The sequence below is a fragment of the Rattus norvegicus genome, chromosome 4, assembly GCF_036323735.1.
Source record: "Rattus norvegicus strain BN/NHsdMcwi chromosome 4, GRCr8, whole genome shotgun sequence".
Taxonomy (NCBI): Eukaryota; Metazoa; Chordata; class Mammalia; order Rodentia; family Muridae; genus Rattus; species Rattus norvegicus.
Window position 1 is genome coordinate 163,771,387 of NC_086022.1, and position 72,089 is coordinate 163,843,475.

Sequence of the window (72,089 nt, forward strand, 5' to 3'; positions counted from 1 at the left end):
TAGTTCTGCCCCTTCTCCCCTTATTTTTCTAAACGAATAGCCCATATTCTACTTTGGTTAAAAGAGGTTTGTTTTGTTCATGGTTTTGAAGAAGACCCCCCCCCCCGAAAAAAAAAGGAAGTGGATTGGTGTTGTGGCCTCTGCTGAGGACTCAAGCAGACAGCATCCTAGGGAAAGAAGCATGTGAGAGGGAAAGAACACATGGCAAGACAGGGAACTGGAGCCAAGAGGGGAGCAAGAAAGGACCTCCTACCAGGTCCTAATGCATCCACCTCTCAGCCCTGAAGGTGAGTGAGTAAGAATCAAGGGTGCAAACTAGGCATATCCAGGCCTCTGCAATTTTCATTGAAACGGCAACAGGACAATGTAATTCTCAAAGTTCAAGCTTCAGGCTACACAATATGTTACCAAAAAAGTCAAACACACACACACACACACACACACACACACACACACACGCACGCACACCACAATCTCATCATATTCTAAGCAAGTTCACAGTGTTAGGTTGGAATGCGTTCTAAACTATCCCAGAGCATAAAAGACCCCATGGATGTGCATTGAGGGTCTTGGACCTGCATTCATTCACCCATGTCGATTCAACAGGATCCACTACAGCCATGTAGTAGAAGCATCAGGCGGGCTTACACACTGGAAGGGCATGTGCAGAGTGCACGGCATTCTTTACCCTTAGGAAGGAAGAAACTTTAGCTTTGGTCTCTAGGTTGCCTTTGAAAAGGAAGAAGATCTTGAAACTGCAGGGTTGCATGAACCACTAACAGCTCTGGCCTCTATCAGCCCTCAGAAGAAGCCCCTGCTATACTGGGGTCCTGCTGGCTGCCTGCCCACTACTGGACAGACTTTAGTAAAGTCATGGGGAGGTCTGACCACTAGGGGGAAACATTGACCACCTGGCTAATCATCAACAACAGAGGGGACCTGGGTCAGCCAGCCCACAAACAATGACCCCCATAGACAGGAAGACTTGCTCTCCCAGCTGAACGGTGAGAGTCCTCAAGAAAAGAGCCAAAGAAACTAGAAAGGTGTTGGGGGAACCTGTGTCCTGGTGCTTTAGAAGGGTTCAGGATTTTATAGAGGCCAACAGTTGAGAGGCCTTAGACTTTTAAAGAGACAGTAGACTTTTACTTAGACTCTTAAAGTGCTGAAAAAGTGTTAAGACTGTGGGATTCTAAAGTTTTACTATGTTTTCTGTTGTGGAATTCATATTAACATAAAATCTTGGAGACTAACAAGAAGGGAATATTATGACTTACTAGTGTTTTCTTTGTGGGTCAAGTGGATAAGTGGTTAATTTTGCTGGTCAGTTTTTGTCACCTTCACACAAGCTACAGTTACCTGGGGGGAGGGGAGGAGGGGAAGGAACATCAATTAAGAAAATGTCCCCTTTAAAATGTGCTGCAGGCCTGGCTGCTAGGGTCCTTTCTTGAAAGATGTTAGATGACGGCGTGGGCTGTGACTAGCACACTGGGTGAGGTTTTATCCCAGGCCCGGTGACCATGGAAAGAATAAGAAAGCACACTGAGAAGAAAGTTTTGGGCAGCAAGGTTGGAAGCAGAGTTCTGTCAGGGCCTCCCGGTTCCTGCCTGGAGTTCCTGCCCTCAGTTCCTCAGTGAGGGAGTGTGATTAGGTCACATAACCCAACTTGTATTTGGTCCTGGTGTTTTCTCAGACCTGTAGAAGGCAAACTAGGACAAGGAAGGTTCAACCAATATTTTCAAAAGAAGGGAAAGAACATGATGAGGAGGGAAGGGGGGACAAAGAAATAGAGATTCCGGTGTGGCCTCAGCAGCAATGGCGAAGGGAGAAAATGCACCAGGTGAAAGAGGTCATCACACTAAGGGACTAGGGCAGAAGCCAGAGCAGAAATCCGAAGGTCGAGTGCAGGGTGTGGAGCAGCAGAGGTGTGGGAGAAAACTGGACATTCCACTACCTGAGGACCCAGCTATACCATTCCTGAGCATATACCTAAAAGCTACTCCAACATAAAACAAGGACACGTGCTCCACTGTGTTCATAGCAGCCTTATTTATAATAGCCAGAAGCTGGAAAGAAGCCAGATGCCTTTCAACAGAGGAATGGATACAGAAAATGTGGCACATCTACACAATGGAATACTACTCAGCTAGTAAAAACTATGACTTCATGAAATTCTTAGGCAAATGGATGGAACTTGAAAATATCATCCTGAGTGAGGTAACCCAGTCACAAAACAACACACATGGTGTGCACTCACTGATAAGAGGATATTAACCCAAAGAACGGAATACCCAACATACAATTCACAAACCACATGAAGTTCAAGAGGAAGAAAGTCCAAAGTATGAATGCTTTAGACCTTCTTAGAGAGGGGAAGAGAAATACTCACGGGAGGAAATATGGAGACAAAGTGTGGAGCAGAGTCTGAAAGGCCATCCAGAGACTGCCCTACCTGGGGATGCGTCCCATATACAGCAACCAAACCCAGACAATATTGTAGATGCCAAGAAGTGCATGCTGACAGGAACCTGATCCACCTGTCTCCTGAGAAGATCTGCCAGAGCATGACAAATGCAGAGGTGAATGCCAGCAGCCAACCATTGAACTGAGGCCAAGGTCCCCATTGGAGTAGTTAGAGAGAGGATTGAAGAAGCTGAAGGGGCTCGCAACCACATAACAACAACAATACCAACTAACCATAGCTCCCAGGAGCCAAAGCACACCCAAAGGGTACACTTGAACAGATCCATGACTCTAGCTGCATATGTAGCAGAGGATGGCCTTGTTGGCCACCAGTGGGAGGAGAAACCCTTGGTCCTGCCAAGGCTGAACCCCCCAGTGTAGGTGAATGTCAGGGCAGGGAGGTGTTAAGGGGTGTGTGGTTGGGGAGGAAAAACACCCTCATAGAAGAAGAGGCAGGGGGATAGGATAGAGGGTTTTTCGAGGGGAAAGCAGGAAAGCTGAAATTTAAAAATGACCAATAATAAAGAAGAAATAAATAAATAATACACATTTTAAAAAAGCTAGAGAGTTAGGGCCACAACTACAAGCAAGAAAAACTGGAGATGCTTTCTTTTTGGTAAAGCACAGGCCCTACTGAAGTCAGTCATTGTGACATACAACCTTCTCCCTCCACTGCTTGAGTTACTTCCTCTTTGTTATTTTTACTCAAGAAAAACAACTGTTGCTGCCGACAACGCCAAACTGTTCCATGAAATGGTGTCTAGGTAGCCTTAGGTGACTAAAATTATGCATGTGATTTGCTCACATGAGCTGCTGATCTTAACGGTTTTAAAGGTCCTTAGAGAGCTAGGGGTTTAAATAAGAATGTCTAAAAAGGAACTCCACAGAAAACAGGAGAAAGATAAGAAATACATACATGCATACATACATACATACATACATACATACATACATACGTACATACACACATACATACATACATACATACATACATACATACATACATACATACATACATAAGCAAGCAAGTCTGAAAAGGGAATGAAGATTTGAGAAATGCTGGGCCCTCCAGAGCAAAGGCCACATCTTACAGAATCTTGCACACTTGGAGCAAAGGCTGTGGTTTCTGCAGTATCTAGAAGCCTGATGCTGGCTCTACAGAGCTGTGTAATAGCTAAAAGCCCAGACAGGCTGGAATGCAGATGCTGACTGTTGGTAGCAATCTGTGCTAAAGTTAGGGACAGGCTCTTACTACTGGATATAGATGGGGCATCCATCAATGGCTACTGTGCTTCCTGTTAGATTCTTCTGTTAGGCCTACAGCACTGATAGTCTGAAACCACTACTGTAAGTCAAGTTCAAAGTTTCTAAGAACTAATGTCAGCCTAGAAATGCTGATCAAAGCTTAAATACTAGTCTTACAAAAGCTACACGTTTGTATGAAAAAATAACCAAGACATATAAATTAGTGGTCATTTGTCATGAACAGACACATGAGCACTGTAAGTTTTAAAAGGGACAACATTTAATTGGGGCTGGCTTACAGGTTCAGAGATTCAGTCCATTATCATCAAGGAGGGAACATGGCAGCATCCCTGCATCCAGGCAGGCATGGTGCAGGGGGAGCTGAATTCTATATCTTCACCTGAAGGAAGCCAGGAATAGACTGAGCATCCTCAGGCAGCTAGGAGCATCTCCAAGCCCACCCTCACAGTGATACACCAACTCCAACTAATAGTGCCATCCCCTGGGCCAAGCATGTGCAAACCATCACATCATCTTTTTTTTTTTTTCTTTTTTTTTTTTTTATTATCTTGAGTATTTCTTATATACATTTCAAGTGTTATTCCCTTTCCCGGTTTCCGGACAGACATCACCCTCCCCCCCTCCCCTTCCTTGTGGGTGTTCCCCTCCCAAACCTCCCCCCATTGCCACCCTCCCCGCATAGTCTAGTTCACTGGGGGTTCAGTCTTAGCAGGACCCAGGGCTTCCCCTTCCACTGGTGCTCTTACTAGGATATTCATTGCTACCTATGGGGACAGAGTCCAGGGTCAGTCCATGTATAGTCTTTAGGTAGTGGCTTAGTCCCTGGAAGCTCTGGTTGCTTGACATTGTTGTACTTTTGGGGTCTCGAGCACCTTCAAGCTCTTCCAGTTCTTTCTCTGATTCCTTCAACGGGGGACCTATTCTCAGTTCAGTGGTTTGCTGCTGGCATTCGCCTCTGTATTTGCTGTATTCTGGCTGTGTCTCTCAGGAGCGATCTACATCCGGCTCCTGTCGGTCTGCACTTCTTTGCTTCATCCATCTTGTCTAATTGGGTGGCTGTATGTGTATGGGCCACCTGTGGGGCAGGCTCTGAATGGGTGTTCCTTCAGTCTCTGTTTTAATCTTTGCCTCTCCCTTCCCTGCCAAGGGTATTCTTTTTCCTCATTTAAAGAAGGAGTGAAGCATTCACATTTTGATCATCCGTCTTGAGTTTCCTTTGTTCTAGGGATCTAGGGTAATTCAAGCATTTGGGCTAATAGCCACTTATCAATGACTGCATACCATGTATGTCTTTCTGTGAGTGGGTTAGCTCACTCAGGATGATATTTTCCAGTTCCAACCATTTGCCTACGAATTTCATAAACTCGTTGTTTTTGATAGCTGAGTAATATTCCATTGTGTAGATGTACCACATTTTCTGTATCCATTCCTCTGTTGAAGGGCATCTGGGTTCTTTCCAGTTTCTGGCTATTATAAATAAGGCTGCGATGAACATAGTGGAGCACGTGTCTCTTTTATATGTTGAGGCATCTTTTGGGTATATGCCCAAGAGAGGTATGGCTGGATCCTCAGGCAGTTCAATGTCCAATTTTCTGAGGAACCTCCAGACTGATTTCCAGAATGGTTTTACCAGTATGCAATCCCCCCAACAATGGAGGAGTGTTCCTCTTTCTCCACATCCTCGCCAGCATCTGCTGTCACCTGAGTTTTTGATCTTAGCCATTCTCACTGGTGTGAGGTGAAATCTCAGGGTTGTTTTGATTTGCATTTCCCTTATGACTAAAGATGTTGAACATTTCTTTAGGTGTTTCTCAGCCATTCGGCATTCCTCAGCTGTGAATTCTTTGTTCAGCTCTGAACCCCATTTTTTAATAGGGTTATTTGTTTCCCTGCGGTCTAACTTCTTGAGTTCTTTGTATATTTTGGATATAAGGCCTCTGTCTGTTATAGGATTGGTAAAGATCTTTTCCCAATCTGTTGGTTGTCGTTTTGTCCTAACCACAGTGTCCTTTGCCTTACAGAAGCTTTGCAGTTTTATGAGATCCCATTTGTCGATTCTTGATCTTAGAGCATAAGCCATTGGTGTTTTGTTCAGGAAATTTTTTCCAGTGCCCATGTGTTCCAGATGCTTCCCTAGTTTTTCTTCTATTAGTTTGAGTGTGTCTGGTTTGATGTGGAGGTCCTTGATCCACTTGGACTTAAGCTTTGTACAGGGTGATAAGCATGGATCGATCTGCATTCTTCTACATGTTGCCCTCCAGTTGAACCAGCACCATTTGCTGAAAATGCTATCTTTTTTCCATTGGATGGTTTTGGCTCCTTTGTCAAAAATCAAGTGACCATAGGTGTGTGGGTTCATTTCTGGGTCTTCAATTCTATTCCATTGGTCTATCTGTCTGTCTCTGTACCAATACCATGCAGTTTTTATCACTATTGCTCTGTAATACTGCTTGAGTTCAGGGATAGTGATTCCCCCTGAAGTCCTCTTATTGTTGAGGATAGCTTTAGCTATCCTGGGTTTTTTGTTATTCCAGATGAATTTGCAAATTGTTCTGTCTAACTCTTTGAAGAATTGGATTGGTATTTTGATGGGGATTGCATTGAATCTGTAGATTGCTTTTGGTAAAATGGCCATTTTTACTATATTAATCCTGCCAATCCATGAGCATGGGAGATCTTTCCATCTTCTGAGGTCTTCTTCAATTTCTTTCCTCAGTGTCTTGAAGTTCTTATTGTACAGATCTTTTACTTGCTTGGTTAAAGTCACACCGAGGTACTTTATATTATTTGGGTCTATTATGAAGGGTGTCGTTTCCCTAATTTCTTTCTCGGCTTGTTTCTCTTTTGTATAGAGGAAGGCAACTGATTTATTTGAGTTAATTTTATACCCAGCCACTTTGCTGAAGTTGTTTATCAGCTTTAGTAGTTCTCTGGTGGAACTTTTGGGATCACTTAAATATACTATCATGTCGTCTGCAAATAGTGATATTTTGACCTCTTCTTTTCCGATCTGTATCCCCTTGATCTCCTTTTGTTGTCTGATTGCTCTGGCTAGAACTTCAAGAACTATATTGAATAAGTAGGGAGAGAGTGGGCAGCCTTGTCTAGTCCCTGATTTTAGTGGGATTGCTTCAAGTTTCTCTCCATTTAGTTTAATGTTAGCAACTGGTTTGCTGTATATGGCTTTTACTATGTTTAGGTATGGGCCTTGAATACCTATTCTTTCCAGGACTTTTATCATGAAGGGGTGTTGAATTTTGTCAAATGCTTTCTCAGCATCTAATGAAATGATCATGTGGTTCTGTTCTTTCAGTTTGTTTATATGATGGATCACGTTGATGGTTTTCCTTATATTAAACCATCCCTGCATGCCTGGGATGAAGCCTACTTGATCATGGTGGATGATTGTTTTGATGTGCTCTTGAATTCGGTTTGCCAGAATTTTGTTGAGTATTTTTGCGTCGATATTCATAAGGGAAATTGGTCTGAAGTTCTCTTTCTTTGTTGGGTCTTTGTGTGGTTTAGGTATAAGAGTAATTGTGGCTTCATAGAAGGAATTCGGTAGGGCTCCATCTGTTTCAATTTTGTGGAATAGTTTGGATAATATTGGTATGAGGTCTTCTATGAAGGTTTGATAGAATTCTGCACTAAACCCGTCTGGACCTGGGCTCTTTTTGGTTGGGAGACCTTTAATGACTGCTTCTATTTCCTTAGGAGTTATGGGGTTGTTTAACTGGTTTATCTGTTCCTGATTTAACTTCGATACCTGGTATCTGTCTAGGAAATTGTCCATTTACTGAAGATTTTCAAGTTTTGTTGAATATAGGTTTTTATAGTAAGATCTGATGATTTTTTGAATTTCCTCTGAATCTGTAGTTATGTCTCCCTTTTCATTTCTGATTTTGTTAATTTGGACGCACTCTCTGTGTCCTCTCGTTAGTCTGGCTAAGGGTTTATCTATCTTGTTGATTTTCTCAAAGAACCAACTTTTGGTTCTGTTGATTCTTTCTATGGTCCTTTTTGTTTCTACTTGGTTGATTTCAGCTCTGAGTTTGATTATTTCCTGCCTTCTACTCCTCCTGGGTGTATTTGCTTCTTTTTGTTCTAGAGCTTTTAGGTGTGCTGTCAAGCTACTGACATATGCTCTTTCCTGTTTCTTTCTGCAGGCACTCAGCGCTATGAGTTTTCCTCTTAGCACAGCTTTCATTGTGTCCCATAAGTTTGGGTATGTTGTACCTTCATTTTCATTAAATTCTAAAAAGTTTTTAATTTCTTTCTTTATTTCTTCCTTGACCAGGTTATCATTGAGTAGAGCATTGTTCAATTTCCACGTATATGTGGGCATTCTTCCCTTATTGTTATTGAAGACCAGTTTTAGGCCGTGGTGGTCCGATAGCACGCATGGGATTATTTCTATCTTTCTGTACCTGTTGAGGCCCGTTTTTTGACCAATTATATGGTCAATTTTGGAGAAAGTACCATGAGGAGCTGAGAAGAAGGTATATCCTTTTGCTTTAGGGTAGAATGTTCTATAAATATCCGTTAAGTCCATTTGGCTCATGACTTCTCTTAGTCTGTCTACATCTCTGTTTAATTTCTGTTTCCATGATCTGTCCATTGATGAGAGTGGGGTGTTGAAATCTCCCACTATTATTGTGTGAGGTGCAATGTGTGTTTTGAGCTTTAGTAAGGTTTCTTTTACATATGTAGGTGCCCTTGTATTTGGGGCATAGATATTTAGGATTGAGAGTTCATCTTGGTGGATTTTTCCTTTGATGAACATGAAGTGTCCTTCCTTATCTTTTTTGATGACTTTTAGTTGAAAATTGATTTTATTAGATATTAGAATGGCTACTCCAGCTTGTTTCTTCTGACCATTTGCTTGGAAAATTGTTTTCCAGCCTTTCACTCTGAGGTAATGTCTGTCTTTGTCTCTGAGGTGTGTTTCCTGTAGGCAGCAGAATGCAGGGTCCTCGTTGCGTATCCAGTTTGTTAATCTATGTCTTTTTATTGGGGAGTTGAGGCCATTGATATTGAGAGATATTAAGGAATAGTGATTACTGCTTCCCGTTATATTCATATTTGGAAGTGAGGTTATGTTTGTGTGCTTTCATTCTCTTTGTTTTGTTGCCAAGATGATTAGTTTCTTGCTTCTAGGGTATAGCTTGCCTCCTTATGTTGGGCTTTACCCTTTATTATCCTTTGTAGTGCTGGACTTGTAGAAAGATATTGTGTAAATTTGGTTTTGTCATGGAATATCTTGGTTTCTCCATCTATGTTAATTGAGAGTTTTGCAGGATACAGTAACCTGGGCTGGCATTTGTGTTCTCTTAGGGTCTGTATGACATCTGTCCAGGATCTTCTGGCCTTCATAGTTTCTGGCGAAAAGTCTGGTGTGATTCTGATAGGTCTGCCTTTATATGTTACTTGACCTTTTTCCCTTACTGCTTATAATATTCTTTCTTTATTTTGTGCGTTTGGTGTTTTGACAATTATGTGACGGGAGGTGTTTCTTTTCTGGTCCAATCTATTTGGAGTTCTGTAGGCTTCTTGTATGCCTATGGGTATCTCTTTTTTTAGGTTAGGGAAGTTTTCTTCTATGATTTTGTTGAAGATATTTACTGGTCCTTTGAGCTGGGAGTCTTCACTCTCTTCTATACCTATTATCCTTAGGTTTGATCTTCTCATTGAGTCCTGGATTTCCTGTATGTTTTGGACCAGTAGCTTTTTCCGCTTTACATTATCTTTGACAGTTGAGTCAATGATTTCTATGGAATCTTCTGCTCCCGAGATTCTCTCTTCCATCTCTTGAATTCTGTTGGTGAAGCTTGTATCTATAGCTCCTTGTCTTTTCTTTTGATTTTCTATGTCCAGGGTTGTTTCCATGTGTTCTTTCTTGATTGCTTCTATTTCCATTTTTAATTCCTTCAACTGTTTGATTGTGTTTTCCTGGAATTCTTTCAGGGATTTTTGCGATTCCTCTCTGTAGGCTTCTACTTGTTCTCTAAGGGAGTTCTTTATGTCTTTCTTGAAGTCCTCCAGCATCATGATCAAATATGATTTTGAAACTAGATCTTGCTTTTCTGGTGTGTTTGGATATTCCGTGTTTGCTTTGGTGGGAGAATTGGGCTCCGATGATGCCATGTAGTCTTGGTTTCTGTTGCTTGGGTTCCTGCGCTTGCCTCTCGCCATCAGATTATCTCTAGTGTTACTTTGTTCTGCTATTTCTGACAGTGGCTAGACTGTCCTATAACCTGTGTGTCAGGAGTGCTGTAGACCTGTTTTCCTGTTTTCTTTCAGCCAGTTATGGGGACAGAGTGTTCTGCTTTCGGGCGTGTAGTTTTTCCTCTCTACAGGTCTTCAGCTGTTCCTGTGGGCCTGTGTCTTGAGTTCACCAGGCAGGTTTCTTGCAGGGGAAAACTTGGTCCTACCTGTGGTTCCAAGGCTCAAGTTTGCTCGTGGGGTACTGCCTAAGTCCTCTCCGCTGTGGCAGCAACCGGGAAAATCTGTGCCGCTCCTTCCGGGAGCCTCCGTGCACCAGGGTTTCAGATGACGTTTGGTGTTTTCCTCTGGCGCCTGGATGTGCACAGAGTGCAGTCTCTTCTGGTTTCCCAGGCGTGTCCGCCTGTCTGAAGGTTCAGCTCTCCCTCCCACGGGATTTGGTTGCAGAGAACTGTTTATCCGGTCTGTTTCCTTCAGGTTCCGGCAGTGTCTCAGGCGCAGGGGTCCTGCCGCTCCCGGGCCCTCCTCTATGGGAACCCAGAGGCCTTATACAGTTGCCTCTTGGGCCAGGGATGTGGGCAGGGGTGGGCAGTGTTGGTGGTCTCCTCCGCTCTGCAGCCTCAGGAGTGCCCACCTGATCAGGTGGTGAGGTCTCTCTCCCACGGGGTTTGGGAGCAGGGAGCTGCTGCGGTCCGGGATCCGCGGGTGTGGGACTTCCCCATCACATCATCTTACGAATGATTCGATGTTTTATTTTTTGATTAAATGCTTTAAAATACTTGGAGCAACACTTGTAATGATACTAAATGAAAATTTACTCATTCACAGAGAGAAGCTTTATTCAGTCTTCTATACCTATTTACAAGGATAATCATAAAGCAAGCAACACAAAACAGATGAAATGTATTTAAAATCAAATATACTAATTAGTTGGCCCTAAAACCTTTTTAGAGATCTGCTAAATATGGCATTTAAAATACCAACTCCTAAAGGCAACACTAAATTCTCCATCAAAGAGATGAGTCCTCTTGGGTTATTATTAATGCTAATCACTGAATAGACTGCCCCTTGCCTCCCCCACGGGAGGAACCCACTGAGATTGTGGACAAGCAGGATTCTGAAGACTTGACTGCCACTCTTTCCCTTGTAATGTGGGCCAGTCTCTCAGGTTCCTCACCCACGGGGATCTTCAGAGCAGGGCAGCTAGATGGCCGTGCAATGTTGTGTGGCAGTCAAAGAGTTAATGCTGTCCTGTGTGATCCCTGAAGACAGAAGCCATTCCTTCTATTGAGATTACCAAGATTGCTAAGGAGGACCCTAGGGTAAGTGTCCAGGAAGCAGTTAAGTCTGTCATTGAATTAATACAGAGGCCATTTGGTTTATACTTTCTGTTCAAATTCATCCTTCTCAGATCTCAGGTGATATTGGTGGTTAACTGTACCTTACCAGTTTAATGGCAGCTGTCTGGTCCATGCATTTCATATGAAGATTAGGCCTCACCTTTTAGAGCTCCTGGGTTCCCAGGTAAGAAAGGCAAACTCATAGACAAGTTTGCTTTGCTGACAGGGCTCATATGAAAAAGACAGATTTCAAGGTAACTTTTTACTCTTCCTTTGTTAAAAAAAATGCTTTGCCATGAGTAAGAAAAAAGTTTGAGGTTTATAAAAGTCATAAGGGTCTTAAAAGATAAATACTATATTAAGACCTACAATAGTCAAAGTTTAACATACCAATCAGTGAAACTCTGACAATGTTAATCTACTTCTGGTAAAATGGGGACTGGCACAGCCATATCCACTGGGAAGGACGAAAGCCATGAGGGAGCACAGCTGTCTGACACAGTTCCAGAGAAGCTGAGCAGTTGCTGCAATCGCTGTCCTTCTGTCTCTCACTGTTGGGTTTAGTCTCCTCATATCGCATTCATGGCGGCCCCTGCTTTATGGTTCACTTGGTTTTTCCTGAGAAAATTATGTCTGACTCTTTTTTAGGAAAAGTCCTCAGCTCCCGATCTCTTCTGCTTTTAAAGAAGTCACTTCATCTGGCCCTATTTGGAAGGCTTCCCTAGGCCTAGAGATTGGGATAAACAGAATCTAAGAGATGAAGTTCACAGTGAGGTCCTGACTCCAGGAATATTCTTGGGGTGTCCACCCCTAAGCAAACTCAAACAGTACAATTGGAAGAGGGTAAACCTAGAGATAATTGATAATTGGGATAGGTTATAGTTTAACCTATCCCAACCTGCTGACTCCTGCCGAATTGGCTGAGGACTGGCTGCTAGGTCGCTCCAGGACTGCTGCCATCCAGAACTGGACTATGGGTAAATCTGTGAAGTGTTTGCAAGTGAACTGAACTGCTGATTTCCTGGTAACACAGAGGGGTTTGCTCCAAAGGACAATTTCTAAACAGGTCCACCATCCCTGCATCCTAATAACCTGCAGAGACCTGATTCCCTAGGGAAGGGGAATGACCAGGGTCGGGTGGGGTGGGGACAGAAGGGATATGGGGTGGGGGTAAGGGTGAGGAGAGGATACCCTCAGAAGTGAAGGGGAGGGGTATGGGGTGAGGAACTCTGGGAGTGGGGACCAGGAGTGATAGCATTCAAAATGTAAGTCAAAGTAAGAAAAAAGAGAAAAAGTAGAGGTTACTAATCCTGATGTGATTTAGTTTATGTTTAAGATATGAGTACCAGGTCATACCTGAATACCTACTTAATTCAGAACCATTCCATTTTAAATTTTTTATTGGTTATCTTATTTATTTACATTTCAAATGTTATCCCCTTTCCCGATTTCCCCTCTGAATATCCCTATCCTATCCCCCATCCCGCATCTATGAGGGAGTTCACCCACCCACCCATCCATCCTCTCCCACCTCAGGGTCCTAGAATGTCCCTATTCTGGGGCATTGAGCCTTCACAGAGCCAAGGGCCTCCCTTTCCATTGATGCCAGATAAGGCCATCCTCTGCTACATATGCAGCTGAAGCCATGGGTCCTTCCATGTGTATTGTTTGGTTGGTGGTTTAGTCCCTGGGAGCTCTGGGGGGGGGGTTTGGTTGGTTACTATTGTTTTCTTATGGGTTGCAAAACACTCTACCTCCTTCATTTCTTCCCCTAACTCCTCCATTCTGGTCCCTGTGCTCAGTCCGATCATTGGCTGCAAGCATCTGCATCTTTATTGGTCAGGCTATGGCAAAGCCTCTCAGGAGATAGCTATATCAGGTTCTTGTAATCAAGGACTTATTGGCAGCAGCAATAGTGTCTAGGTTTGGTGTCAGCAGATGGGATGGATCCCTAGGTGGGGCAGCCTCTGAATGACCTTTCCTTCAGTACCTGCTCCACTCTTTGTGCCTATATTTCTTTTAGACAGGAATAATTCTGGATTAAAATTTTGAGAAGGATGGGTGGTCCTCAACCCGGGGCTGTGCCTAACCTCTGGATATGGTCTCCACAGGTTCTCTCTTCCCTTTGTTGGGTATTTCAGCTAATCTCATCCCATTGGTCCTGGGAGCCTCGAGCTTCTGGCATATGGGACTTTCTGTTGGCTACCCCAAGTTCCCCATCCCCCATTGCTACACACCTCTGTTCAATTTCCTGACCTTCCAAACATCTATCCCCCAACCCCTGTCTCAAGCACACATATGAATAGACCTCAGAGAGTGTTGTCATCTTTGATGCCACCATGCATTAGTCACTGATTTTAATAATGATTTCAACAGATCATTAAGGAAGTAGGAACTGTAGATAGCAAGTTCTGTGTTCCTCATTATTGCTAGGACAAACTCTCTACCCAGGACACAAAACTACTGGGACTGTGAGATGTATTTTTTGGGCTTGCTACAAATCCAAGGCCTTTCTACATAGACCCTGCTACTGCTGATGTTGAGCTGGTCACTCAGGAAGCCACATTGTCCATCTCCTCGGATGGGAACCCTAAAAAAAAAGAAAAAGAAAAAGATTTCTGCAGAGTCTGCCATTGCATTCACTCCTGCAATCATCTCTCTCTCATCCTCTCCACTTATTTATAATATGGAGCAGAAGCAAGTCCACTGGACATCCATACACTAGTTTTGAACCTAGGAATTTATACATCATCAAGGTTGACTTGATCAGGACACCTCTGTCACTCATCTATGTTGACCCCTGTAATGTGTGTAGAATGTTGGCTGTCATGTTCATGTGAATGTCAGCAGTGTGTGGCCTCACAAGGGTGATTTTGAGAGCTCTCTCAAGCTATTTTACAGATGCATAAAAGTGGAAGAAAATGCACCACTTAGTAAATTGCTGAAAGGTCTTATGGAGGTGGCTGGGTCTGTGTTTTACTATTCCAGTGAAATGGGTCTGTGCAAAATGACTGTGCTCACAGTCAATAGCTGTCCCCATTGATCATTTATGACAAGACCTTAGGGGAGATTCTCAATGCCCCTGGAGTCTCTGCTTCTGTGACCAGGTACAACCATGAAACACAACACTGATAATTCTCAGGTTTGCAGTTCTGAAGCGGCTTCCTGGTGTTTTAGAGCCCTTGATGGCCAACAGCAGGCCTGGGTACAGCATATAAGTGAAGTTATCATCGACTAAAGATTTTCAAGAGGTGATACAGGGTCTAACCTTGATGCCATGGTAGTGATAAATATTTGGAGTGAAATAATAATCTGTAAATACTTCAAGGTGATGGCTAATAAATGGGAGAGGATCCAATTGATATAAATTTGTCAGGAGGTGGAGTTTGCTAGGGATTGGCCATTGCATGAGGCACACAACCTATATCCAGGGCACACTTCCAGCCCAAGAGTTCATTCTTTTCTACCTTCCCAGTATGTGACACTGACTTTCATCCTTCATATCCATTACATGCACACACACACACACACACACACACACACACACACACACCACCTCACAACACATGAACACAGTAGAAGAAAAAAAATTGTGAAACATACAAGTTGTTATACTGAGTATTGTCTGTCCACTTCCAAGGGTGCTCTGATGACTCTCTGTGCAGACCGATCCAGTAACCCGAACTCCCTTTGTATCTCTTTAGGAAATTCTGCCATAAAACACAAAAAGCCGAGAATGCATGTGTCTCTGTTTCAGATGATCCTGGAATCTCTCCACAGCTTCCTCTAGAGATAACAGGAGGGAGGAACTGAGGGGCACAGATTAGGAGCTGTACTAGTTACCAGTGGTCAGTGGATCCACTTGACATCTGTAATTCTAAAGACCCTCATTTGAACTAAAGTACCCAATGTAACAACATGTTCCTGTGTGGCCAGGAGAGGTCTGGGTTGACCTTCCACTGCAGTTATTAACAGTTGTCTCCTGTATACAACATGGGTCAGCTTAGAGGAAAACGCCCATGACCATGCGGTATCTAGTAAAATGGCAGATCTGACCTTCCAGCTGACTGTGAGCGCTGTGTGAGAGAAAGTTTCCTGGATGTCTCAGGGCTCCAGTCAGGAGTCAAGCATCAGCAAATGGCACACACTCACACGTGTCCCGTGTCTCCATGTGCGTGGGATGGGATCCTTCCTCATGGTTCAGTGGTAACCTCTCTATCTCAAGGGAGAGCAATATGCAACAGAACAGACAAACCAATCCCTGCCCCCTTCTTACCAGCTCCTCCTCGGTGTCAAATCGTGCTAGCTCGGCCCCTTGTGCCGCGCAGAAGTCCTTGCTGAATGTCCAGTTACTTGTATATTCAGAAAAATAAAAACATTTATTACCATATTCAGTCCAGTTGCTCGGGCAAGCAGCAGAGGTATTATTGATTGAGGCAGCGGAGGTATTATTGATTGAGGCAGCGAAGGTATTATTGATTGAGGTTTGTTCCATCTGTTTTACTAAAATTTAGACAATACAAAGATTTATAACCTGCATGCTTTGTCTATTTTTGAAGTACCCTCCTGAACTCCATTGTGAGGTGTGAATTTGATTGTAACTTTCCTAAATGATCTCTAGGAATCCTCTCCTGAGCATGATGGGCATTTGTCTAAAGTCTCCCACCTCAGGCCTGTGTCCCATTCTCTCTCAGGTGCTCACTGACAGTAGGGCTCCCAGGAAGTGCATTTCTACAATAGCCTCACTCCTGAGCTTTGGATGACTGATTACTACAGTAGGGATGGCTACAGCAGCAGGCACTCTGGATGGACAACTATTGACAGCCAGCCTACTAATTGGGATAACAGTGAGAAGTTCTGCATGGGTAGTGTACACAGTGTGGATGCGTTGCACTAAAGGATCATTCACATACATAAGAGGACCGTGCAAAATTTTATTACAGTATGCTGAACAGTGTGGTACTAAAACCCTATAAATTTATTACTTCAGAAACTTTGCATTTAATATTTTCAAAATGCAATTGAGCCTCTTTACTAAACCTGTGGGTCATGGTGGGAGGCACTGTATCTTTTTGACCACATTACTCTTCTCTTCCTCAACTTTTGAGATTTCCTCTCGTGATTCTCTGCCTTGCACAGTTCCCCCAGGTGTACCATGTCCCCTGCATCTCTGATTAGATTCTGCTGGATGTCAGCTTCCCAGGGAGGCTGAGCCTGGCCTCCTGTGCACACCACAGCCTGTGCTGTTCCTTCACTGCATCTTCCTGCTGGAACCTAAGTCCCCAGAGAACAGGAACTTCCAGGTGCTTTCTCTGGAGCCCTTCCCACAATGCCTGGCTCACAGCGCTCAGTGAGTATAACTGACAATGTGGATGTGGACAGAGGGACGCAGGATTTGGAGAGTGAGTCACTCACCTGACAAAGTAACAGAAAGAGGAACAACTATAGCTATAGCAACGACTGTGATCACTCCTCCATAGCAGCAGTAACGCTTAACACGAGACTCAGGGAAGATGCTTCTGAGACCCTTTCCTTGGCGCACTTTACCTGTAACATAGGAATATTAGAATGAGAATTTCAATAATTTCTTAAGTACTATAAAATAAATTCACCACAAAACCTGCTTAACAGTTGCCTATAAATTCCTGGAAGGCTTCTACCAATCCTTTTAGAAGGCCCTGGTCTACAAAGGATATCACTGGTAGAAAGAAGCCTAGAGAGGATGGAAACAGAGTTTCTGCCAGGGACTCTTCTGCTGACTGAACACTGGGTGAATAGTGAAAGTTCAATAGTAGAGGGAGTGGAGATCCCAGTGAAATGCAAACAACTAAACTCCAGATGTAGATCCATGAAAAGCACCCTGGTTAGAAGGAATTATGGAAACATTAGAAATAAACATTGATGTTATTAGTCATATTAACAAAATCAGAAAAGAGGAGAAACTACAAATACCTCAACAAACGCAGCAAGATTATGTGAAAAATAGCAGTGCAAGGAACTTCCTCAACCCTACAAAAGTTATCCATTAAAAACAAGGGTAAATCCAACTTTGGTCAGCTTAGTTCTCAATGGTGCAATTTTGAATGTTTTCCCAGGGATTAGGAGCAAGAATCGGATGTCTGCTCATTACTCCAGGAAGACTTTTGCCACCAGGTCCTCATCAGGACAGAGAAATAGGGTCAGATGTCTGGAGAATGGCTCAGCTGTGAAGATCGCTGCACCTCTTCCACAGAAACCGGGTTCAAGTTCTACAAGTGACAAGGTAGCTAAAAAGACTGCACAGTTCCAGTTCAGGGGATCCATTGCCTCTTCTGGCTTCTATAGGCCCCTGGCATTCATGAGATGCACAAACATGCAAGCAAACAGCCATGTACATGAAAGGAGTTTCTTAAAGAATGAAAAAAGCTTTACACTTCTCAGAAACAGGTGAAACTCTTTTTCCTCACACATGACATGGTTCCATCTATATAAGAATTCTAATCAATCTGCCAAAGACTATTGGATGTAAAAAATGAGTTTATAAAGCTGTAGGATGGGGCAGCACTGGAAAAATCAGTTATTTTTTCCTGTCAAGTGGAAATTATTATCTTTGACAGCACTTTTTATAGTAATGACAAAAAACCCATAGAATTACAAATATAAAAATGGGATGATCATAATCAGCATAGAAAGACTACATTTACATTCATGAAGAAATATAGATAGGAAATTTGGCTCAGTGGTTAAGAGTTAGCTTGTTAACTTGTGGTTAACTTGTTATTGCAGAGGACCTGGGATCAAATCTAGCACACATACAACAACTCTCACACCTCTGTAATTTCACATTCTGGAAATCTGACACCTTTTCATGACCTTGGTGGGTACTAGGTATACACACGATTCATAGATACCTATGCAGGCTAAACACTCATTCATTTTACATTATGAAAATAAAAGAGAAAGAAATCAAGGCAACTCTAAATGCATAAAAAACTGGGAACACTCCATATTCTTCATATGTCAACAATTCCTGAACAAGTTTATATTTGAAACACATTCCTGGGGAGTGGTTGCTTTCAGAAAAAAATGTAGTATCACGAAGTTATACGAAAAGTACTGTGAAAATTAAAAAGACAATAGAATAATGAAACATGATTGTGAAAAGGAGAAGGTCAAAATCAGAAAGATCTCAGTGCCTAATCAGCCCGGTGCTATCAACAGAGTAGGCACTGAAACAACACAGCAGAAAACAGGACTCCAGGATGACGTCAGACACGTGTTGTCAACAGACACTTAACAGATGAATGATCTTAAAATCAGGGAAAGGGTGACATCGCTCCAGTATGTGCCCCTGAAACAACCTACTGACTGACTGCTAAAAAAGGGAAGATTCAAGACCACTACAGTCCTTCTGTGGACTTATGACCCAAGTACACGGCTTAATATTGTAAAGTCATTTGACTTTTTAAAAAAAGTAAGGGAGAATGTTTGTGAACTTGGCTTGGGCAAAAATCATCTTAGATAAAAGAGCAAAATCACTGTGCTAGCAAGATGGTTAAACATTGATGGTGATGTAGATGTTGAAATAGATCTAACACTTTTCTGAGGCAAAATTGTGCAGCTTCTACAAAGCTGTTTGTCAGTGTAAAATATGGTACACTCCCATCCTGCACACGTGTCCCCACGCTGGAAAGGACAGCCTGCATTTAAATTTCAAGAAATCTCTATGTGACTGTTTGCAGCAGCTTAAGGGTCCCTGTATGAATGACACATTTGTGACCATTGAAATATGCTCAAGCTGATGACAAGGTAAACCTCTCAACACAAGAAACTACTCCAACCACATGCCTGTGTGTGCCCTTTCTCATGCCACTTTAACAAGACAAATGTCCCATAGGCCCCTAACCCAAAATGTCTGTATACTAAGCCAGCCAGCAAGCTTATGCAAACCTGAGGTCAGAGAGCTACAGGATGTGGCCCCTTTGCAGTTTCCTTTGAGAAGAGACCACCAACTGCCACTACTCGCTTCCTCCTCTCACTTCTCTAGAAGTTTCCTTCCAGCTTTCATAACCTCTCTGTATAACACTTGCTGGTGAGATTCTTGAGAAATTCTGAATTCAGAGCACAGTTCTGTGTCAGCTGTGCTGTGGATACGGTCTCTCAGCATCTCCCCGCAGTGCTCGTTCCTGACAGGCTACTGCTAGGCACTGCACTGTGAGTGATGAGCAGAGGAGGTTGCTCTGACAAGATGGAGGAACTGAGGCAGGATTCTCTGCTCCATGGATCCACTGTATGGCATCTGGAAAGGTGAGTACTTAAGGCTGCAGCAGAGGAGCAGTGAGTGAGTCTCCAACAGACAATGGGGAGAGCAGGGTAGGGGAGGGAGTCTGCATATACTTTTAATGTTATTGTTTTAGTCTTATTTATTTTATGTGTAAGAATGCTTTTTCGACCTGCATGTATATATGTATGTATGTATGTATGTATGTATGTATGTATGTATGTATGTCTGTTAGTGTGTGTGTATGTATATATGTATCTATGTATGCGGATATGAGTGTGTATGAGTCAGTGTGTGTGTGTGTATCTATATATGTATGTGTGTGTGTGTATGTGTACTCCATGCATGACTAGTGTTAGTGGAGCTGAGAAAAGTATGTTGGATCCCTGGAATTGGAGTTAGGGGTGGGTGTGTGAGCTACCATATGGGTGCTGGGAATGAAAGCACAGTCCTCTGCAGGAGCAATAAATGCTCTCAATGGTTGAGCCAACTCTCCAGACTCTATGTATTTTGCTGATGAATGCATGATTATATGTTTTCAAAATTCATGGCAATGCATACCAAGTATATTAATTTTACTAGGTGCAGATTATAGTTTTAAGAAAGTTTCCACTGATTTTAGTTATTGTATTTTGCTCATTTTCACATGCCTAAAACACCAAGAAGCTTCTATTACATTAACAACCAAGAAAACCAACTTCGGACGAGAAGGTTTTAAGCACTGAACTGTGTGTGGCCTTTGGAATTTGGATCCACACAGAACTCTCACAATTCATTCTTAATAGTTATAAAACATATTTAAAGACAGCATAAGAACTTCTCATGTGCTCACTTCCTGACCAGCATTTCTCAGCCATGTGTTGCTGTGAGCAATGGAGTTTCCCCTGTGAGTGTTCCTCTGATCTCCTCGCGCACCTTATAGGAAGTACATCTTGGAGATTTCTAAATCCCTTCATATTATTAAAGAGTGGTTTCATTGTGATTTCTAGTTCTGCATCATGCATCATACAATCTATACATAAAACTTGCCTGTCATAGCCTGGGCAGGAATTCTTCAGTCTTGTCCCCTTTGACTAGTAAACTTGCCCTGGAGCTGTTGTGAATTAAATATACGTTTCTACTTTTAATTCAGCTTGAGTTGGCTTATGTCATCAGCAGAGAAACCCATTAGTATGTCCCTTGTGCTGACTATTGTAAACAGTGTTTAAACACACAAGCAACTAAACATATCTCTTACCAGGGGCTTGAGGAGTAGAGAGGGAGTACATATTATTTTCTATAATGCGGTATCAGATATGGTGTTCAAAGGCACAGTAGGATGCATCCTGCTTACGATAATGTACACTATGTCTAAAGGCAGCCCAAAAGATTTTGAAAATAGTCATCACAATGAATAAAGACCATGATCGTTAATTTTTTAAAAAGATTTATATATTTACTATATATAAGTATACTGTAGCTGTCTTCAGAGACACCAGAAGAGCACATCGGATCTCTTTACAGGTGGTTGTGAGCCACTATGTGGTTGCTGGGAATTGAACTCAGGACCTCTGGAAGAGCATTCGGGGCTCTTAACCACTGAGCCATCTCTCCAGCCCATGATTGTAATTTTAGTGTGTCAATCAGAACACCACTTCCTACTCTGGCTTTGAACTGTTGGACTTCCTCACCAGCAGAGGCCGCCACTGGCAGGAGATGAAAAAGCCGCCATTTTAGAGTTTCACCGTTTTGTAGTTTATTGCTTAGTCACGGGCTCTCTTAGGGCCTCTGGTGGCCATCTACACCCTAAGCCCTCAGAAGCACCTGGCTTATCTGAGAAACAATAGTTATTTATTACTCATGAGCTTTCTCTTTGGGTATTAGTCAGAGGAAGTGAAATGTTAGAAAGGTTGTGCTGCTTTGAGAAAGCCTGGTTGGCAGACAGCAAATATAGTGACTTTCACTGAATTCAGTTGCTTTATGGACCTTGGCCACTGCTGTGAGGACCAGGTTGTCATTTTAGCCCATAGAAAAGTCTGAGGAGCAAAGGAAATCTTTACTTTTGTCAGTTTTCCCACCACAACAGGAGCTCTGACTTACTGTGAGGAATTCTTGACTCGGTGTAACCTGACAATGACTCAGAGGCAGAGGCAGCAGACGGACCACAGCTGCTACTCTGCCTCAAGGAGGTCTGTCCTTCATTCTGTGTAAGGGTCCCGGAGAGGAGTGGGGGAGCATCCTGTAGGTGTGCACTGGACGACATTGAGTATGGCCTAGGATTCAAGGGAGACATGGTTAGATCTCCCTCCTCTTCAGCTTGTCCCCTACCTCCCAGAACAGTGTTTCCAACCATCACAGCAGGTAGGCTGTCCAGTCTGGAGGAGCTTGGCCTGAGATCCTCAGGCTGACACTAGGCCCTGGATCTAGCAACAGTTGTGAACTCTGTGCTTCAAGAAATTTGCTACTTTATTCCTAAACAAAAATATTAAGTTGGGGGTGGAATCATGGCTCAGAAGTGGAGGACACTTCCTGCCCTTATAGAGAGAGAACTTGGTTCACTCCCAGCATATGCATGGTGGCTCACAATTGTCTAAGTCTGATTCCAGGGGATTCAACACTTTCTTCTCACCTCTGTGGAAACCAGGCATGCCGTAGTGCACACAGACATACAGGAAAAGCACCCATATACATTAAAAAAATACATGTTTCCTTAAATTAAAGGGGAAGAGAGTTAAAGAATAAAATATATATTTTTCAAAATGGAGAGAATGCAGTTTTAAGTAGAAATCTTCAATGTTCTTTTTCATTATTTATTATGAACTAAATCTGTAGATAGCTTTGCAGGTGTGATAAATCTCAGCCCCCCCCCCCCCACTGAAAAAAACTGTGTATCATACAATATCCAACACTAGGACCAAGATTGTTCACTGTGGCCACAAGAGTGATTTCAGTCCACAAAGAGTATACCACACACCAGTGTCCTAAACAGAGGGAGAATTTCTGACACTTGAAAGTGTGGGGAAGGGGGGAATACACCCCCTGCTGTGCGAGTCTGAAAAGGAAGGTGGGGTTTGGACAAGGGGCACTTTAGGTGTGTGCTGGGTGCCTGGATGTACCTGAGCCTGTTCATGTTCATCCAGTGAATCTTCCAGGAATCTGGAAACCTATTCAAAGGAGCCCTTTTCCTGTGCAGAATCAGGAAACTCAGATTCAAGTATGTGGCCAGTGCAGCCAGCCAGTGGAAAACTCGGTCATTCTTGAAAGGAAATTCTAGAAGGGAAAGCCTGAGGGAATCAGTAAGACTGCTGTACCCGGATAGGGGGCTTTGGGGGGCGGGTGATGATGATAACTTCAAACTTAACACTCTACAACACCTGCCTCTGCCCCATGGCTGCTGCACTTTAATTACTCTGAGTGATCACTGTAAATCCCAGCCTCACTGCTTGTTGGGTGCAAGTTTATAGCACTTTCTGAAAGTAGGCGGAGTGCAAATTCAACTGCCTGGGAAGAGGATACTGAGAAGTTTGCTGTTGGTTGCACTTCCCGCAAACACATTTAAGTAACAAAGTCCATACTAGTAAAATACATAAGAAAAATACATTCCGAACTGGAAGAGCTTGAAGGGGCTCGCGACCCCAAAAGTACAACAATGTCAAGCAACCAGAGCTTCCAGGGACTAAGCCACTACCTAAAGACTATACATGGACTGACCCTGGACTCTGACCCCATAGGTAGCAATGAATATCCTAGTAAGAGCACCAGTGGAAGGGGAAGCCCTGGGTCCTGCTAAGACTGAACCCCCAGTGAACTAGACTATGGGGGGAGGGCGGCAATGGGGGGAGGGTTGGGAGGGGAACACCCATAAGGAAGGGGAGGGGGGAGGGGGATTTTGCCCGGAAACCGGGAAAGGGAATAACACTTGAAATGTATATAAGAAATACTCAAGTTAATAAAAAAATAAAAAATAAAAAAAAAATTAAAAAAAAAATTAAAAAGTAATAATAATTGAAAAAAAAAAAGAAAAATACATTCCTACGCCCTGCAGAGCTCCCCAGTCCCACCCACTCAAGCCACCGCCCATCTTAAAGACCCCACTGTGGCAGGCAGAAGTGAGGTTCAGCTCCTTTCATGAAACTGGCTTCTCTCCGTTTAGTTTAATTTAGTGTACATTTCATTAAGTACATACCGTTTTCTCCTGTTTCTGAGCACTCTGTGGAGGGAGGCTCTGCCCCTTCTTCTTGCTGAAGCAATGAGCATCTGATGAATGAAAACATTTGGAAGAGCCGCAGAGCTTGTGGGTGGGGTTTTAACTCTGATCTGGAAGCTGCCAGTGATTGGGTGACTACCTAGGTCTGACCGAAGGCTCTAGAAATAGAAATGGAAGAAGGGTTAGGTGTCTGAAAAGCATGCTATCAAGCTCTCCGAGCAAAATAGGCAACGAAACTCTCTGAAGTCAGTGCTTCAGATGTCTGTTAAGAGGTTCCAGTTTTGAACCCCCAGTGAACGTGATTGTTGGGGGGAGGGCGGCAATGGGGGTAGGATGGGGAGGGGAACACCCATAAAGAAGGGGTGGGGTAGGGGTTAGGGGGATGTTTGCCCGTAAACCAGGAAAGGGAATAATACTCGAAATATAAATAAGAAATACTCAAGTTAATAAAAAAAATAAAAGAAAAGCATGCTATCCTGTAAAGGAAATAAAGAGAACTGAGAAATGTTTCTGATTTCTGCGGTGCAAAAATGCTTTTTCTTTTTTTAAACAAAGGCATTTTTATTGTGTGCGATGCCAAGGATCAAACTCAAAGCCTCATACATGAGAACTGGCCAGTCTATCATTCGTCTGTGACATTACACACTAGACAATTATATCTCTATTCACTTCAGAAAATCATTCAACCTTTCTCTATTGTGCCTGTCTCCTTTCTTTTAGCCTCACCCAAACTTTACTGTTGTCAACTGAAAGACCCCCCTCCCAGAAAGGGAATTGTACAAGCCCAAGGCCCTCAACTATAGAAATAAAAAGTAAGTTTTTAGATATGTGGGACAAGCTGACCCATCATTTAGACGAAACAGACCAGAAAAGAAAACAAAATACAAAAACCAGACTAAATTATGGGCATTGCTCCATGGGCCACCTGGCAGGAAAAAGAAAAAGTCCCTGACCCCCCAGAAGCCCTGACCACCATGTACTTTTTGCTAACTCACTGTTATGATTATAGCCAAAATAGGTAACATACACGTATGCCTCATTTACTCCACCAATCACATCCCTGTAACCATGCATCTGCTTCTGTAAGCCTGCTTCTGCTCCCCAATGCCCTATAAAAACCCGTCCCTGGTTCTGCTAGGCGCGCCAGTCTTCCAAATTGACTGGGACGCCCACAGATACCTGTGTATCCTGATCAATAAAAATCCTCTTGCAGATTGCAGCCGGTGGACTCGGACTGGTCATTGGGGCTTGAGGATCTCCCTCCTGAGGGAAGATTCTCTCTGAGAGTCTTACATCAACAATTTCTTTTTTATGTGATTAATTATTTTATATATTTATATTTCAAATCTTGTCCCCATTCCTGGTCTACCACAAACCGCTCATCTCAACCCCCTCACTTTTGCCTATAAGAGGGTTCTTCCCCAGACAACCTACCTACTCCTGCCTCACACTTCTAGCATCTCCCTTCTCTGAGGCATCAATCCTCCACAGGACAAAGTACCTCCCATTCCACTGATGCAGAATAAGGCCACCCTGGGCTGCATATGTAGATAGAGACATAGAACCAACCATGTATACTCTTTGCACTGTGGTTTTGTCCCTATGAGACGAGGGGGATTGGGATCTGGTTAGTTGATAATGTTGTTCTTTCAGTGGGGTAGCAAACTTCTTTGACTCCCTTAGACCTTCCTCTGACAATTCCATTGTGGTTTCTGACTCAGTCCAATATCTGCATCTGTCTTAGACAGATATTAGCAGAGACTCTCAGAGGACAGCCACACCAGGCTCGTGTCTAGAAAACTTCTTAGCATGAGCAATAGCATAGGGGTTTAGTATCTGCAGATTGAATGGATCCCAAAGTGGGGTGGTGTCTGGATGGCCTTTCCTTCAATTTCTGCTCTGTTTTGTGTCCCTGCATTTCCTTTAGACAATTCTCACTTAAAAATTTTGAGAGAGGTGTGTAGCCCCATGCCTCAACTAGGGGGCCATATCTACCAAATGGGGGTGCTCTCTTGAGGTTCTAACTTTGCACTACTGGGCATTTTGGCTAATGTCATCCCCATTGGGTCCTAGGAGCCTCTTGCATCCCTGGATCTGACACTTTCTAGTGGTTTCCCCTATGCCTTCCATTCCTCACCCCACCCCAAGTGGTACATATTTCTATTCATTCTCCTGATCCTCTGGACTTCTCTCCTGTCTCCTCCCATACCTAATGCTGCCATCCCTTTTTTCCTCCACTTCCCCTCTCCCACCCATTTCCTTTCTCCATCTGCCTCTCATGATTCTCTTTTTTCCCCTCCTAAGTGAGATGGAACCATCCACACTTTGGCCATCCTTCTTGTTGATCTTCACATGGTCTGTGAATTTTATCATGGGTATTCTGAGCTTTTGAGCTAATAACCACTTATCAGTGAGTTCAGACCATGTATATCCTTTTGGGTTTGGATTACCTCACTCAGGATGGTATTATCTAGGTCTATCCATTTTCCTGACAAATTCATGAAGTCCTCGTTTTTAATTGCTATGCAGTGTTGCCTTGTGCAAATGTAACACATTTTCTGTATCCATTCTTCTGTTAAGGGACATCTGGGTTGTTTCCAGCTTTTGATTTTTATTAAAAATGCTATTATGAACATAGTTGAGCAAGTGTCTTTGTGGCATAATGGAGGACCTTTTAGATGTATACCCAGGAGGGATGTAGCTGGTTCTTCAGGAATTCCACCAGCAGTAGAGGAGTGTTCCTCTATCTCGACATCCTCACCAGCATCTGCTCTCCCCTGAGTTTTTTATCTTAGATGTTCTGATTGGTTTAAAGTATAATCTCAGGGTTGATTTGATTTGCATTTCCCTAATGAGTAAGGATGTTTAACATTTTTTTAGTTGTTTGTTGGCCATTTGAGATTTCTCAGTTAGGAATTCTTTGTTTAGCTCTGTGCCCCATTTTTTTTCATTGGGTTTTTAAAAATTTTTTGTTTTTTTGCTGTCTAACTCCTTGAGTTCTTTGCATATTCTAGATATTATCCTTCTATCAGATGTAGGGTTGGTAAGGATATTTTTCCCATTGATAGGCTTTCATTTTGTCCTACTGTCAGTGGCCTTTGCCTTACAGAAGCTTTTTGCCAATTGCTTATCTTTGAGCCTCAGTCATTGCTTTTCAGTTCAGGAAATTTCCCCCTGTGCCAATGTGTTTAAAGCCATTAACCATGTTTTTTCTATTAGATTTAGTGTACCTCATTTTAGATGGAGGTCCTTGATCCACTTGTACTTAAGCTTTCTACAAGGAGATAAATGTGGATCAACTTGCATTCTTCTACATACAGACCCCCAGGTAGACCAGCACTATTTGTGGAAAATGCTTTCTTTTTCCCACTGTATGGTTTTGACTTCTTTGTTAAAGATCAGGTAACCTTAGGCCTGTGGGTTTATTTCTATGTCTTCAGTTCTGTTCCACTGATGTACTTCTCTGTCTCTATATCAGGGCCATGCAGGTTTTTTTCTTTTTTATCACTAATGCTCTGTTGTACAGCTTGAGATCAGGAAGGTAACTCCTGCAGAAGTGCTTTTACTGTTGAGGACTGTTTTCACTATCCTAGGTGGTTTGTTTCTCCTTATGAAGTTGAGAATTGCCCTTTCTATCTCTCTGAAGACTTGATTGGAATTGTTATGGGGATGTATCGAATCCATAGATTGTTTTTGGTAAGAAGTCATTTTCATTATGTTAAGTCTACTGATCCATGACCATGGGAAATCTTTCCATTTTCTGCGGTTTTCTTGATTTCTTTTCTCAGATACTTGAAGTTCTTCTCATACAGAACTTTCAATTGCTTGGTTTGAGTTATATCAAGATATTTTGTATTATCTGTGACAATTATGAATGGTACTAGTTCCCTAATTTTCTTCTCAGATAGGTTATCCTTTCTGTAAAGGAAAAATACTGATTTGATTTAGATAATTTTATGCCAAGCCACTTTGATAAAGATGCTTATCAACTCTATGAGTTCTTTGTTAGACTTTCTCGGGTTATTTATTTATATTAGCATAACATCTGTAAATATAGATACCTTGGCATCTTCCTTTCTAATTGTATCCTTTTGACCTCCTTTCATAGTCTCATTTTCCTAGCTAAAACTTCAAATACTATATTGAATAGATACGTGTCTTGTCCCTGATTTTAATGGGAATGCTTCAAATTTCTCTCCATTTAATCTGATATTGGCCATTGGTCTGCTGTAAAATGCTTTTATTATGTTTAGATATTTGCCTTGGATTTCTGATCTTTCCAATACTTTAACAAGAAGGGTTGTTGTATTTTGTAAAAGGATTTTTCAGCATCTAATCAGATCATCATGTGATTTTTTTTTTTGAAGTCTGCTTGTATACTGGATGGCATTGGTCGATTTTGCTATAGTGAACCATTTCTTCATCCCTGAGATAAAGCCTACTTGATTCTGTTGAATGATCCCTTTGATGTGCCCTTGTGTTGCAGCAAATCTCTATCCTAAATAAGCCCGTGGAAACCCACAAACCCCAGTTACACTATTTATAAGGTATATTCCCAGGTTATTTAGATCTTGCACTACATTAATCTGTTCCCCAGCTATGAGATCCCTTATTACTTGCAGCCTCTGTAGGTCATGTGAATCTGTCCCATCTTCCTCCATCCTCCTCTCCTCTGTCCTTTTCCCTTTCCTCTCTAAAACCTCCAACCCCATCTTTCCCTCCCACTGTCCAATCACAGGCTCTAGTCTTTATTTTACCAGTTAAAATTGGGAGAAGTTATACATGAAATCACCTGAGTCTGAGATCCACTTATTGTCAGGGCATCCCCACTTAGGGAAGCAGAATTAACATCAATACAAACAGCACCAGGGCAACTAAAAACATTTCCTTCTTTTTGTCCAAATAAAAGACTTTTCTGTCGGATAGAAACCGAGCACAACCATCCTAATCATGCATATATAAAGTATAAGATACACTTAACACTCTGGCCATCGTATTTGTCAATTTAGATAAAGCACTCTATCACCAATCCTAACTTAAAGAGCTTGCAATTCACTACCTGAATTATGTTCTGCTTTTGGCTTGTATTACCATCTAAAAACCATCCTGCAAATTTATATCATCTCTCTCAATGGACAACAATTTGAATTACCTATGAGAGTAAAGCTTATCTTCAACCCCACCAGAATCTAAGAATGAACTTAACATTACCTGAAAATATAGGCAGCACAAAGCATAGCTTGCAAAAATTAACCAACTTGTCCAGACAGCTGACTAACCTGGACAGTCCCTCATTCCTCAAAACATTGGATGTTCAGTCTTCAACCTTCTGGCCATGATCATCTGACAGACCTTTGTAAAGCAGAATTATGAAGGAATGCTTACTCTATCTTGGCAGACCTATCAATCGACTATTTCACATAGTGTGTCTTTTCCTGTACAATATTTTTGTCCATAGATGAACTGAGACATATCTTTCCCTAATGGCCATCTTGCAACAACTGGAAAAACTCCACTGATGCTCAATTTTTTCTATGAACTAAGAAGGGGATACTGTCAGGGGCAGATATGTTTAATCAAACAATGTTTAATAAGAAAATTGTCTTAAATATCATATTCTGTGGAATTCTCATGGCTTTGAAGACTATCTACCTAGGTAAAGTATATCTGAACTGTTAAACATTAACTATTCTTAGTCATTTCTATTTGAGAAAATTAAAAACATTTTATTATAATCAAATAAGAATATAACCTAAGAATGTGTTTTCAATCTGGCGTTTAACTTGCCTTACTTAATCATCATGAAGAGTTTATAATATCAGTTATCAAAAGGACTGGGTCTACGCCTTATATTCTAGATAAATTGCATAGGCACAATGACTGTCAAAGAGTAACAATATTAAATGAATATCTTGCATCAGTATAAGAAATTGAGACTAATAGAGACCTTAGCTCTACAGCAATCCCAAAATTCTGTAACAATGTAAAATTGGAACTGCAATTTGCATCAATTGTAAATATTTCTACCAATATAAGATGAGGCTATACAATGTTTTGTTTAAGAGTAAATTTGATAACATATTCATATTTGTCTATTCCTCTAATTTCTATGATACTACTATGTCCCTCCTTTTTTTCTTCCATACCCTTTTCCTTTACCTAAGAAGGAAAGATAGAGAAGAGGAAAGGAAAGGTATAAATCCCTGAGTCTAAGCTCTCCAGTTTCTTTCGTGTCCAAAGGTACAACATTAGCAAATTATACCTTAAAATGACAACATATCTACAATTCATAAAATAACCAGAACCATTCACCCCAACCTGAAGGACTGAGACAAAAATCTTCTTTTGCTTGCTTCTAGCTAATTGGAGTGAAGAATTCCCTTCTGGGGCCCAAAGAGAAGTAGGAAAATTGGTTTTGTCAAAGGAGGGAAAGCTGGTATCATTTGCCTTCTAGTTCCTATGTGCTGAGGAAGTTCATGAGACAATAAGAGTCTGAAAGGCTGGATGGGTGAGCTAGTTGGCTGGAAATGTCCTGGAAGCATGTTGTTAGAGGAAACAGCTTTGATGTAGTTGAGGTAGAATCAAACATGGATCTAGAAGAGGAGGTCCCAGAATCTCAGCATCGCAGAGTGTGAATCTTCTCAGTCTATCATTCTCCTCTTTCAATCTGCAATACACAAACATCACAAGCAGCACATAGCTCTGTAAAGACATTCATTTGAGGTGTATGGGTGCGCAGGTCACTTAATGAAGATCAATAAAGGATTTCAACTGCCTTTCTTCATAGGTTAGTTTGATCACATAAAATCATACTACAATTTAATTTTCCATTCATGCCATCTTAATGGATGTTATGCAATAACAAGTCATGAGAATTTTGTATCCAATAAATCTTATTGACTGGATATAAACATTTACGTTTCATCCAGTTTCAGAGTTGTCTATATGTACATAGACAAATACATGACCACATATACATCACCTATGTTGTTGATCATGTTAGTCTCCTTCTTGTCTGTAGCCAAGGACTTCAGGGGTCTTCCTTTGTCATATATAGATTAATGTCTTTATGCAAGTGAAGGCAGACAAGATAAAATGAGGCCTGCCATTGGATGAGAAAGAAGGGAGGCAGTAATAGAGGTTTTAGAAGAGAGGTAGACGCAGGAGAGAAGGGTCAGAGTGAGGAAGGAGGAGCTGGGGCAACAAGGCAACAGTCGGTAAGATTAATCGATTCACATTGATACAGGTTATGACTATTTTTCAGGGATGGGTGTGTACAAGATATTTGTGCTGTCTAGATTGCCAAATTATATCAGTTCTATCGGAGGTTATTGTGTGGTGTGTTCTTTCATGTGGCAACTTAATTGAGTTCAAGAGAGTGTGTGTTGGTGGGACACTCTGGGTCTGCCATGGAATTGGGATGTGTATGCCTGGCTTGTTAACCGCTGGCCAATGGAACTGACTGATTGACTCGTGGACTGCCCAGTAAGAGGGAGCCAGAGAGAGAAAGCACAGAGCAGTAAATGTGGGAACCGTTTGGAATGAGCATCTTTTATTTTTCAATCAGAAGAAGTGGTGCCTAACATGGGGCAAGAATCCACTAAAAATTAAAGTTTTCCAGCCTGAGAAAGTTTTGTTTTTTAAGTATGAGTGGGCCAATGCCATATTGAGACACTTGATGTTGCTAGTGCAGGAATCTTAAACAAAGAAAAGAAGACAGTGTGCTGACAGGCTCAGGTCCTCTGCTCTGAAAATGCTGTGAAAAGTACAGGGTGCTTCTAGCCACAGAGAGCTAAAAAATGGAGGCTGCCTGCTTCCTTAGCAGATGTTGATCAGAATATGATTTATTTAAAAGGCTGCTGTATTTGCTTTTAGAATACTTATGTACAGAGTTTGTCTGAATCACATGGGGATTTTCAACCGTGATTCAAGACTAGGTAGAAATAGATAAACGTCTTTACCACCAGGCAGAGTGAATACAGACATATTGTAGAAGTTATTACTAAATAAAGGTCTGATGTTCCAAGTAGAGAACTTAAAATATAGATGGTGGTATTTTGGTATAGAGGATACTCAGATTCTCTCTAACATGGGCTTTATGGGAATTTTGGGTTAAAATCCTAGTTTGACCAGTTGTCTGCTTCTTAATGATGGGTTTCATGAAAATGTGATTAAATAGGTTTTTATAGATAGAAGTAGAGAGGACAGAGTTTATCCAAATCGCATGGGGATTTTCTCCTGCAGTGTGTACTTTGTAAAAATTAGTCACTGACTCTAAGTAGAGAGTGGGCACATGTGCCTATTATAAAATTGTTATTATATGAAAGAAATATGTATACCAGGCAGAATGAATACAGACATATAGTAGAGAAGTTATTAATGAATAGAAATTTGATGTTCCACTAGACAGCTTAACAGAAGTATTTTGGGCTAAAATCTTAGTTTGACAAGTGGCTTACTACTTATTGGTATTGGTATTTATAAAAAGGTGATCAAATTGTTTTAGGAACAATTCTTCTAAGGCCATCTGGCTCATCAAGGTCAGCTAGCAAGGGTTTGTGGTTATTTTTGATGTTTGCCACAACAAGAGTCTCATATTCTCTTAATGTGGGCTCCACGGGAATATGGAGTTAATTTACTGGCAGGACAGATTAGAAAATCTAAACAGGCTCATATAGTATTGTTTAGTTTACCTCATTTTTAAAATTGTTTTAATTTTCATAATGGGTGTGATTTTGAGTCTTGTGGTTATACTATTTCTCTGGGAGAGAGAGTAAGATACAAGCTTATCTGGTTACAGACTAAGGAACAACGTAATTTGAGAGAAAGGTTTGTCTATGTGTATTTAAAAAGGGTGATTAGGCTTTGGACACCATCCAGATTATTAGATTTGATAATGTTAGAACTCCTGAAATACTAAACTCAAGAGAATGAAACAAAAAGTTATCTTGATACTAAAATTTTGTTTTGAGATTTATATATTACAGAATGTGCTGCCTGGTAAATCTCATCATCATAATGCTGAACTGACCTGCTTGGATTCCTGATCTCAAGGTTTTTCAGTCGGGCCCAGTCAAGACAGACATCAGGCTACAACAACTCCCTCATTTTTCCTACACCTCTCCACCCATAATAATATCTGAAGACCCACATTCAGCTTGAAGAACTTATTGAAGAGTCATCTCCCCGATTTCCCAAAGTTGAGAGACTAAAAGTTGTCTTTCTAGAGAACTTAGAAATGGTCCTAATTTAACAGGGAGCAATTATCTATAATTCATAACACAGTCATAATCACTTTTGGTAAAAAACCTTATATTTGTTACTGAGCTAAATTTATAATCTTTACATTCCTATAGAATTTATTTCATACAAGTTTAGATTTTCTTTGATATGAATTTCTTATCAATTTAAAATTAAAATTAATATTCTGATGCTCATATATAGGCATAGTGCCTGTATGACATATTTAAGTATACAAGGCTTATATTCAGTTCCTTACTAGTATTAAAAAACTTATCTGAGATGATTAAACATAGAAATTAAGGACCAAACAACAATTTCATGCCTCATACTTCACTGTTAGGGTATTTTTAAAGTATTCTCACTAATAAAGGTGAGAGTAGTTAACAGACAACAGTCCAGATTATATTACATAGATCGTTTTATATATTAGTTTATATAGATGGTTTTCTAAAACATCAGAAGTCTACAAATGTGATGTTTATTGTTATTTATCATTTGTTGAGACATGTGTACCCTAACAGCTCCCCTTAGTTGGATTCAAAGAAGAAATTAAACATCTCCAACTCCAGATGAGGTAATCCACTGCCTAAGGAGCCAGTGGGCAGGAATTGCCTGTTTCTTCTACAGATGAAATATTGTCCAAAGGAAGACACATTACAGAATAGTCGACTGATAATTTCTGCTGAGCCAAAATGATCAGCCTTTCAAAATTGATCTATGCTTCAAAAGTCTGTCAGATGATCCTAGGCCAGAAGGTTGAAGACTTGTTCTCATGTGTTACTACAGGGATCTGTACAAATAAACAGTTGTCTCTTCAACCTTACTCAGTTCAGGGAGCCAGGCTAGGCTTCCTATATTTTCATATAATATTGGTCAATTTCATATTTCTGATGGAGTTGGAACTAGTTATACTCTCATAGCCTACCCAGACTGTTTAACTTTGAGGATACATATTTAATTAGATAGGTGTCAGATAATATAGAAGCTAGCCATGGATTTTAAGCTTTCCTTAAGCTGCAATAGATAACTAAATGGTCTGTTTAATTGATAAAATGTTTCATTGGGCGTTAGGTATATTTTCTACTTTTAAATTACAAAATGATAATAGTTGTACTCAGCTTACATTTGAGAGAAAAGTTTTGTTAATTAGACTGAAAGGATGAAGTGTGAGTTGATGTCATTACGCAGGTGAATAAGATAGATAAAAGTCAGACAAGATAAAAGAGGCCTGTGGTTGAACGAGAAGGAAGGGAGGGAACAGTGGTTTGAGAAGAGAAGGAGAAGCAGGAGAGAAGGGCTGGATGGGGGAAAGGAGCTGGGAGAACATGGCGCCAGATGTTAAAATAATTCTCTGATCAGAGATACTGGATGTTGTGACTAGTTTTAAGAGAAAGGTGTTTACAGGATTTTGTGCTGTCTAGATGGGCAATTTATATCTTATCAATTAGATTAGAGGTTGTTGTATGGTGTGTTCTTTCATGTGGTGACTTAACTGAGTTAAATATAGTGCATGGTGGCAAAACACATCGGACCCCCATTGAATTGTTATGCCTGGCCTGGTAAACACCACCAAGAGAACTGTGACTGAATGGCACACAGACTGCCTAGTCAGAGGGAGACTGAGAGAGAAAACATAAAGCAGTATGTATGGGAGCAGGTCCCAATGAATACCCTTTATTTTTTTTTACCACAAGTCATATATCATTTTTATCAATTTGGAAGGAGACCATAGCTTTTCTTTTTCTGTGGTAATGTAGTCATAACCCCTCCCAAAGTGTAACACATTTCCATTTTTATGTCAGGATATGCTTTAAATAAACAGGCTTCTTTAGTTGAGCAGTTCTCCCCACAATCCAATGTCTTTCTGAAACCATAGTTTTTTCTTCATTAGCATTTAAAACTTTTAAGGTGAATAAAGCACTGTGTAATCTATATTTGGAGTTTTTTTTTATCCCTCCCCCTTTGTTGCTTAAGCATCTCTTTTAGAGTTCAATTAAATCTTTTCACAATTGCTTGTCCCATAGGATTATATTATATGCCTATAGCATATTTTATAATAAGGAAAAATGCTTTATCTTATTACAGACATATGCCAGACTTTGTCCATTTTAATTTTTATAGGTAGTCTTATGATGGCCATAACTTATAACAAATGTGTCATTACAGAATCAGCCATTTCTGAACCTAAGGCAGTTGCCCATTGAAATCCTGAATATGTGTCTATACTATGATGCCCATAAATTAGTTTACAAAATTCTGTAAATTAGAAGACATCCATTTACCAAATATCATTTCTTTGGGAACCGTTAGGGATACTTCCGTAGGTAATGGAGTTTGGTCATATAATGAACAAGTAGGACACTGATGCACAATTTCCTTGGCTTGTCGCCAAGTGATAGAGCATTTTTTAAAAAATCTTTGCTGTTAACATGGTGGGTTTTAATGTAATTTTGAAGCCTCTAATACACTTCCTATCAATAGTTGGTTAATTTCATTCTTACCTTATGCCATAGAGCCTGGAAGACCTGTATAGGCTCTTATGTTTGTTATATATTGTGGATGACCCCTATTTCTGATCATTTGTTCTAGCTGACTAAATAGTGGAGTTAATACAGAATAATCCTGAACAAGTTCAACAGCCTCTATGTGTAAAGCAGCCCTTTCTGCATATTGAGATACAGTTTTTATATTAAGAGTCTCTTGAAAATCTGACAACACCATGAGTATTACATATGATTTAGATTTTTGAACCGACTTATAGGGACTCGCAGCCACCTTACTTACATCTTCTTATTTATACCCTGCCTTTCCTGATTTATTAGCATCAGTGTAAAATGTATGGACTCCAGAAATTGGAATTCCTTTAATTATATGAGGAACAATCCAATTCATTCTTTTTATGAACTGAAGTTGCTTGATCTCAGGTTATCTGTTGTTAATCTCTCCCAAGAAATTACTGCATGCTTTTTGCCAAGGTTCATCTTGTGTCCACATCGAGGCACTCTCTGAGTTTGTAAAAGTTACCACAATTTCAGCTGGATCCATTTCAGCAAATTGTTGAAGTCTCATTTTTCCTTTTAGTATCAATGCAGAGACCTTCTCTTTGTAGGATTTTAATTTCTTACAGTGTTGCGTGCTAAAAAAGTATCAATTCTAAGATATATTTATCCCTCTGCATGAGAATTCCTGTAGGGGAATGAGTAGAAGGTAAGATGACTAAAATGTAGCCCATCTTTGGATCAATAGGATCTAGATGTGGACCCTGCAATTTCCTTTCGACCAGAGCTAACTCCTTCACACCCTGGGATGATAAATTTCTCAGGCTATTTAAAACTTTATCCCCTTTAAGGTTTTAAATAAATTGCTTAGCTCTTGAGTGGCCAAGTCAATGACAGGATGCAGCTAGTTAATAGCTTCCTGTTGCTTCTGAAAATCATTACATGTCCTGGATTGTTTTTTTCCTGAGGCCACACTGCACAGGAGTTGAGTAGGGCTTCCAGGGGAGGAAGGGAGGGGCCAGGAGACACCTGGAGCCCTGTGCTCAGTATGGTGAAGGGAGAGTGAGAGTTAGGAGAGAGTACAGTTCCCAAAAGTCCTGTATATAGGAGAGTTCAGGTTATTTGTCCAGAGACATACAGAAAATTTTCAGATCACAAAGGATGTTATTGACAAGACAATGTGGTAGCATTTTGCCCATGGGTTATTATGGCCAAGCCACAATACAAAGAAACCTGGGCCTTTTGGACATATGGCCGGAACAGCACCTATTTAGATATATTGTGTAGCAGACATCCCAAGGGTAAGTGGGGATGAGGTTTAGACTCTATGTTGGTCATCTCCCAGTCTAGAAGGAGCCCCAAGGCCTATGATGCAGTTCCCCAGGTAATAACCTGGGGTCTAACAGTATTGAGTAGTGAAACCTTGGAAAGCCATTTCCAAATCCAAAGGGTCCTGGGAACAAAGACCGGCCTCTATTCCAGAATTGTAGGGCTTTCCCTGGTATGGCCTCAGCTTGGCAGGACCCGGGAAAGGCACCTGGTACCTCTTAGACTGTTGCTGGGAAATGGTGACATTTTCAGCTCAAAGATGTGTGTACTACACTCCTTATGGGGACAGTAGTAAAGAATTGGTCTCAGCACTACTAGGGTACTCTCCCCTCCCCTGGGGTGGGGACCCCACTTCTCTATGGGTTTTTTCAGTGAGAACAAATCTATAAGGTTTGGAAACAACTGAGGTTATAATGTCTAAGAATTTCATGGGAAAAATGTCACTGAAAGTCTTAAGATAAAATTATCCAAAAGAATATATTGATTACAGAGAAATTTAGTGAAAACTGATGTTTTGTGGAAATTAACCTAGAAGCAAAACAACTACACAGATAAAGACACAGACACAGACACAGACACAGACACAGACACACACACACACACACACACACACACACAGAGACACACACAAAGGTGAACTGTATCTGCCTACAGTTTTCAAACCCAGTGAAAATGAAAGTTTCTCAAAAGAAGCAGTAACTTCCACTTATTCTGTAAGGCTGACTGATTAGCATTTTATCGACCATAGAGGCTTTGAAAAGCTGTGGCCATCTTTAGCTCCCCCCACCAAAAAAAGAAAGAGACAAAGGAAGAAAGGAAGGGCATTCATTTGATGCACATTAACGTTTTCCTGTGTACATGTAGGTGCATCTTGAACATGCCTGGTACTTATGAAGGTCCAAAGAGAGCATCAGATCCCACGGGAGTGGAGCCATCTCTCCAGCCCTCCATCTTTAGCCTTCTTAATAACTGGTGATTGCTCTTCTCTGTTCCTGACCTTTATCACTGTCCAGTGACTCAGAAGAAGAGCGCTCTCTGAAATATATTAACAGACAGATAGCTTCTATCCATCCACCCATCCAAGAGCTAAGAGTATTACCAGGTAGCATCTGAGCCTGTACCAAATGCTCCCCACTTTGCTGTAACCGTGTCTCCCACATCTCCACCAATGTGCTCAGAAAGTGTCTTCAGGTATGGCTTCCTTGGTTGTGTTTTGGGTAATATAAATCTATGTTTCTGGGTATGGTCACTCATTTTGTCTCCAGAGTAAACTCTTATACCCTTTGAAATGAGAGTTGTGCTTCTGCTCAAAATCAAGAGAGACTCTGGGAACTGGACAGAAGAACACCCAGCCAATGTAGAAGAAGCCAGGCAGAGAAGAAGGAGAAGAGACAGAGTAGATATCAAGAGGCTGAGACTGCTGTATTGGAATAGAGAGGGGTCGCGCCTGTCCATGGCATGAATGTTGAGCACCTATAGACGGGGTGGAGACATGTGTGTCTGTGGGTCTCTGTGTGTATCTGTCTGTGTATGTTTGTATCTCTGTGTGTCTGTGTGTATATCTCTGTATGTATGTGTGTGTATGTGTGTATCTGTGTGTGTGTGTGTGTGTGTGTGTGTGTTTGTGTCTATGCACAAGAAAAACACATCCATGTTTGTGGTTGGATTGGAAGCAGAAGAAGTTGTTTTCATGACCCAGACTTCTTCCCTAAAGTATCCCAACTCCGGTAGGTTGAAAAGAAAAAGGCCTAAAGCAGTCTTCATTTGGGGAGACTGAGGTGGGTCTCAAAGGAAGAGTGGGTGGACCGAGGATACATCAAAGCTGCTAGTTTTGAGACATGAAGAATACAGTGGTGCTCCGGGTGGTGAAGTGTGCTGTCTCTGTAGGAGGAAGTTGGTGAGACTGCTGAAAAGCAAGGACCAAACAGTAAGTTAGCACAACTGTAATGATTGGCTGTCCAAAGGCCTGATCCACAGTCCTCAAGCAGGCAGTGTCCTTCCATAAAGTATTGTTCGCCTTTTCTCAGTGTTTAATTCATTCCAACAGTCATCTGGCATTGGCCTTCCTGGGCGGGGTTGATTCACCTGAGAGCAGCATTCAGTCCTCCTTTTTCAACACTGATTAAGTCCAGCCCCCCTCTGTGGTTTGGGAGGACAATCACAGACAAGGAATCTATTTGAGTTTGTTTTCAAGGCCAGCTTTGACACCACAGGGTAAATCAAGGCAGGCAGTGAGGTGTGACCTCAGCGATTAGGGTCAGCCCTGAGAGCAGCTGATGGAGTCTGTTCAGATACTGACCAACAAGGGCTTCTGCCTATAGCAGCCAGCAATCAGGGAAAAGGGGGAGAAATCACACACACACACACACACACACACACACACACACACACACACACACACACACACACACACAGCGGTTAAAGCAAAAGCAGGCTCCAGCAATTTTTTTCTCTTAATCCTCTTTTATAAAGATATCTTGCCTTTTCCTGCTCACGATAGCAGGCAACCCACACATATCTCAGTCCCTTTTGACTATGGCCAACCATAATCAAAAGTAAGAATTCCTGGTTTGCCAGGAGTCTTCTGACCAAGATTAGAGCAGCTGCAAGCTCTATCAAAACACCAAGTGCAGCCTTTGCAGAGAGAAAACATTTCTTCAAGGTGTAAACAGGTTTATAACAATTTCTCAATCTCTACTGATTGACCCAAACATAGCAAAGACTTTGCTTAAACGCTTCACTCAAAGCCAGACACAAAGGCTTTACTGTCTGTACCACTACATGAGTTTACAGTACTATGTACCTCCTCCTGAAGGAACCCGTGTCTTTCCCTTGTGAACACACAGGTCACTTGTGGCCAGCTTAAGTATTTTGCAGGAAATGTGGGAAGCGTCCTCCCAACATCTGTAGGTACTTACAAGAAAAAAATTCAAGGTATATCTTAGAGGTGCAGTTAAAACTCAGCTACGCATACAAAGTAAATACATTTAGATTGGTCTCTACCAAAGAAGGAAACTCTGGAGCAGCTTAAAAAATGTTTTGGGACGGAAAAAAATGTATAGACCAAGCTGGCCTCAAACTCAAATCCACCTGCCTCTGCTTCTTCAGCTCATCCTACCGGCCTGCGCCACCAGAACCAGGCGTGCAGTATTTGTAATTGAAGCCTCTTCCTTATTATGCACTGCCCTATGTATTTGCTACCTCATTTAAAGAAAATCAACCAAACAACTCAACACCCTCTACTGGCCTCTCCTGGAATCACACAACAACACCAACAGGCAGCTCCCAGGACAACAGCAATCCAAGCTGCTCTCATGCTCACACCACAGCCACAGATACACTCCACTCCACATTTACTCCTCTCACGAAACATTCACAACACGGGTGAAGGCCGGGGAAACATGCACATCCAGGGGACTTTAATCCAGCTCACTCACAAAAACAAATTTGCCCACAACCTGCTCAGGACACGAGCACTGGGACCCTTCACACTGACTCCAACACCCCAGCTTGGGACTCAGGGCAGGAACAGGACTCAACAAGAAGAATAAACAGGAGTCCACACAGCTGGCTCCTGCCCTTTGCTCCTCCCATCAGCCTCCTTCAGATGGAGACCACGCCCATCTGCTGATTTCCTTTATTTCAGATAAAATCCCAACTCCTTGAAATTGGATGTCTACTTCTTCAAGTGGCCACCTTGGAAGCCAAGATTTGGAGAGATAATGGTCACATCTCCTCCAGTGATGAGCATTGCTTCGATCTCGATATTATTACTCGTCTTCCTGCCTTGGGACTTTGATTCTTTATAAAAATTTGCCAAAATAATCGGGCCAACCCCTTTTTAGGTTTTTGGTATTGTCCTTAGAATTTGACTCAGCATCATTTTCTGGTCTCACAAAATCTGTTTTTAGAGCAGTGTTTAACTGTACCAAGGAGGAGAGCTTTCCCTGCCTGAGAGCCTGCAATAGGCTCCCCTGAGAGTTTTTTCTTTCTGATAAGGTGCTGACCTCACTCTTGATGGTCTGATTACATCCTTGTTTTCTGCACTCACATTTCAAAGGCTAAAGACTGTATCACTGCCTTTCTCGTTGATGGCTCTGACACACTCCTTCCCACAGCTGAGGTCAACCTTTGCAGGAAGTAAAGGTTTCCTGTAGACTTTGCTTGACTTGAGGAAATGGTCCAAGTCTTTACACTGGGCATTTCAGGCTCCCAAGGGACACAACACCAAGGTTTTTTCATCATATGCAGCCTGTACCTCTATCCCAGCACAGTGGCCTTCACCAAGCAGCTTCTCATTGGCTCTCTCTATCCCTTGCCCTTACTGTGCTGTGTTATCTTCTTCAACTCTTCTCTCCACCATGAGAACCATTGGAGATGTGACCCAGGTCTAATATTGCGTGTGCCATATCCTTCCACTCTTGGAATACTATTCTATTTTTAATAGTCCAAGAAGTCTGGATTTGTCTTACAAATGATGAATGTGTCTCAAAATTAGTGACACTCTCCTTAAATGTTCTCAGTTCTAACACCTACGGGGTGCCCTTCAAATACCTGATAACCCTTGGATGATCATCACCTGGAGGTCTTTGTTGTGTACTATCTGATAAAACAAAGACTGTTTTCTAATACCCTTTGGTTGGTTTTCTTTAATTTTATCTTCAGCCTCTACCTGAGTATTTTCCTTAATTTAAGTTTTAAATTCCTCTGTCCCCATGCTTCAGATCTCTCCTTCTGTCCTCCTTCCTCTTGCTTGAGCTCCTGTATTCTCTCTTCAAGGTTCTACATCCATATTTTAAATTAATTCTTTATATTGTAGTTTTGATATTCTGCTGTGTATTTTATTTTCATTGATTAATTTTAAAAGGTCATTCTCCAAGTCTTGCTTCCAATCCTCATTATGTTCTCTCTGCTACTCAGTCTGGCCTGTGAGCCGTTGCACATTTGCTCTACCGTCTTTTCCAGCTCCATTTTCTGTCTTTCGTTTGCTGATCGTGATCTTTAATTTCCTGTGCCTGTAACTCTAGTGTCTCCTCTAGGCCATGTTGCCAAGTCTTAAATTTCTTTCTGTTATTCATGCTTCTCTGTAAATTGCTGTAACTTCTGTCCTAGACCCTGCTTCCATCATTTGAATGCTGTGCTTCTGATATTAATGCCTCTGCCTTATTGGGATGCACTGCTTCAGTAAATTGTCCTCCAGACTCTGCTCCCACACTTTATCTCTCTCTCTTTGCTGTTCAGTCTGATCTATGAAATTCTGCACCTGTTTTCTAGCATCTCTCCCCGCTCCTTTCTCCAACTTTAATTCTCCTCCTTCTGTTGCTTACCTTGATTTACGAAATTCTGAACCCTTAGTTCTAGTGTCTCCTCTAATCCCTTTTCTAATGCATGTAATTTTTTATCCTGGGCCCTGGATTTTGGGAAAACATAGTAAATCAAGAGAATAAGTATTGAAGTAGTGGTAAGTAGCTAGGTGTCTATTTCCTCTAAATCTATCCCTGTCAAACTGTTCATAATATCATTCAATAAAACCTGAAAGATTTATTGTGTCTCTCATTTTTAAAGATCCAATGTGTGTGTGTATGTGTGAGTGTGTGAGAGAGTGTGCATGTGTGTGTGTGTGTGTGTGTGTGTGTAATCAAATACACACACATATATATGTATGTACACTCAATTTATAATTCTTATTAGGTGATCTGAATATTTTGGACCTTTGTCTCCATCTGCTGTTTTATTTAGGACATAACAATTCTCTTCAATTTTTATTGGCACGGAGGGGCTGACTATAGAATGACTAGCAACTTCTATGCTTCTTAGCAGGCTCTCTATTTTTGGTCTGGGTTGCAGCTGCCAACTTGTGTGCTGATCTCTGGGGCCTGGAGGGCAAGCAGTTTGGAGAGCAGGTCTGGTCATCCCGCTTCCTGTTTAGACCTGAGAGATACAGGGGTGCAAGCACAAGCACAGAAAGGATCCCTCAGGCATAGATGCCCAGACCAGCTCTCTGTGTCTGCCAGAAAACTACCTCACAGGCAGTTGGGATCCAAGGTCCCTTGTCCCTCCCTAGTCTCCATGTAGGTGTGCTGCCCCTGGCTATAGCTTTCTGTCTGGGACTTGGGGAGGAAGTCTCTCTGCTGGTCTCTGAGTTCCACTCAGACCCAGTCAGCTTTCAATCCACATACTGCTGCAGACTTAGATGGCTGCCCTAGCTGTTTATTCTGGGGAGGGAGGTGCAGTACATTTTTATCTTAGGTAAGTTAGGTTCTAAGCAATAAGATGGGGGCCAATTTGTTGCAAAAAAAAACCTCTAACATCAGTAATTCCATACAAATAACACATGACACAGTTACTATATTCATAAGATGTACACCTAGATTGGACGGATGACCACTACATTAACCTATTCCCCAGCTATGAGATTCCTTGTTAACATGACTTCTCCAGGTCATATGGTTCTGTTCCATCTTCTCTCTGCCTCTTCTCCATCCTTCTTCCTCTACTCTCTAAAACCTCAGGTACCACCTTTTCCTTCCACTGCCTAACCAAAGTCTCTACCCTTTATTTTACCAGTTAAAATGAGGAGAAGGTTCAAAGTAAATCACCTGAGTATTTGATCCACTCTTAGTTGGGGAAGCCCCTCTTGAGGAAGCAGAATTAACATCAGAATACAGACAGTATCAGGTCAACCCACTTAGATTCAGAATTTTATTGAGTATTTTTGTATTATATTCATAAGTAAAATTGGTCTGAGGTTCTCTTTGTTTGGTCTTTGTGCGATTTAGGTATTAGTTTAATAACTGTGGCTTCATAGAATAAATTGGGTAGTGTTTCTTCTGCTTCTATTTTGTGTAATAATTTGAGGAGTATTGGTATTAGGTCATCTTTGAAGATCTGATAGTTTTTCACTAAAACCATCTGGTTCTGGGCTTTTTGTTGGGAGACTTTTAATGAGGGCTTCTATTTCCTTAGGGGTTATGGGGTTGTTTACATAGTTATCTGGTCCTTATTTAACTTTGATATCTGTCTAGAAAACCATCCATTTCATCTGGATTTTCCTATTTTTTTTGAGTATAGGCTTTTATAGTCAGATTTGATGATTTTTTTAATTTCCTGTTTCTGTTGCTATGTCTTTCTTTTTGTTTTTGACTTTGTTATTTTGAATACTATCTGTGCCCTTTAGTTAATTTACCTAAGGGTTTACCACTCTTTCTGATTTTTCTCACAGAGCAAGCTCTTAGATTTATTGATTCTTTGTATAGTTCCCTTTGTTACTACTTGGTTGGTTTTTGTCCTAAGTTTAAATATTTCCTGGTGTCTAGTCCTCTTGGGTTTCCTTGCTTCTTTTGATTCCAGAGGTTTCAGATATGCTGTTAAGTTGCTAGTACAGGATTTCTCCAATTTCTTTAAGAACTCACTTAGGGCTATGGATTTTTCTCTTGGTACTGCTTTCATTGTGCCTCATAAAGTTGTGTGTGTGTGTGTGTGTGTGTGTGTGTGTGTGTGCCTCTCTCTCTCTCTCTCTCTCTCTCTCTCTCTGTGTGTGTGTGTGTGTGTGTGTGTGTGTGTGTGTGTGTGTATCAGAAAGATACAGCTGTGTTTGTTCTTTTATTGGAAGCAGAATAAGTCGTTTTGGCTACTCAGGCTTCTTACCTAAAGTATCCCAACTCCGGTTTGCTGAAAAGAAGAAAGCAGAGAGCAGTCATCATTTGGGGAGGCTGCTGATGGGTCTCAAAGTAGAGCGGGTGTACTGAGCATAGACAAAAGTTGCTAGTTTTTTTTGGGAATGAAGAATACAGTGTTGCTTTGTACTCTGGGTGGTGAAGCATGCATTCTTTGCAGAAGGAAGTTGGTGAGACTGCTGAAAAGCAGGGACCAAACAGTAAGTTAGCACACTTGTAATGTTTGGCCATCCAAAGGCCTTATCCATAGTCCTCAAGCATTCAGTGTCCTTCCAGAAAGTATTGTTCTCCTTTTCTCGGGTTTAATTCATTCCAACAGTCATCTGGCATTCCCCTTCCTGGGCAGAGTTGATTCACCTGAGAGCAGCATTCAGTCCCCCCTTTTCAACACTGATTAAATCCAGCCCCCTCTGTGGTTTGGGAGGACCACCACAGCCAGGGAATTTACTTGAGTTTGTTGTCAAGGCCAGCTTTGACACCACAAGGTAAATCAAAGCAGGCAGTGACTTGTGACCTCAGGGATTTGGGTCAGCCCTGAGAGCAGCTGATGGAGTCCATTCAGATAGTGACCAACAAGGGCTTCTGCCTATAGCAGCCAACAATTTCAGAAAAGAAAAGGGGGAGAAATCACACACACACACACACACACACACACACACACACACACACACACACACACAGTGGTTAAAGAAAAGCAGGCTCCAGCAATTTTTTTCTCTTAACCTTCTTTTATAAAGATATTTTGCCCTTTCCTGCTCACCATAGCAGACAACCCACACAAATTGCAGTCCCTTTTGACTATGGCCAGTCATAATCAAAAGTAAGAATTCCTGGTTTGCTAGGAGTCTTCTGACAAGATTAGAGCAGCTGCAAGCTCTATCAGAGCACCAAGTGCAGACTTTGCAGAGAGAAAATGTTTCTTCAAGGTTTATATAGGCTTATAACAATCTCTCAAGCTCTACTGATTGACCCATTGACCCAAACACAGCAAAGACTTTGATGAAATGTTTCACTCAAAGCCAGACACAAAGGCTTACTGTCCTCACCACTACATGAATTTACAATGCTAGGTACCGCATCCTGAAGGAAACCGCAGCATTCCTTTGTGAATACATAGTTCACTTGTGGCCAGCCAAAGTATTTCCCTGGGAATGTGGGAAGTGTCCTCCCAACATCTGTAGGTACTTACAAGAAGAAAATTCAAGGTATATCTGAGAAATGCAATTATACCTCAGCTATGCATTCAAAATAAATACCTATAGCTTGATCTCTTTCAAAGAATTTAAATCTAGAGTAGTATAAAAACTGTGGGTGGAAAAATTGTTAGACCAAGCTGGCCTTGAACTTAGATCCACCTGCCTCCTCCTCTTCAGGACATCCTACTGACCTGCACCACCAGAACTGGCAAGCGTTCTTTTAGCTAAATTCGTAACTGAAGCGTCCTAGTTATGACTTACTTGCTATTTCTTTTGAACAAGGGATTCTTTGAATCCCTCTACTCACCTCCGCTGGATACACAGTCCGACACCAAAAGGCAGCTCCCACAACAACTACAATCTAGGCTACTCTCATGCTCACACCACACTCAAATAGACACTACACCCACAATTATGCCTCTCAACAAAACACTCACAACACAACAGCATCCCAGGGGAGACATGCACATACATGGAAATGTACTTGCACCTCACTCACACCTAACAAAAACAAATTTGCCCAAAACCTGCTCAGGACACTACCACTGTGATCCTTCACACTGACTCCAACACTCTAGGGTCACAGTCATGGTGGGAAAACCACTAAACAGCAAGAATAAACAGGAGTGGGCACCAAGGCGTCTTGCCCATTGCTCCTCCCTTCAGCCTCCTTAGGATCGAGACACCTTTTTCTAAGAGTCCAGACCACAGGAGAACTATCCCAGCACCAGCTTTAGACGTCCTTGTCATGCAGGACCTCAGGATTTCCACCCATCCATACATGCCCTGGACTAGGATGGGGCAAGATATTAAACAATGTTACATTTTCTGTTCTTTAAGCCAAGGATGAGGAGGGCAGACAAAATCCAATTCTCATATTGTTGCATCCATACAAGATGGTTGCCTTCATTTCTTTTCCTGTTGCTGTGATAGAATACCTTCTGGATGAAGGCAATTTAAGGAAGAAGACTTTATTTTGGCTCACAGTTCAAGATCCAGCCCGTCAATGCAGAAACGTCGAAGCAGTAGAAGCTGGAGCAGCTGGTCGTGTGGAATCCACCACAAGGAAGGATCAGTGATTGTATCCAATTCACTGTCTCCATTTATCCATTGCAGAGTTCATAGGAATTGTTCAGCCTATAAATAAGTTGGCTCCTTCCACGTTCCCAAAGACTTGTTTATTCTAAAGAACTCCAAGTGTGCTCAGAGTCATGTCTCATGGATGACTCTGGAGTCTACCAAGTTGGCAACTAACACTTATCATCAAAGCTTTGCTCCTTAAAAGATTCAAAAATTACAGTGAGCATACATTCTGAAATACTAACATTGCATTGTTTTGAATTCTGGAATACGTTAATATTAATGCTGTTCAAAAATGGATTCTGGTGTTAGCTTGTTGCTGGTTTTTCCTCTGCAACGTGTTAGTCAGACTTCATCTCTGATTATCTGGAAGAAGTTCAAAGCAGAAATTGCTTCTTTGGACTTCATTCAGGAGTTTTAGTCCTAGTGTCTTGCTTCTAGGCCCATGGAGATGGAGAACACACTGGCAGGGAACATGGGAGAGAGCAAAACTCCCCTGGTGACATGTGGAAGCCAGAGACCACAAAGGAGCCAAAGGTAAGATAGACACACCTCCAGGATCTTCCAACAGGTAGACTTCATCTCAGAAAGTTGTCCTCCCCTTGCCATTGTGAGGCTGTAATTTAGGAAGCCATGGGTGAAACAAGCCATTGGTGGAGGCTGAGCCCTCAGGATCCAGTCACCTCTCACAGCACCCATGAATCAAATACAGAGCAAGCGTCCATGCTCAGCCTCTGCAGGGCCCTTGACATCTGAACATAACAGAGGCCACATAGGACTATACCTAGGTGCCCATGAGTTCCGGCATGGTCATGTGACTACTGTAGTCAACTCAACTAGTAAGACTGTCTTACTGCTATGATTCTAAGAACCCAGGTGTAATTTCCTTTCTTCATTTCATCACAGCAGACAACATTGCCAAAGCTACCATCCGCCTGAGCATCATGGGATGGAATGGAGGCAAACCAGGGACTCCAAGCAACCTCGGTGGGCACACTGTGAATTCCTATATGGTTGAAAGGAAGTCTGCAGTCCACTCCCACCGGTCTGTGGGTCTGTCTGTCTGTCTATCTGTCTGTGTATAAGCATGTGTGCTTTCTGTGTCAGCCTCAGAACCTCACTTCTCAGGCAAGCATCCCAGCCCCTGAGAAACAACTTGAGATCCTCCACCTGTCTTAGGTCAGCCACGTCTCCCATCTCTGTTTGAAATGACTCCAGCCCTGTGGTGTCCCTTGACTGAAGTCTGGAAAGAAACTAGGCTGAGAGTAGCCAGCTCAGCTCCCTACACTTCTGACCTGCAGGCTGTCATAGAAAACAATGGTTCTTATAATCAATTACTAAATTTTGGACTGATTTCTTTATCTGGAAAAAAGAAGCCAAATGGAAGTATCGAAAATGGACCATATAGCAGAGGAAAATGTGGGATGTGGTTAGGAAATGGGGATTTCAACATGAATTCCAGGGATCAAACTTGGGCAGTCGGGTTTGCAAAGCCAGCAGCATCTTTGTTATCTAAGTCACTCCCTACTCTTTCTGATTTGTGCTGAATTCAGTGTTTTGTTCCGGGATTAAGTTTTTCCCCACTTAATGTGTAATTGTGCATATATATATATATATATATATATATGTACATATATATATAAATATGTCTGTGTTTACATACATATGAATATATATTTACATATAGTTAAATATATGTATTTATCCTGAAAGAAGTGCTGCTGTTTCCACACCCTTTCGATGAATAAATTTTGAGTTGAGGGGTGGGAATGGGGGAGGTACCAAGTTGTACTTAGGCTGTGGAGAGGCTGAACCATTTTGATTCTAAGGCCCAAGCAGGTCCTGTACTGCTGCCACCTAAGACCAAGTTGATGTCATGATCCGTGCTTTCAGCAGATACCATGTGGAGGTTCGTGATTCGTGCTTCCACTGACTGTAAAGGAAAAGGAAGCTTCCTCTTTAGTGGTCCTGAGGACAGCAGATTCACAGTTGACAAAGAGGGACATAGAAAGGTTCAGTGACAAGACCTAACCTCCACCCCCATCCCCCAAAAGTAACAGTCTAAGAAGGAAACCATCAAAGAGAACTTTTAAAAATTGAAATAAGGACACCAAAATGTAGATCTCCACAAATAGATGGCCAGGGGACAGTGTGGGGGACGGGAAGGACTCACTCTTCTTTAAGGGACTGGCCACCAGGAGTTTGACTGTACTCCAGTGACTACATGGACAAAAGATTTATTGGAGAGGGGAGGCCACAATGGTGGGGCGTGGGAGATGGGATCTGGGAGGACTGGTAAGTAAGGATGATCAGGGTACATTGTGTGAAATTCCCACAACAAAATTATGAAAAATTATGTTTAAAACACGGAAACAAAAAAAATACAAGTATGAGAAAAAAATGGAAAAAAGTTTTTTCCCACTAACAACACTTCTGTTTGAAGCAATTCCCTGTGGTCTAATAAAATAATTGAGGCCAGATTACATACATACATATACATATGTACATACATATAGATCATATCTGATTCTTACTTTTATCAACTTTGAATAAGAATTTGTTAATTATACAAAATAATGAGTTTCCTTGTGATGTGGTTATGCATGCACATAACGTGTTGTGATGACACTGACCACACTGACCAGCTCTGGTGACACTGACCACACTGACCAGCGCTGATGACACTTTCCAGCTCATTGCCCTTACTTTTCTGCCCCTTCCCCATTTATTTTTCTTCACAAATAGCCGATCTTCTACTTTGTTAAGATTCAAAAAAAAAGAAGGACTGGGGTTGTGGCCTCTGGTGAGGATTCCAGGAGACAGCATGTGAGACAGGAAGAACACATGGCAAGACAGGAAACTGGAGGCAAGAGGGGAGCAAGAAAGGACCTCCTACCAGGTCCCACTGCCTCCACCTCTCACCCCTGAGGGTGAGTGAGTGAGAATCAAGGGTTCAAATCAGGCATATCCAAGCATGTGCAATTTTCTTTGACACTGAGACAGAACAATGTAGTTCTCAAATTTAAAGCTTCAGGCTACACAATATGATAACAAAAAAGTAAAACACACACACACACACACACACACACACACACACACACACACACCAAATATTCTAAGCAAGTTCACAGGGTTAGGTTGGAATGCCTTCTAAACTATCCCGGAGCATGCAAGACCCCCTGGATGTGCATGTAGGGTCTTGGACCTGCATTCATTCACCCATGTTGATTCAATAGGATCCACAATAGCCATGCGATAGAAGCATCGGTGGGCTTACACACTGGGTGGCCTGTGCAGATGGCATGGCACTCTTTACTCTTAAGAAGGAAGAGGCTTGAAGTTCTTATCATACAGATGTTTCACTTGCTTGGTTAAAGTCACACGGAGGGACTTTATATCATTTGGGACTATTATGAACTTCAAGCCTCTGAAGAAAGGAATTGAAGAAGATCTCAGATGATGGAAAGATCTCCCATGCTCATGGATTGGCAGGATTAATACAGTAAAAATGGCCATCTTACCAAAAGTGATCTACAGATTCAATGCAATCCCCATCAAAATTCCAACCCAATTCTTCATAGAGTTAGACAGAACAATTTGCAAATTCATCTGGAATAACAAAAAACCCAGGATAGCTAAAACTATCCTCAACAATAAAAGGACTTCCGGGAGAATCACTATCCCTGAACTCAAGCAGTATTACAGAGCAATAGTGATAAAAACTGCATGGTATTGGTACAGAGACAGACAGATAGACCAATGGAATAGAATTGAAGACCCAGAAATGAACCCACACACCTATTGTCACTTGATTTTTTGACAAAGGAGCCAAAACAACCCAATGGAAAAAAGATAGCATTTTCAGCAAATGGTGCTGATTCAGCTGGAGGTCAATATGTAGAAGAATGCAGATCGATCCATGCTTATCACCCTGTACAAAGCTTAAGTCCAAGTGGATCAAGGACCTCCACATCAAACCAGATACACTCAAACTAACAGAAGAAAAAGTGGGGAAGAACCTCAAACACATGGGCACTGGAGTAAATTTCCTGAACAAAACACCAATGGCTTATGCTCTAAGATCAAGAATCAACAAATAGACTGCAGGGAGACAAATAACCCTATTAAAAATGGGGTTCAGAGCTAAACAGGAATTCACAGCTGAGGAATGCTGAGACACCTAAAGAAATGTTCAACATCTTTAGTCATAAGGGAAATGCAAATCAAAACATTCCTGAGATTCTACCTCATACCAGTCACAATGGCTAAGATCAAAAACTCAGGTGACAGCAGATGCTGGCAAGGATGTGGTGAAAGAGGAACACTCCTCCATTGTTGGGGGGATTGCAGACTCATACAACCATTCTGGAAATCAGTCTGGAGGTTCCTCAGAAAATTAGACATTGCACTACTTGAGGACCCAGCTATACCTCTCTTGGGCATATAACTAAAAGATGCCCCAACATATAACGAACACACATGCTCCACTATGTTCATAGCAGTCTTATTTATAACAGCCAGAAGCTGGAAAGAACCCAGATGCCCTTCAACAGAGGAATGGATACAGAAAATGTGGTACATCTACACAATGCAATACTACTCAGTTATCAAAAACTTTATGAAATTCATAGGCAAATGGATGAAACTGGAAAATATCATCCTGAGTGAGGTAACCCAATCACAGAAAAACACACATGGTATGCACTCATTGATAAGTGGATATGAGCCCAAATGCTCAAATTACCCTACATGCACAGAACACATGAAACTCAAGAAGTAAGACCAAAATGCAAATGCTTCACTCCTTCTTTAAAAGGGGAACAAGAATACTATTGGGAGGGAATAGGGAGGCAAAGTGTAGAACAGAGGCAGAAGGAACACCCATTCAGAGCCTGCCCCACATGCAGGCCCATACATATAGAGCCACCAAACTACATAAGATGGATAAACAAAGGAGTGCATGCTGACAGGAACTGGATGTAGATCTCTCCTGAGAGACACAGCCAGAATACAGCAAATACATAGGTGAATGCCAGCAGCAAACCGCTAAACTGAGAATGGGACCCCTGTTGAAGGAATCAGAGAAAGGACTGGAAGAGCTTGAAGGGGCTCGAGACCCCATATGAACAACAATGCCCTGCAACCAGAGCTTCCAGGGACTAAGCCACTACCCAAAGACTATACATGGACTGACCCTGGACTCCAACCACATAGGTAGCAATGAATATCCTAGTAAGAGCACCAGTGGAAGGGGAAGCCCTTGGTCCTGCCAAGACTGAACCCCCAGTGAACATGACTTTTGGGGGAAGGGCAGTAATGGGGGGAGAGGATGGGGAGGGGAACAAACATATAGAAGGGGAAGGGGAAGGGTTAGGGGGATGTTGGCCCAGAAACCAGGAAAAGGAATAACAATCGAAATGTAAATAAGAAATACCCAAGTTAATAAAGATGGAGGAAAAAAAAAGAAGGAAGAAACTTTAGCTTTGGTCTCTAGGATGCCATTCACAAGGAGGAAGATCTTGAAACTGCAGGTTTGCATGAGCCACTAACAGCTCTGGCCCCTATCAACCCTTAGAAGAAGCACCTGCTATGCTGGGGTCCTGCTGACTGCCTGACAGGACAGACTTTAGCAAAGTCATGGGGAGGTCTGACCACTTTGGGGAAACATTGAGCACCTGGCTAATAGTCAACAACAGTGGGGACCTGGGTCAGCCAGTCCAAAAACACAATGACCCCCATAGACAGGAAGGCTTGCCCCCAGCTGAACAGTGAGAGTCCTTGGCAAAAGAGCCCAGAATACAATAAAGGTGTTGGGAGAACCCGTGTACTGGTGCTTTAGAGGGGTTCAGGATTTTATAGAAGCCAACAGTTGAGACAGGCTTTAGACTTAAAGAGACAGTAATCTTTTACTTAGACTCTTAAAATGCTGAAAATAGTGAGACCGAGGGATTTTTAAGTTTTACTATGTTTTCTATTGTGAAATTCCAATTGACATAAAATCTTGGAGACAAGTCAGAAAAAGAATATTATCACTTACTAGGTTTTTTTTTTTTTTTTTTTTTTTTTTTTTTTTTTTTTGACGGTCAAGTGTATAAGTGGTTAATTTTGCTGGTCAGTTTTTGTCACCTTGACACTAGCTACAGTTATCTGGGGGGAGGGGAGGAGGGGAAGGAACATCAATTGAGAAAATGTCCCCTTTAAAATGGGCTGTAGGCCTGCCTGCCAGGGAACTTTCTTGATTGATGCTAAATGAGAGGGTGGGGCATGACTAGCACATTGGGTGAGGTTTCACCCCAGGCCCGTTGACCATGGAAAGTGTAAGAAAGCACATGGAGAAGAAAGTTTTGGATAGCAAGGTTGAAAGCAGTGTTCTGCCAGGGTCTCCAGGTTCCTGCCGGAGTTCCTGCCCTCAGTTCCCTCAGTGATGGCATTGATTAGGACACATAAGCAAATGAACCCAACTTGGTTTTGGTCCTTGTGTTTTAGCAGACCTTTAGAAAGCAAACTAAGACAAGGAAGGTTCAGGAAATGATAACCAATATTTTCAAAAGAAGGGAAAGAAGATGAGGAGGAGGGAGGGGGGGTGGACAAACATATAAAGATTCTGGTGTGGCCTCAGCAGGACTGGGGAAAGAAGAAAATGCACAAGGTGTAAGAAGTCATCACACTAAGTGACTAGGGCAGACACCAGAGCACAAGTCCGAAGGTCATGTGCAGGGTGTGGAGCAGCAGAGGTGTGGGAGAAAACTGGACATTCCACTACCTGAGGACCCAGCTATACCACTCCTGAGCCTATACTAAAAGCTTCTCCAACATATAACGAGGACACATGCTCCACTATGTTCATAGTAGCCTTATTTATAAGAGCCAGAAGCTGGACAGAACCCAGATGCCCTTCAACAGAGGAATGGATACAGAAAATGTGGTACATCTACCCAATGGAATACTACTCAGCTATCAAAAGCAATGACTTCATGAAATTCTTAGGCAAATGGATTGAACTTGAAAATATCATCCTAGACCCGGTGAGAGAGAGACCCAACCGCCCGGTCACGTGGGCACTCCTGAGGCTGCAGAGCGGAAGAGACCACCAACACTGCTCACCCCTGCCCACATCCCTGGCCCAAGAGGAAACTGTATAAGGCCTCTGGGCTCCCGTGGGGGAGGGCCCAGGAGCGGCAGGACACCTGCCTGAGACACCGCCGGAACCTGAAAGAAACAGACCGGATAAACAGTTCTCTGCACCTAAATCCCGTGGGAGGGAGAGCTAAACCTTCAGAGAGGCAGACAAGCCTGGGAAACCAGAAGAGACTGCTCCCTGCACGCACATCTCGGACGCCAGAGGAAAAAGCCAAAGACCATCTGGAACCCTGGTGCACTGAAGCTCCCGGAAGGGGCGGCACAGGTCTTCCTGGTTGCTGCCGCTGCAGAGAGCCCCTAGGCAGCACCCCACGAGCAAACTTGAGCCTCGGGACCACAGGTAAGACCAAATTTTCTGCTGCAAGAAAGCTGCCTGGTGAACTCAAGACACAGGCCCACAGGAACAGCTAAAGACCTGTAGAGAGGAAAAACTACACGCCTGAAAGCAGAACACTCTGTCCCCATAACTGACTGAAAGAGAGGAAAACAGGTCTACAGCACTCCTGACACACAGGCTTATAGGACAGTCTAGCCACTGTCAGAAATAGCAGAACAAAGTAACACTAGAGATAATCTGATGGCGAGAGGCAAGCGCAGGAACCCAAGCAACAGAAACCAAGACTACATGGCATCATCGGAGCCCAATTCTCCCACCAAAACAAACATGGAATATCCAAACACACCAGAAAAGCAAGATCTAGTTTCAAAATCATATTTGATCATGATGCTGGAGGACTTCAAGAAAGACATGAACACACTTAGGGAAACACAGGAAAACATTAATAAACAAGTAGAAGCCTACAGAGAGGAATCGCAAAAATCCCTGAAAGAATTCCAGGAAAACACAACCAAACAGTTGAAGGAATTAAAAATGGAAATAGAAGCAATCAAGAAAGAACACATGGAAACAACCCTGGATATAGAAAACCAAAAGAAGAGACAAGGAGCTGTAGATACAAGCTTCACCAACAGAATACAAGAGATGGAAGAGAGAATCTCAGGAGCAGAAGATTCCATAGAAATCATTGACTCAACTGTCAAAGATAATGTAAAGCGGAAAAAGCTACTGGTCCAAAACATACAGGAAATCCAGGACTCAATGAGAAGATCAAACCTAAGGATAATAGGTATAGAAGAGAGTGAAGACTCCCAGCTCAAAGGACCAGTAAATATCTTCAACAAAATCATAGAACAAAACTTCCCTAACCTAAAAAAAGAGATACCCATAGACATACAAGAAGCCTACAGAACTCCAAATAGATTGGACCAGAAAAGAAACACCTCCCGTCACATAATAGTCAAAACACCAAACGCACAAAATAAAGAAAGAATATTAAAAGCAGTAAGGGAAAAAGGTCAAGTAACATATAAAGGGAGACCTATCAGAATCACACCAGACTTCTCCCCAGAAACTATGAAGGCCAGAAGATCCTGGACTGATGTCATACAGACCCTAAGAGAACACAAATGCCAGCCCAGGTTACTGTATCCAGCAAAACTCTCAATTAACATTGATGGAGAAACCAAGATATTCCATGACAAAACCAAATTTACACAATATCTTTCTACAAATCCAGCACTACAAAGGATAATAAATGGTAAAGCCCAACATAAGGAGGCAAGCTATACCCTAGAAGAAGCAAGAAACTAATCGTCTTGGCAACAAAACAAAGAGAATGAAAGCACACAAACATAACCTCACATCCAAATATGAATATAAAGGGAAACAATAATCACTATTCCTTAATATCTCTCAATATCAATGGCCTCAACTCCCCAATAAAAAGACATAGATTAACAAACTGGATACGCAACGAGGACCCTGCATTCTGCTGCCTACAGGAAACACACCTCAGAGACAAAGACAGACACTACCTCAGAGTGAAAGGCTGGAAAACAACTTTCCAAGCAAATGGTCTGAAGAAGCAAGCTGGAGTAGCCATTCTAATATCAAATAAAATCAATTTCCAACTAAAAGTCATCAAAAAAAATAAGGAAGGACACTTCATATTCATCAAAGGAAAAATCCACCAAGATGAACTCTCAATCCTAAATATCTATGCCCCAAATACAAGGGCACCTACATATGTAAAAGAAACCTTACTAAAGCACAAAACACACATTGCACCTCACACAATAATAGTGGGAGACTTCAACACCCCACTCTCATCAATGGACAGATCATGGAAACAGAAATTAAACAGAGATGTAGACAGACTAAAAGAAGTCATGAGCCAAAGGACTTAACGGATATTTATAGAACATTCTATCCTAAAGCAAAAGGATATACCTTCTTCTCAGCTCCTCATGGTACTTTCTCCAAAATTGACCATATAATTGGTCAAAAAACGGGCCTCAACAGGTACAGAAAGATAGAAATAATCCCATGCGTGCTATCGGACCACCACGGCCTAAAACTGGTCTTCAATAACAATAAGGGAAGAATGCCCACATATACGTGGAAATTGAACAATGCTCTACTCAATGATAACCTGGTCAAGGAAGAAATAAAGAAAGAAATTAAAAACTTTTTAGAATTTAATGAAAATGAAGATACAACATACTCAAACTTATGGGACACAATGAAAGCTGTGCTAAGAAAAAAACTCATAGCGCTGAGTGCCTGCAGAAAGAAACAGGAAAGAGCATATGTCAGCAGCTTGACAGCACACCTAAAAGCTCTAGAACAAAAAGAAGCAAATACACCCAGGAGGAGCAGAAGGCAGGAAATAATCAAACTCAGAGCTGAAATCAACCAAGTAGAAACAAAAAGGACCATAGAAAGAATCAACAGAACCAAAAGTTGGTTCTTTGAGAAAATCAACAAGATAGATAAACCCTTAGCCAGACTAACGAGAGGACACAGAGAGTGCGTCCAAATTAACAAAATCAGAAATGAAAAGGGAGACATAACTACAGATTCAGAGGAAATTCAAAAAATCATCAGATCTTACTATAAAAACCTATATTCAACAAAATTTGAAAATCTTCAGGAAATGGACAATTTCCTAGACAGATAACAGGTATCGAAGTTAAATCAGGAACAGATAAACCAGTTAAACAACCCCATAACTCCTAAGGAAATAGAAGCAGTCATTAAAGGTCTCCCAACCAAAAAGAGTCCAGGTCCAGACGGGTTTAGTGCAGAATTCTATCAAACCTTCATAGAAGACCTCATACCAATATTATCCAAACTATTCCACAAAATTGAAACAGATGGAGTCCTACCGAATTCCTTCTACGAAGCCACAATTACTCTTATACCTAAACCACACAAAGACACAACAAAGAAAGAGAACTTCAGACCAATTTCCCTTATGAATATCGACGCAAAAATACTCAATAAAATTCTGGCAAACCGAATCCAAGAGCACATCAAAACAATCATCCACCATGATCAAGTAGGCTTCATCCCAGGCATGCAGGGATGGTTTAATATACGGAAAACCATCAACGTGATCCATTATATAAACAAACTGAAAGAACAGAACCGCATGATCATTTCATTAGATGCTGAGAAAGCATTTGACAAAATTCAACACCCCTTCATGATAAAAGTCCTGGAAAGAATAGGAATTCAAGGCCCATACCTAAACATAGTAAAAGCCATATACAGCAAACCAGTTGCTAACATTAAACTAAATGGAGAGAAACTTGAAGCAATCCCACTAAAATCAGGGACTAGACAAGGCTGCCCACTCTCTCCCTACTTATTCAATATAGTTCTTGAAGTTCTAGCCAGAGCAATCAGACAACAAAAGGAGATCAAAGGGATACAGATCGGAAAAAAAGAGGTCAAAATATCACTATTTGCAGATGACATGATAGTATATTTAAGTGATCCCAAAAGTTCCACCAGAGAACTACTAAAGCTGATAAACAACTTCAGCAAAGTGGCTGGGTATAAAATTAACTCAAATAAATCAGTTGCCTTCCTCTATACAAAAGAGAAACAAGCCGAGAAAGAAATTAGGGAAACAACACCCTTCATAATAGACCCAAATAATATAAAGTACCTCGGTGTGACTTTAACCAAGCAAGTAAAAGATCTGTACAATAAGAACTTCAAGACACTGAGGAAAGAAATCGAAGAAGACCTCAGAAGATGGAAAGATCTCCCATGCTCATGGATTGGCAGGATTAATATAGTAAAAATGGCCATTTTACCAAAAGCAATCTACAGATTCAATGCAGTCCCCATCAAAATACCAATCCAATTCTTCAAAGAGTTAGACAGAACAATTTGCGAATTCATCTGGAATAACAAAAAAACCAGGATAGCTAAAGCTATCCTCAACAATAAAAGGACTTCAGGGGGAATCATTATCCCTGAACTCAAGCAGTATTACAGAGCAATAGTGATAAAAACTGCATGGTATTGGTATAGAGACAGACAGATAGACCAATGGAATAGAATTGAAGACCCAGAAATGAACCCACATACCTATGGTCACTTGATTTTTGACAAAGGAGCCAAAACCATCCAATGGAAAAAAGATAGCATTTTCAGCAAATGGTGCTGGTTCAACTGGAGGGCAACATGTAGAAGAATGCAGATCGATCCATGCTTATCACCCTGTACAAAGCTTAAGTCCAAGTGGATCAAGGACCTCCACATCAAACCAGACACACTCAAACTAATAGAAGAAAAACTAGGGAAGCATCTGGAACACATGGGCACTGGAAAAAATTTCCTGAACAAAACACCAATGGCTTATGCTCTAAGATCAAGAATCGACAAATGGGATCTCATAAAACTGCAAAGCTTCTGTAAGGCAAAGGACACTGTGGTTAGGACAAAACGGCAACCAACAGATTGGGAAAAGATCTTTACCAATCCTACAACAGATAGAGGCCTTATATCCAAAATATACAAAGAACTCAAGAAGTTAGACCGCAGGGAAACAAATAACCCTATTAAAAAATGGGGTTCAGAGCTAAACAAAGAATTCACAGCTGAGGAATGCCGAATGGCTGAGAAACACCTAAAGAAATGTTCAACATCTTTACTCATAAGGGAAATGCAAATCAAAACAACCCTGAGATTTCACCTCACACCAGTGTGATTGGCTAAGATCAAAAACTCAGGTGACAGCAGATGCTGGCGAGGATGTGGAGAAAGAGGAACACTCCTCCATTGTTGGGGGGATTGCAGACTGGTAAAACCATTCTGGAAATCAGTCTGGAGGTTCCTCAGAAAATTGGACATTGAACTGCCTGAGGATCCAGCTATACCTCTCTTGGGCATATACCCAAAAGATGCCTCAACATATAAAAGAGACACGTGCTCCACTATGTTCATCGCAGCCTTATTTATAATAGCCAGAAACTGGAAAGAACCCAGATGCCCTTCAACAGAGGAATGGATACAGAAAATGTGGTACATCTACACAATGGAATATTACTCAGCTATTAAAAACAACGAGTTTATGAAATTCGTAGGCAAATGGTTGGAACTGGAAAATATCATCCTGAGTGAGCTAACCCAATCACAGAAAGACATACATGGTATGCAGTCATTGATAAGTGGCTATTAGCCCAAATGCTTGAATTACCCTTGATCCCTAGAACAAATGAAACTCAAGACGGATGATCAAAATGTGAATGCTTCACTCCTTCTTTAAATGAGGAAAAAGAATACCCTTGGCAGGGAAGGGAGAGGCAAAGATTAAAACAGAGAGTGAAGGAACACCCATTCAGAGCCTGCCCCACATGTGGCCCATACATATACAGCCACCCAATTAGACAAGATGGATGAAGCAAAGAAGTGCAGACCGACAGGAGCCGGATGTAGATCGCTCCTGAGAGACACAGCCAGAATACAGCAAATACAGAGGCGAATGCCAGCAGCAAACCACTGAACTGAGAATAGGTCCCCTATAAGGAATCAGAGAAAGAACTGGAAGAGCTTGAAGGGGCTCGAGACCCCAAAAGTACAACAATGCCAAGCAACCAGAGCTTCCAGGGACTAAGCCACTACCTAAAGACTATACATGGACTGACCCTGGACTCTGACCCCATAGGTAGCAATGAATATCCTAGTAAGAGCACCAGTGGAAGGCGAAGCCCTGGGTCCTGCTAAGACTGAACCCCCAGTGAACTAGTCTATGGGGGTAGGGCGGCAATGGGGGGAGGGTTGGGAGGGGAACACCCATAAGGAAGGGGAGGGGGGAGGGGGATGTTTGCCCGGAAACCGGGAAAGGGAATAACACTCGAAATGTATATAAGAAATACTCAAGTTAATAAAAAAAAAACAAAACAAAACAAAAAAACAAACAAAAAAAAAGGAAAATATCATCCTGAGTGAGGTAACCCAATCACAAAAGGACACACATGGTATGCACTAACTGATAAGAGGGTATTAGGCCAAAAGCTCAGAATACCCAAGATACAATTCAAAAACCATATGAAGCTCAAGAGGAATAAAGACCAAAGTGTGAATGCTTCAGACTTTCTTAGAAAGTGGAAGAGAAATACTCACAGAAGGAAATATGGAGACAAAGTGTGGAGCAGAGTCTGAAAGGCCATCTAGAGACTTCCCCAAGTAAGGATGCATCCATATACAGCCACCTAACCCAGACAATATTGTAGATCCCAGGAAGTGCATGCTGACAGGAATCTGATATTGCCATCTCCTGAGAGGCTCTGCCAGAGCTTGACAAATGCAGAGGCGAATGCTAGCAGCCAACCATTGAACTGAGAATGACTTCCCCATTGGATGAGTAAAAGGAAGGTTTGAAGGAGCTAAAGTGGCTTGCAACCCAATAAGAACAACAATACCAAGTAACCAGAGCTCCTAGGAGCTAAACCACCACCCAAAGGGTATACATGGAGAGACCCATGGCTCCAGCTGCATATGTAGCAGAGGATGGCCTTCTTGGGCACCGATCGGAGGAGAAGCCCTTGGTCCTGCCAAGGCTGGACCCTCCCAGTGTACATGAATGTCAGGGCAGGGAGGTAGTGAGGGGCGGGTGGTTGGGGAGGAGGAACACCCTCATAGAAGAAGAGGGAGGGGGATAGGATCAGGGGATTTGAGGGGAAAGCAGGAAATCTGAAAACATTTGAAACATAAATTTAGAAATGTCCAATAATAAAGAAGGAATAAATTAATAATACATATTTTTAAAAATCTAGAGAGTTAGGGCCAAGACTCTAAGCAACAAAAACTAGAGATACTTTCTTTTCGGTAAACCACAGGCCCTACTGAATTCAGTCATTGTGATGTACAAACTTCTCCCTCCACTGCTTGGACTACTTCCTCTTTGTTATTTTTACTCAAGAAAAACAACTGTTGCTGCCAGACAATGCCAAACTGTTCCATGAAATGGTGTCTAGGTAGCCTTAGGTGACTACAATTATGCATGTGATTTGCTCACATGAGTTGCTGATCTTAACGGTTTTAAAGATCCTTAGAGAGCTAGGGGTTTAAATAGGAACTCCACAGAAAACAGGAGAAAGATAAGAAATACATACATGCATACATACATACATATATACAAAAGCAAGCAAGTCTGAAAAGGGAATGAAGATTTGGAAATGCTGGGCCCTCCAGAGCAAAGACCACATCTTACAGAATCTTGCACACTTGGAGCAAAGACTGTGGTTTCTGCAGTATCTAGAAGCCTGATGCTGGCTGTACAGAGCTGTGTAAAAGCTGAAAGCCCAGATAGGCTGGAACGCAGATGCTGACTGGGTAGCAATCTGTGCTAAAGTTAGGGACTGGCTCTTACTGCTGGATATAGATGGGGCATCCATCAATGGCTACTGTGCTTCCTGTCAGATTCTTCTGTTAGGCCTACAGCACTGATAGTCTGAAACCACTACTATAAGTCAAGTTCAAAGTTTCTAATAACTAATGTCAGCCTAGAAATGCTGATCAAAGTTTAAATGGTAATCTTCCAAAAGCTACTAGTTTGTATGAAAAATAATCAAGACATACAAATTAGTGGTCATCTGTCATGAACAGACACATGACCACTGTAAGTTTTAAAAGGGACAACATTTAATTGGGGCTGGCTTACAGGTTCAGAGATTCAGTCTATTATCATCAAGGAGGGAACATGGCAGCATCTCTGCATCCAGGCAGGCATGGTGCAGGAGGAGCTGAACTCTATATCTTCACCTGAAGGAAGCCAGGAACAGACTGAGCATCCTCAGGCAGCTAGGAGGGTCTCCAAGCCCACCCTCACAGTGATACACCAACTCCAACAGGGCCACCCCTTCTAATAGTGCCATCCCCTGGGCCAAGCATGTGCAAACCATCACATCATCTTATGAATGATTCGATGTTTTATTTTTTGATTAAATGTTTTAAAATACTTGGAGCAACAATTGTAATGATACTAAATGAAAATTTACTTCATTCACAGAGAGAAGCTTTATTCAGTCTTCTATACCTATTTACAAGGATAAACATAAAGCAAGCAACACAAAACAGATGAAATGTATTTAAAATCAAATATACTAATTAGTTGGCTCTAAAACCTTTTTAGAGATCTGCTCAATATGGCATTTAAAATACCAACTCCTAAAGGCAACACTAAATTCTCCATCAAAGAGGTGAATCCTCTTGGGTTATTATTAATGCTAATCACTGAAAAGACTGCCTCATGCCTCCCCCACAGGAGGAACCCACTGAGACTGTGGACAAGCAGGATTCTGAAGACTTGACTGCCACTCTTTCCCTTGTAATGTGGGCCAGTCTCTCAGGTTCCTCACCCACAGGAATCTTCAGAGCAGGGCAGCTAGGTGGCCATGCAATGCTGTGTGGCAGTCAAAGAGTTAATGCTGTCCTGTGTGATCCCTGAAGACAGAGCCATTCCTTCTATTGAGATCACCAAGATTGCTGAGGAGGGCCCTAGGGTAAGTGTCCAGGAAGCAGTTAAGTCCGTCGTTGAATTAATACAGAGGCCATTTGGTTTATACTTTCTGTTCAAATTCATCCTTCTCAGATCTCAGGTGGTACTGGTGGTTAACTGTACCTTACCAGTTTAATGGCAGCTGTCTGGTCAATGCATTTCATATGAAGATTTGGCCTCGCTTTTTAGAGCTCCTGGGTTCCCAGGTAAGAAAGGCAAACTCATAGACAAGTTTGCTTTGCTGACAGGCCTCATATTAAAAAGACAGATTTCAAGGTAACTTTTTACTCTTCCTTTGTTTAAAAAAAATGCTTTGCCATGAGTAAGAAAAAAGTTTGAGGTTTATAAAAGTCATAAGGGTCTTAAAAGATAAATACTATATTAAGACCGATAATAGTCAAAGTTTAACATACCCATCAGTGAAACTCTGACAATGTTAATCTACTTCTGGTAAAATGGGGACTGGCACAGCCATATCCACTGGGAAGGACGAAAGCCATGAGGGAGCACAGCTGTCTGACACAGTTCCAGAGAAGCTGAGCAGTTGCTGCAATCGCTGTCCTTCTGTCTCTCACTGTTGGGTTTAGTCTCCTCATATCGCATTCATGGCGGCCCCTGCTTTATGGTTCACTTGGTTTTTCCTGAGAAAATTATGTCTGACTCTTTTTTAGGAAAAGTCCTCAGCTCCCGATCTCTTCTGCTTTTAAAGAAGTCACTTCATCTGGCCCTATTTGGAAGGCTTCCCTAGGCCTAGAGATTGGGATAAACAGAATCTAAGAGATGAAGTTCACAGTGAGGTCCTGACTCCAGGAATATTCTTGGGGTGTCCACCCCTAAGCAAACTCAAACAGTACAATTGGAAGAGGGTAAACCTAGAGATAATTGATAATTGGGATAGGTTATAGTTTAACCTATCCCAACCTGCTGACTCCTGCCGAATTGGCTGAGGACTGGCTGCTAGGTCGCTCCAGGACTGCTGCCATCCAGAACTGGACTATGGGTAAATCTGTGAAGTGTTTGCAAGTGAACTGAACTGCTGATTTCCTGATAACACAGAGGGGTTTGCTCCAAAGGACAATTTCTAAACAGGCCCACCATCCCTGCATCCTAATAACCTGCAGAGACCTGATTCCCTAGGGAAGGGGAATGACCAGGGTCGGGTGGGGTGGGGACAGAGGGATATGGGGTGGGGGTAAGGGTGAGGAGAGGATACCCTCAGAAGTGAAGGGGAGGGGTATGGGGTGAGGAACTCTGGGAGTGGGGACCAGGAGTGATAGCATTCAAAATGTAAGTCAAAGTAAGAAAAAAGAGAAAAAGTAGAGGTTACTAATCCTGATGTGATTTAGTTTATGTTTAAGATATGAGTACCAGGTCATACCTGAATACCTACTTAATTCAGAACCATTCCATTTTAAATTTTTTATTGGCTATCTTATTTATTTACATTTCAAATGTTATCCCCTTTCCTGATTTCCCCTCTGAATATCCCTATCCTATCTCCCATCCCGCATCTATGAGGGAGTTCACCCACCCACCCATCCATCCTCTCCCACCTCACGGTCCTAGAATGTCCCTATTCTGGGGCATTGAGCCTTCACAGGGCCAAGGGCATCTCTTTCCATTGATGCCAGATAAGGCCATCCTCTGCTACATATGCAGCTGAAGCCATGGGTCCTTCCATGTGTATTGTTTGGTTGGTGGTTTAGTCCCTGGGAGCTCGGGGGGGGGGCGGTTTGGTTGGTTACTATTGTTTTCTTATGGGTTGCAAAACACTCTACCTCCTTCATTTCTTCCCCTAACTCCTCCATTCTGGTCCCTGTGCTCAGTCCGATCATTGGCTGCAAGCATCTGCATCTTTATTGGTCAGGCTATGGCAAAGCCTCTCAGGAGATAGCTATATCAGGTTCTTGTAATCAAGGACTTATTGGCAGCAGCAATAGTGTCTAGGTTTGGTGTCAGCAGATGGGATGGATCCCTAGGTGGGGCAGCCTCTGAATGACCTTTCCTTTAGTACCTGCTCCACTCTTTGTGCCTATATTTCTTTTAGACAGGAATAATTCTGGATTAAAATTTTGAGAAGGATGGGTGGTCCTCAACCCGGGGCTGTGCCTAACCTCTGGATATGGTCTCCACAGGTTCTCTCTTCCCTTTGTTGGGTATTTCAGCTAATCTCATCCCATCGGTCCTGGGAGCCTCGAGCTTCTGGCATATGGGACTTTCTGTTGGCTATCCCTAGTTCCCCATCCCCCATTGCTACACACCTCTGTTCAATTTCCTGACCTTCTGAACATCTATCCCCCAACCCCTGTCTCAAGCACACATATGAATAGACCTCAGAGAGTGTTGTCATCTTTGTTGTCACCATGCATTAGTCACTGATTTTAATAATGATTTCAACAGATCATTAAGGAAGTAGGAACTGTAGATAGCAAGTTCTGTGTTCCTCATTATTGCTAGGACAAACTCTCTACCCAGGACACAAAACTACTGGGACTGTGAGATGTATCTTTTGGGCTTGCTACAAATCCAACTCCTTTTTACATAGTCCCTGCTACTGCTGATGTTGAGCTGGTCACTCAGGAAGCCACATAGTCCATCTCCTCGGATGGGAACACTAAAAAAAAAGAAAAAGAAAAAGATTGCTGCAGAGTCTGCCATTATATTCACTCCTGCAATCATCTCTCTCTCATCCTCTCCACTTATTTATAATATGGAGCAGAAGCAAGTCCACTGGACTCCCATACACTAGTTTTGAACCTAGGAATTTATACATCATCAAGGTTGACTTGATCAGGACACCTCTGTCACTCATCTATGTTGACCCCTGTAATGTGTGTAGAATGTTGGCTGCCATGTTCATGTGAATGTCAGCAGTGTGTGGCCTCACAAGGGTGATTTTGAGAGCTCTCTCAAGCTATTTTACAGATGCATAAAAGTGGAAGAAAATGCACCACTTAGTAAATTGCTGAAAGGTCTTATGGAGGTGGCTGGGTCTATGTTTTACTATTCCAGTGAAATGGGTCCGTTCAAAATGGCTGTGCTTCATATTCAATAGCTGTCCCCATTGATCATTTATGACAAGACCTTGGGGAGATTCTCAATGCCCCTGGAGTCTCTGCTTCTGTGACCAGGTACAACCATGAAACACAGAAACACAACACTGATAATTCTCAGGTTTGCAGTTCTGAAGCGGCTTCCTAGTGTTTTAGAGCCCTTGATGGCCAACAGCAGGGCTGGGTACAGCATATAAGTGAAGTTATCATCGACTAAAGATTTTTTTTTTTTTTTTTTTTATTAACTTGAGTATTTCTTATATACATTTCGAGTGTTATTCCCTTTCCCGGTTTCCGGGCAAACATCCCCCTCCCCCCTCCCCTTCCTTATGGGTGTTCCCCTCCCAACCCTCCCACCATTGCCGCCCTCCCCCCATAGACTAGTTCACTGGGGGTTCAGTCTTAGCAGGACCCAGGGCTTCCCCTTCCACTGGTGCTCTTACTAGGATATTCATTGCTACCTATGGGGTCAGAGTCCAGGGTCAGTCCATGTATAGTCTTTAGGTAGTGGCTTAGTCCCTGGAAGCTCTGGTTGCTTGGCATTGTTGTACTTTTGGGGTCTCGAGCCCCTTTAAGCTCTTCCAGTTCTTTCTCTGATTCCTTCAATAGGGGACCTATTCTCGGTTCAGTGGTTTGCTGCTGGCATTCGCCTCTGTATTTGCTGTATTCTGGCTGTGTCTCTCAGGAGCGATCTACATCCGGCTCCTGTCGGTCTGCACTTCTTTGCTTCATCCATCTAGTCCAATTGGGTGGCTGTATATGTATGGGCCAAATGTGGGACAGGCTCTGAATGGGTGTTCCTTCAGTCTCTGTTTTAATCTTTGCCTCTCCCTTCCCTGCCAAGGGTATTCTTTTTCCTCATTTAAAGAAGGAGTGAAGCATTCACATTTTGATCATCCGTCTTGAGTTTCGTTTGTTCAAGGGATCTAGGGTAATTCAAGCATTTGGGCTAATAGCCACTTATCAATGAGTGCATACCATGTATGTCTTTCTGTGATTGGGTTAGCTCACTCAGGATGATATTTTCCAGTTCCAACCATTTGCCTACGAATTTCATAAACTCGTTGTTTTTGATAGCTGAGTAGTATTCCATTGTGTAGATGTACCACATTTTCTGTATCCATTCCTCTGTTGAAGGGCATCTGGGTTCTTTCCATTTTCTGGCTATTATAAATAAGGCTGCGATGAACATAGTGGAGCACGTGTCTCTTTTATATGTTGAGGCATCTTTTGGGTATATGCCCAAGAGAGGTATAGCTGGATCCTCAGGCAGTTCAATGTCCAATTTTCTGAGGAACCTCCAGACTGATTTCCAGAATGGTTTTACCAGTCTGCAATCCCACCAACAATGGAGGAGTGTTCCTCTTTCTCCACAACCTCGCCAGCATCTGCTGTCACCTGAGTTTTTGATCTTAGCCAATCGCACTGGTGTGAGGTGAAATCTCAGGGTTGTTTTGATTTGCATTTCCCTTATGACTAAAGATGTTGAACATTTCTTTAGGTGTTTCTCAGCCATTCGGCATTCCTCAGCTGTGAATTCTTTGTTTAGCTCTGAACCCCATTTTTTAATAGGGTTATTTGTTTCCCTGCGGTCTAACTTCTTGAGTTCTTTGTATATTTTGGATATAAGGCCTCTATCTGTTGTAGGGTTGGTAAAGATCTTTTCCCAATCTGTTGGTTGCCGTTTTGTCCTAACCACAGTGTCCTTTGCCTTACAGAAGCTTTGCAGTTTTATGAGATCCCATTTGTCAATTCTTGATCTTAGAGCATAAGCCATTGGTGTTTTGTTCAGGAAATTTTTTCCAGTGCCCATGTGTTCCAGATGCTTCCCTAGTTTTTCTTCTATTAGTTTGAGTGTGTCTGGTTTGATGTGGAGGTCCTTGATCCACTTGGACTTAAGCTTTGTACAGGGTGATAAGCATGGATCGATCTGCATTCTTCTACATGTTGCCCTCCAGTTGAACCAGCACCATTTGCTGAAAATGCTATCTTTTTTCCATTGGATGGTTTTGGCTCCTTTGTCAAAAATCAAGTGACCATAGGTGTGTGGGTTCATTTCTGGGTCTTCAATTCTATTCCACTGGTCTATCGGTCTGTCTCTGTACCAATACCATGCAGTTTTTATCACTATTGCTCTGTAATACTGCTTGAGTTCAGGGATAGTGATTCCCCCTGAAGTCCTTTTATTGTTGAGGATAGCTTTAGCTATCCTGGGTTTTTTGTTATTCCAGATGAATTTGCAAATTGTTCTGTCTAACTCTTTGAAGAATTGGATTGGTATTTTGATGGGGATTGCATTGAATCTGTAGATTGCTTTTGGTAAAATGGCCATTTTTACTATATTAATCCTGCCAATCCATGAGCATGGGAGATCTTTCCATCTTCTGAGGTCTTCTTCAATTTCTTTCTTCAGTGACTTGAAGTTCTTATTGTACAGATCTTTTACTTGCTTGGTTAAAGTCACACCGAGGTACTTTATATTATTTGGGTCTATTATGAAGGGTGTCGTTTCCCTAATTTCTTTCTCGGCTTGTTTCTCTTTTGTATAGAGGAAGGCAACTGATTTATTTGAGTTAATTTTATACCCAGCCACTTTGCTGAAGTTGTTTATCAGCTTTAGTAGTTCTCTGGTGGAACTTTTGGGATCACTTAAATATACTATCATATCATCTGCAAATAGTGATATTTTGACCTCTTCTTTTCCGATCTGTATCCCTTTGATCTCCTTTTGTTGTCTGATTGCTCTGGCTAGAACTTCAAGAACTATATTGAATAAGTAGGGAGAGAGTGGGCAGCCTTGTCTAGTCCCTGATTTTAGTGGGATTGCTTCAAGTTTCTCTCCATTTAGTTTAATGTTAGCAACTGGTTTGCTGTATATGGCTTTTACTATGTTTAGGTATGGGCCTTGAATTCCTATTCTTTCCAGGACTTTTATCATGAAGGGGTGTTGAATTTTGTCAAATGCTTTCTCAGCATCTAATGAAATGATCATGTGGTTCTGTTCTTTCAGTTTGTTTATATAATGGATCACGTTGATGGTTTTCCGTATATTAAACCATCCCTGCATGCCTGGGATGAAGCCTACTTGATCATGGTGGATGATTGTTTTGATGTGCTCTTGAATTCGGTTTGCCAGAATTTTATTGAGTATTTTTGCGTCGATATTCATAAGGGAAATTGGTCTGAAGTTCTCTTTCTTTGTTGTGTCTTTGTGTGGTTTAGGTATAAGAGTAATTGTAGATTCGTAGAAGGAATTCGGTAGGGCTCCATCTGTTTCAATTTTGTGGAATAGTTTGGATAATATTGGTATGAGGTCTTCTATGAAGGTTTGATAGAATTCTGCACTAAACCCATCTGGACCTGGGCTCTTTTTGGTTGGGAGACCTTTAATGACTGCTTCTATTTCCTTAGGAGTTATGGGGTTGTTTAACTGGTTTATCTGTTCCTGATTTAACTTTGATACCTGGTATCTGTCTAGGAAATAGTCCATTTCCTGAAGATTTTCAAATTTTGTTGAATATAGGTTTTTATAGTAAGATCTGATGATTTTTTGAATTTCCTCTGAATCTGTAGTTATGTCTCCCTTTTCATTTCTGATTTTGTTAATTTGGACACACTCTCTGTGTCCTCTCGTTAGTCTGGCTAAGGGTTTATCTATCTTGTTGATTTTCTCAAAGAACCAACTTTTGGTCCTGTTGATTCTTTCTATGGTCCTTTTTGTTTCTACTTGGTTGATTTCAGCTCTGAGTTTGATTATTTCCTGCCTTCTACTCCTCCTGGGTGTATTTGCTTCTTTTTGTTCTAGAGCTTTTAGGTGTGCTGTCAAGCTGCTGACATATGCTCTTTCCTGTTTCTTTCTGCAGGCACTCAGCGCTATGAGTTTTCCTCTTAGCACAGCTTTCATTGTGTCCCATAAGTTTGAGTATGTTGTATCTTCATTTTCATTAAATTCTAAGAAGTTTTTAATTTCTTTCTTTATTTCTTCCTTGACCAGGTTATCATTGAGTAGAGCATTGTTCAATTTCCACGTATATGTGGGCATTCTTCCCTTATTGTTATTGAAGACCAGTTTTAGGCCGTGGTAGTCCGATAGCACGCATGGGATTATTTCTATCTTTCTGTACCTGTTGAGGCCCGTTTTTTGACCAATTATATGGTCAATTTTGGAGAAAGTACCATGAGGAGCTGAGAAGAAGGTATATCCTTTTGCTTTAGGATAGAATGTTCTATAAATATCCGTTAAGTCCATTTGGCTCATGACTTCTCTTAGTCTGTCGACATCACTGTTTAATTTCTGTTTCCATGATCTGTCCATTGATGAGAGTGGGGTGTTGAAATCTCCCACTATTATTGTGTGAGGTGCAATGTGTGTTTTGAGCTTTAGTAAGGTTTCTTTTACGTATGTAGGTGCCCTTGTATTTGGGGCATAGATATTTAGGATTGAGAGTTCATCTTGGTGGATTTTTCCTTTGATGAATATGAAGTGTCCTTCCTTATCTTTTTTGATGACTTTTAGTTGGAAATTGATTTTATTTGATATTAGAATGGCTACTCCAGCTTGCTTCTTCTGACCATTTGCTTGGAAAGTTGTTTTCCAGCCTTTCACTCTGAGGTAGTGTCTGTCTTTGTCTCTGAGGTGTGTTTCCTGTAGGCAGCAGAATGCAGGGTCCTCGTTGCGTATCCAGTTTGTTAATCTATGTCTCTTTATTGGGGAGTTGAGGCCATTGATATTGAGAGATATTAAGGAATAGTGATTATTGTTTCCCTTTATATTCATATTTGGATGTGAGGTTATGTTTGTGTGCTTTCATTCTCTTTGTTTTGTTGCCAAGACGATTAGTTTCTTGCTTCTTCTAGGGTATAGCTTGCCTCCTTATGGTGGGCTTTACCATTTATTATCCTTTGTAGTGCTGGATTTGTAGAAAGATATTGTGTAAATTTGGTTTTGTCATGGAATATCTTGGTTTCTCCATCAATGTTAATTGAGAGTTTTGCTGGATACAGTAACCTGGGCTGGCATTTGTGTTCTCTTAGGGTCTGTATGACATCAGTCCAGGATCTTCTGGCCTTCATAGTTTCTGGGGAGAAGTCTGGTGTGATTCTGATAGGTCTCCCTTTATATGTTACTTGACTTTTTTCCCTTACTGCTTTTAATATTCTTTCTTTATTTTGTGCGTTTGGTGTTTTGACAATTATGTGACGGGAGGTGTTTCTTTTCTGGTCCAATCTATTTGGAGTTCTGTAGGCTTCTTGTATGCCTATGGGTATCTCTTTTTTTAGGTTAGGGAAGTTTTCTTCTATGATTTTGTTGAAGATATTTACTGGTCCTTTGAGCTGGGAGTCTTCACTCTCTTCTATACCTATTATCCTTAGGTTTGATCTTCTCATTGAGTCCTGGATTTCCTGTATGTTTTGGACCAGTAGCTTTTTCCGCTTTACATTATCTTTGACAGTTGAGTCAATGATTTCTATGGAATCTTCTGCTCCTGAGATTCTCTCTTCCATCTCTTGTATTCTGTTGGTGAAGCTTGTATCTACAGCTCCTTGTCTCTTCTTTTGGTTTTCTATATCCAGGGTTGTTTCCATGTGTTCTTTCTTGATTGCTTCTATTTCCATTTTTAATTCCTTCATCTGTTTGATTGTGTTTTCCTGGAATTCTTTCAGGGATTTTTGCCATTCCTCTCTGTAGGCCTCTACTTGTTTATTAATGATTTCCTGTGTTTCCCTAAGTGTGTTCATGTCTTTCTTGAAGTCCTCCAGCATCATGATCAAATATGATTTTGAAACTAGATCTTGCTTTTCTGGTGTGTTTGGATATTCCATGTTTGTTTTGATTGGAGAATTGGGCTCCGATGATGGCATGCAGTCTTGGTTTCTGTTGCTTGGGTTCCTGCGCTTGCCTCTCGCCATCAGATTATCTCTAGTGTTACTTTGTTCTGCTATTTCTGACAGTGGCTAGACTGACCTATAAGCCTGTGTGTCAGGAGTGCTGTAGACCTGTTTTCCTCTCTTTCAGTCAGTTATGGGGACAGTGTGTTCTGCTTTCCGGCGTGTAGTTTTTCCTCTCTACAGGTCTTCAGCTGTTCTTGTGGGCCTGTGTCTTGAGTTCACCAGGCAGCTTTCTTGCAGCAGAAAGTTTGGTCTTACCTGTGGTCCCGAGGCTCAGGTTCGCTCGTGGGGTGCTGCCCAGGGGCTCTCTGCAGCGGCAGCAACCAGGAAGACCTGTGCCGCCCCTTCCGGGAGCTTCAGTGCACCAGGGTTCCAGATGGTCTTTGGCTTTTT

General features: G+C 41.8%; 2 protein-coding genes across 4 annotated transcripts in view; both read right to left on the reverse strand.

Moving 5' to 3' along the window:
* Positions 1-13,748: 13,748 nt before the first annotated feature.
* On the reverse strand, positions 13,749-23,104 carry Clec2d2l1 (C-type lectin domain family 2 member D2 like 1). 2 transcript variants are annotated; one of them, NM_001101019.2, is made up of 5 exons: positions 21,628-21,820; positions 16,704-16,835; positions 15,565-15,791; positions 14,892-14,998; positions 13,749-13,878 (listed from the first exon to the last, which is right to left on the reverse strand). In NM_001101019.2, exons 1-5 carry the CDS (start codon positions 21,818-21,820, stop codon positions 13,749-13,751), a joined length of 789 nt encoding a protein of 262 aa, NP_001094489.2. The 2 variants fall into 2 exon arrangements, with proteins under 2 accessions (NP_001094489.2, XP_038964310.1); XM_039108382.2 differs by having other exon boundaries at positions 13,849-13,878; positions 15,675-15,791; positions 21,628-23,104.
* Positions 23,105-65,109: 42,005 nt separating this feature from the next.
* Positions 65,110-72,089, reverse strand: part of Clec2d2l2 (C-type lectin domain family 2 member D2 like 2) — a 16,031-nt gene continuing 9,051 nt past the window's right edge. For both annotated transcript variants that reach the window (XM_039108384.2, NM_001142304.1), the window contains one exon: positions 65,110-65,368. In XM_039108384.2, the coding sequence (XP_038964312.1) occupies positions 65,239-65,368 (130 nt within the window). In that variant the 3' untranslated portion in view covers positions 65,110-65,238. The remainder of the gene's footprint in view (positions 65,369-72,089) is intronic.

Bases quoted from the DNA above. Each gene is read 5' to 3' on its own strand.
- Clec2d2l1 (NM_001101019.2), bottom strand. From the start codon at position 21,820: ATGTCTCCCTTGAATCCTAGGCCATACTCAATGTCGTCCAGTGCACAC. The intron at 16,836-21,627 runs GTAAGTCAGAGC...CCTATGTTACAG, and splicing joins CGAGTCAAGAATTCCTCACA to GTAAAGTGCGCCAAGGAAAG. The intron at 15,792-16,703 runs GTGAGTGACTCA...TCTAAATTTTAG, and splicing joins TCTTTCTGTTACTTTGTCAG to TAAAACAGATGGAACAAACC.